The sequence below is a fragment of the Meriones unguiculatus genome, chromosome 8 (genome assembly GCF_030254825.1).
Source record: "Meriones unguiculatus strain TT.TT164.6M chromosome 8, Bangor_MerUng_6.1, whole genome shotgun sequence".
Lineage (NCBI taxonomy): Eukaryota > Metazoa > Chordata > Mammalia > Rodentia > Muridae > Meriones > Meriones unguiculatus.
In genome coordinates, this window is record NC_083356.1 from 33565123 (window position 1) to 33624683 (window position 59561).

The 59561-nt window shown below is 46.4% G+C and overlaps 1 protein-coding gene across 3 annotated transcripts; it reads right to left on the minus strand.

The window, feature by feature from the left end:
• Window positions 1-5828: 5828 nt before the first annotated feature.
• On the minus strand, window positions 5829-36968 carry Ccn4 (cellular communication network factor 4). 3 transcript variants are annotated; one of them, XM_021658718.2, is made up of 5 exons: window positions 36574-36968; window positions 21335-21614; window positions 14485-14745; window positions 10799-10989; window positions 5829-9848 (listed from the first exon to the last, which is right to left on the minus strand). In XM_021658718.2, exons 1-5 carry the CDS (start codon window positions 36640-36642, stop codon window positions 9549-9551), a joined length of 1101 nt encoding a protein of 366 aa, XP_021514393.1. In that variant the 5' UTR covers window positions 36643-36968; the 3' UTR covers window positions 5829-9548. The 3 variants fall into 3 exon arrangements, with proteins under 3 accessions (XP_021514393.1, XP_021514392.1, XP_021514394.1); XM_021658717.2 differs by having other exon boundaries at window positions 10799-10992; window positions 36574-36964; XM_021658719.2 differs by lacking the exon at window positions 14485-14745 and having other exon boundaries at window positions 10799-10992.
• Between the last annotated feature and the right edge of the window lie 22593 nt (window positions 36969-59561).

The following is a 59561-nucleotide window of genomic DNA, read 5'->3' on the forward strand; positions in this document are numbered from 1 at the left end:
TTAATTTGGCTTACCATTTCAGAGTGAAGAAACAGCTGAGTTCTCACATCTTAAGTACAACCACAGGCTGAAAACACACACACACACACACACACACACACACACACACACACACACACACACACACACAGAGGAAGTGGTGCAGTCTTTTGAAACCTCAAACCCACCCCCACCCCTGGTGTCACACCTCTTTCAACAAGGCCGTGCCTCCTAATCCTTTCCAAACAGTTCCACCAACTGGGTACCAAGTATTCAAATATATGAGTCTATGGGGGTCATTCTCATTTCAATCACCACAAGAAAGAAATACCTTTCCTAGTTGGGGTGCTATGTGAGAACAGTGCCATATCTACAGCTTTGGGAGTGAGGGCCCAGAAGGACCTGCCCTGCCCAGACAGCCCCACCAACACGTTGGCATGCCTGGTGCCATTCAGAGTTAGCGTGCCTCTTTGTTTGAGGAATGTATTTCTGATCCAGCTGATTGTTGATGGAAGGCCACAGTACAATTCCTGGTCTTGCATTTCAGTAGTGGTCAGGAGATCAACTGTTTATTGAGCTCAGCCCACTCATAAGGACAATCCAGTCTCTTACTGCCCTCTTCCTCCAGCTCCCTTCTCAACACAGTAGGAGCTACTGGGCTAGTCTCTACATGGGGCCACATCTACCTCCTCATGCTTGTCAGGGACTTTTTAGGTAGCAGGGAGACTCTTCCATGGTGGCCATTGTAGAATCCCACGGTGGCAAAGATGTTGAAGGAGTACACTTAAATCAGTCTCCTACTAGGATTAGATTCTTCTGAAAATCTAAAACATGAATGCAGCCTTACTCCCAAGATTGCCCAATTATTATGTTTCTTAGCCCAGAACCCCCTCCTCCCATCTCATGTATACCAGTGTATCTGCTCATTTATACTTCTAAAGTCAATATCAGGTGTCTTCCTTCTCTCTTCACCTTGTATTTTGAGACGATGTCTCTCATTAAACCTGGGACTCATCATTTCAGCTGTATAGGCTAGCCAATTAGACAAAGGGAACCTGCCTTTTTCCATTCTCTCAGCCCAGAGATTACAGGCATTTATTTTCTTGACCAGTTTTTGTTTGCTTGTTTGTTTATTTGTTTGTTTTTAATTATTAATTCCTGCTTTGGGGCCTTAAATTCAAATCCTCACACTTCTGTGGAAAGCCCTTGACTGACTGAGCCATCTCTCAGCCCCTCTTTAATAAGAAGGATCAAATTGGTTCAGCTTGCCCCAGGGGCCCAGTCAAACATGATTTCTTTGCACACCGCAATGCAGCAAACGCTCTGTGGTGGTTTGAATGAGAATCGTCCTTACAGGCTCATATGCTTGAATACTTGGTCTCTGGTTGGTAGAGCAGTCTGGTAAGGATTTCAAGGTGTGGCCTATTGAATGAGCTATGTTATTGGGCATGGGCTTCGAGGTTTTGATATCCCATCCATTCCCATTTGTGCCCCTACGCCTACCCTATCACGTGCTTGTGGATCCATTTGTGAGCTCTCAGCTACTGCTCCATCACCATGCCTGCTTGCCTGCTGTTATGCTCACACTGTTGTGGTCATGCTCACGCTGTTGTGGTCATGCTCACGCTGTTGTGGTCATCAATTCTAACCCTCTAAAACTGGAGGCCTCAAACTACTCAGACCAACTGTTTTCTTTTGTAAGTTGCCTTGGTCATGGTGTTTTATCACAGCAACAGAAATGTAACTAAGACAGGCTCCACAGAACCAGTGCAACTGAGTTGATGAATTAACAAATCATCGACTGACAGCCAAATGCCTGAGTACAGCACACATTGTCATTCACTCCTGCTCTGAGAAGTGATTCCTTCATACCCAGCATTCTTAGGATGGAAGGAGACTTGCACATATGAAGTGTGTAGTGGCATACTGTATATTGCCTTGTTTTTCCCACCCACAAACTACTGATTTTTTAAAAATGTATCATATTTATTGAGTATATATTTGTGTGTGTTCAGGTGTGCATGGGCTTGGCTGCCTGAGGTCAACATCAGACATCTCCCTCCATTGCTTCCCAAGTATTCTTTGAGGCAGAATTCTTCATTGGGCTTGGTACTCATCAGTTTGGCTAGACTGGCTGGCCAGTGAGCTCCAGGGAATCTCCACTCCCCAGAATGAGTAGTTTTCAAAACTCAGAGAGACTGAATGGTTTGACTAGCCATTTCCAGTGGACTGTCATCTCCCTGTCTGTAAATCCAGAGCACCAAACTGGCTCACACCTTTACCTATCTATGTCTTGGGATGGTAGAACATCAGTGAGCTCCAGGGATCAGCACTCTGGGCCTAAGTGGTTTTCATGGCCCCAGGTGTCCCTGTTTTTTTATCGAATGATTCTGGTCAGATTTACAAGACACAATAGCTTTGATGTGATTTTGAGTTTCTCTCTCTCTCTCTTTTTTTTTTTTTCTGTTGGCATTTGTTTTGTTTTGTTTTTGTTTCTTGAGACAAGTTTTCTCTGTGTAGCATTGGTTGCCCTGGACTTGCTTTGTAGACCATCAGGCTGGTCTCAAACTCACAGAGATCTGTCTGCCTTTGCCTCCCTGAGTGCTGGGATCACAGTATTGCTGGCATTTCTTAATTTTATCAGTGAGATAAGATTAAATGAGATAAGATAAGCTTGCATCTAGCAGCTCTCGCTTTTACTGAAATAGATGAAGAAATCTACATTTTCTTATAGTACATAAAAGCCAGAATAATGAATGAGGCTTAGAGTGGAGAGCCTGAGGTATGCTATGTAGGGTGTACCAAATTGTGAGAACACTGTGCCAGTATCTCCTCAGAATCCATGTGTGATAGGAAGGACGCAGATTCAAGCAGGATGTGGATTTCTAAATACAGTGTGACTAAGGTGTGGATAGGTAGGTGGATGATGATGGTAAAGATAGATGAGAGATGGTAAATAAATAAGAGATGGTATATATTAAATATAGATAGATTGATAGATAGACAGACAGACAGATAGATAGATAGACTTTTTATTTTTTGAGAATGAGTGCTTCCTTCTCTGTTTCCCAGGCTGGCCTCACTACTCTCCACCTAAGCAATCATCTTGCCTAAGCCCATGAAGCAGGATTTCAGGATTTCTACCCTACCCAGCAATCACTATATATGTTTTCACAATTTACTCCAGGTCACAGTTTCTCCAACTTCAACCAGTTAATGTCCCTTAAGGTCCACTCATTCTTCTGAATCTGAGGCACCCATAGGGCTCCAGGCCCCAAATTCAAAGTTGTCTTAAACTTTATGTTGTGATAACTTTACAAAAGCAGGTTTTCTTGTAGTATATTTTTATATACTTAGTTTTAGTTGTTTTTCTTCCACACCTTCTTTCCCACAGTCTCTCCACCCTCATCCCCTTTCTCCTCTTCCACTCCCAGCATTCACCTTTCCACATTACCCTATTATGTCTATTATCCTCGCAAATTCTCTCCCTTAAAGCCTATTTCCCTCTTTCATGAGCCTTTTTCTGGTTTCCTGGAATCTATATACACTTAATTCCCACGGAAACTACGCACATAAAAACTTAGAAGCTGGACCTGTACATGAGAGAGAATACATGGCATTTATTTATCTGAACTTCAGTCACTATAATATTTTCCAGTTCTGTCCATTACCCAGAAAATCACAGTAGTTTTTTTTTTTTTCTTAGCTGTGAGTAAAATTCTATTGTGCACATGTACCATGCTGATGGGATTTTATGCTATCTTCCTTCCTGGCTGTTGTGAATGGCAAGGCAATGAACGTGGGCATGTAGATATAGCTGTGATAAGAGAGACAGAGTCCTTCTGATAAAAAGTGCTTGAGCATAGAAGCGTAAATGAAAGTAAGTCCTGTGGCTCTTCTAAACTGGAACCAAGTTCTCCCCTTGGCCTGTATTATGATAGCATTCGTTTTGGGAGGGCTGGACTAGAAGGGACCTAGAGAGTTATTCACCTCACCCATCATAGCCTTCAGCACAGCTGCTCATATGGCTAAACACACGACGCTGTGCAGAAAAGACCACCGTGTCCTTCCTGCCTTAGAGAAGCCACTTTACAACTTGCAACAAAAATATGCCGGTTAAAACCACTCAGTGATTAAAGTGATTAGGCAGTTTATTTATTTATTTGGTTTTTCTAGACAGGGTTTCTCTTTGTAGCCCTGGGTGTCCTGAACTTGCTTTGTAGACCAGGCTTGTCTTGAACTCACAGAGATTGCCACCTTAAATGTATAGATACATACTATCACCTAGTTGGACTCACCCATTTGTTGTGAAACAACTCAGCTAGCCTTCGCGCGGATGCACACGGCTGCTCATGCACAGATGTATGAGAGCATGTGGAGGCCAGACTTCAATCTCAGTTGTCATTAGTCAGTTGTCACCCACCTTGATGTCTCAGGCAGTCTTTCATGAGCCTGGGCCTTGGCTGTTTAAGTTGGCTGGCTACCCAGTGAGTCCCAGGGATCCACCTGTGTCTGCTTCCCAAGCACTGGGATTAGAAGCACCTGTCGCCCTGGTCAGAATTTTGTTTTTAATATAGGTGGTGGGGTCAAACTTTGATCTTTCAGGCATGCTAGTTAAGCATCTTAGTTTTATGCTAGCCCTCTTTTTAAAAATCAAAAGTATAAGGTGTGCTCCACTGAGAAGTAGGTGCAATCATCTTGTGAATGCTCCAGTTGAAGAGATTGAGGTGAGGCATCCCAGCAAGGAGTACAGTGTTTTAAGATCCCACTAAGCCCTAATGGCAGGACTGTTTCCATGATTGCTAGAGCCTCCTTTACACTTCTCCGTGCACTTTGGCACTGAGAGCAAAATGTAATAGACACTCTGTCCACCCATTCATCCCCCTAGCGCCTGCCATGCTCTAGGCACTGCGGTATGTAGGCTTGGCCCTGACCTCAAGGTACCCAACATCTAGAAGATAGGAAGCTGTTAAACAAATGAGTGAGTATGTGAATGAAGGAGTGGATGCTAAAATCCACCTTCTATTTATGCTTATCTTTAAGCTCAGGTATACTGACAACCTTGGTTGTTATGTAGCAACTTTCTCCAAAGCTTAAAACTTGTTAAAAATCCAAGAAGTTATAAAAGATATTTATTAAGCCTCAAAAACAGGCTTGTTCTTTAGACAAAAAAAAAAAAAAAAAAAAAAAAAATCTAAGAGTCAAGAAGTAAACAACCCGGGATACTCAAATACTCAAAACGTCCCTAAAACTAACTAGAAACAGAAACTTCCACCGCCAAGAACTACTAAGGAAACAAAGGCCAACTGAACTGCCTAGAACAGACAGATCAGCAGGGCTGCTTAAAAGAAAGATCAGCTTCGTTGCCCAAGAGAGTCATTCTGACCTGCCTTCCAATCATACAGTTAGCTGGAAAATTCCAGCTTCCCTGAGCTGCCCCCTGAGCTGGTGTGTACTTTCTGTGACGCAGCAGCGCTGGAGTCAGACCCACTCCTGTGCATAACCTCCCATCCTAGACTCCTGCAGTAACTGGTTCACCAATTGGGACTTTGGTGCTATCCCTCCTTTGGTCTAGGGCAAGCTTCCCAACTGGGATGAGCAGATGTTTGTTCAGGTCTCTCCAGGAATAGTGTCACACAATATTGGTATTCTCTGAGTTTCAGAATCTGTGTTTCTAGGCCCAGCCTCAAACATTTAAGCGATTTTTATTCTCTCCTGTCCAATATCTGGGACTTAATGTCTCCAACCTGCACATTAACTGAACATGCCCAGTCCTCCATTATTGCTTCCTAACAACAGAATTTACAAAGAAATAAACTAACAAACAAACAAACCACAAATCTAAGAAGTCACTTTTGCTGATGGTTTATTGCTTTAAGGAGAAAAGCTGTAAACAAAGAATTTGAACAATGAGAACCCATCATGGGTGAACAAACACATTCCCTGCTACACAAATCATGAGAAAAATGGGGAATGTGGTAAAACGAGACATGGTGCCCAAGGGCTATTTTTCCTCTATTAGAAAATTCAAAGGCATTTCTTAATGTGTATTCACTTACAAAATGGAAGTAGGAATATTTAAATACTCAATCACAGTTTGAAAATAGATATATACACACAAATACAAACATACACATACCTATGCGTGGACACATAGCTAATCATAGCCTTCTGCTTCCCAGCCATTCAGGGCTGTCCCTGTGGTTCCTTTGAGTCAAAACCAAGTATTTAAAAGAAATGACATAAGTCAACACCATAGTCATGGTCTCCACAATCTCTATGCATATGTAATCCAAAATTAATTAGGGTGGTTACAATCAGTCATATCATTTGAAATTACTTTCTTTGATCAACCTCTAATCACCTTCAAAATTAGGATTTCAGCACCAGTCTGTGAATCTCCTCTGCTGTCAGAAGAGATGGGTGTGTCACATGATCCTGGGTTTTAGTTGCTTGTCTGCAGTGCCCTGGTTGGTAAGAACTTGAGCAAATTACTTAACTCCTGGCAACTTGGCTGTTTTGGCCCTAAAATGGGCAGTGGCAATGCCTTAACTCCTGGGCTCATTGAAAGGATTACGTAGGCTGAGGAGTAAAGCACTGAGGAGTAGTTGGTGCATGCTCAGGGATCGCCAAATGCTAATTTTAGTAAGCTGTGGATCTATGAGATCAGGTCTCTCTCTCTCTCATGAGTAAGCACAGCCAAGAAATTCACTTTCTGCCACAATGAACTTCTTCACTGAGGGTTAGCTCACCCTCGTTGCTTCTTTCCTTTGTTTCTAAGCTTTTTTTTTTTTTTTTTTTGTGGCCGGGGGTGGGGGGGAAATGCAATCTAAAGACTTGCTCATGTGAGCCTCCAGTAGTAGTCATTTAGGCTCAGTCTAGATCTCTTCCTCTGGTAGAGCGGAGTAAGCATAAGGCTGGGTCTCAGCTCCTCAATTCCTTTGAGCTTCACGGTTTCTATTTATTGAATAGAGATAGGTTGTATATTGAGCACAGCTCTGCTCATTGATAACCTGATAAAATGCACCACTGTGCTTAGCACCAAATCAGCTGCCAATAAATGGACTTTCGTTTTTTAACTGTAATTGATAGGCTTCACTTTCCTTGAACCAGGCCACACCATTACACACTGTTTCTGATTATTAGAAAGAGCTTCTTTATATTGCCTCCAGGTCTTCTTTCCTGGGACTTTCAAGGATGGTTCCTCTGGTCCTGATGTTAGCCAGGTACATTTCTCAATAACAACCTAGCTACTGCGGCCACCCTTCTTCCTATTCCCAACGATCACCCTAACTCCTCTAGCTGAACCTCCTTTGATTGAGGATGCTCAGCTCAGTCCCCCAAATGAGGATGGGTACCTGGTAAGACCCTAGCTATGGCTTCTATGAACGTTTTACAGAGTCAGTTGTTAAGACAGGCTTTTACAATATAAGAAAACCTAACGTCATCCACTCAAAACTGACACAAGTAATAATGTTTAGGGGTAACTTATCATTACATACAAGGTAACTTATTATTACATGTATATTATATGTACACATATGAGCATACATTTATTCAAAACACTAAGCCTAATTTAAGAGAAAATTTTCACTGGTAAGGTGAGATATTGGAAAAAGAATGTTTCTAAGGAAAAACAGGAGTGTATTTATAATGTATTTTCTTCCTTAAATACATTTTGAGCACCGCAGTTTGCCTTGCACAAGGCCCGGCCTTTGGGAGGTTGCAGGAAGGAATGGAAATCCTACTTAAGAATCCATTTGTGTATTGTGTGTTGTTCTTTCACAGTCATCTTCCCATCACCCCACATGTGGTGCTGGGAAAACAGAGTCATTGTATAAATGCATGTTGTAAGTTGGTTCTAATGTTAGGGCAGGAAGAGCAACAGGGAATGCACATGCCTTTTTTCTGTCTAGTTTAGCCTGGATGCTTAGTACCTAGACACACTCTTCTCTTGTGGGAAAGGAGCCAAAGAGACAATATTAATAGGACAAGTTGCTGACTTCAGTATACTTTCCTGCCCTGATATGTTTGCAAGGTCCAGAAGCAAAGGGGAAATATGAATTATGAAGTTAATCTATCTGGGATGTGAATCTCCAGATGGGTGACTTTGAGTTTGCTGACCTCTTTGAGCTTCCATTTCACAGTGTCAAGAACAGAAATCATGAAGGGAACTCTTCAATGTTATCACAAAACTTCAGTGAGTAAATACATGGCAAGTATTGAGAGCAATGGGCAGCAAGTAGAACATACCCAATAAAAGAATGGTGACAGAAAAATCTTAAATTCTACTACTAAAATAAATAAAAGCCTCATTAACACTTAGGAGAAATCTCTTTCTTTAGTTTACAAACTCTTTGGCTTTTACTACTGTTAAATAGATCTCCATTTTGATTTACAGCTGGTCAACTTCTATCTCCAGACTAGAAAACTGAGTGATTTTTGCTTCACAGACACTAAGGCTGTGAAACAGGTCATGGAAACAAAAGAGATGTGTCCAAGAACAATTGTGGCCTTAGCACTCCTGTCAGAGGCCACCCAGGCCACTGACCCACTTATCTGTTTGACATGTACATCCTGCTAGGTCTGGTTTGGACTTCAAAAGAATCTCCTGAGGCTCATGGAGACATCTTTCTCCCATGATTACACTGTTCTGAGGTACTGTTTGAGAGAACAGACAGGTCACCTCAGGGTCCCTCCCAACTCTCATGAGCCTTAGGGCAAGGGAGACCCAGAGTTGGCTAATTGCCCTAAGAACTTGGTCAACAGCAGATTCAGTGACCTGATCTGATGTGGCTTGTGAGGATGGCTGGCCTTGCCCCATCCCAGGAAGATGAATTGGGGGCTGCTAGCAGTCATCTGCCAGCAACATAAAATTTCTCAAATTACATTTCTGATTGACCTGAATCTAATTTGAGCCTTTCCTATTTCAGGGGGTGAGAATAGAAATTTACCCTCAATTAATGAAAGTGGCTTTATATCGCAAATCCAAATGGCATAATTATTGACTTCACCTGGAAAATGTTTGGTGATCTTGTGGTACACCGACCTTTGGAACAAGAGCACTTTTGGTGTGTTGTGGGTAGACATACCCATGATAATATCATTTGGCAAGGCCCAAATAATAGCTTACTCCTATGTCCTCAATCCCATCCATCTGTCTGAAAGAAACCCAACACCTTCAGGCTTAGCATCTGAAGAAGGAGTCTGTGATACTGGTTCTTCAGCTGGTTCTTTTCCATGGGTAGTCCCATCGGGATTTCTGACAACTTGCACAGGCTGGTGCCAGACTGGCTGTGTCAGGCTTGACATTCACTGTGAAAAGTCAAACATGTGTTTTCTTTGGAGTGACGTAAAATGTCCCTCAGGAGGGACCCATTGTCTGAGCCCAAGCAGCACTCTCCTGGGCCATTAGGATGATCAAAATAGGAACAGAGACTTAGGGTCAGGATCACAAAATTCAGAATTGAGTAGGAAGCAGATGAAATAAGGCACAATTGTGAAGTCCTGCTTTACAGAGGACTGGCTGCTCTGCAAACGTGGAGTTTTACCTTGAGCCACACACCTACCTAATTGGCAATCTCTGAGAAGTCGGGGTAAGATTCCAAGTCAGCAAAGATATCATTAGGATTCCTGCAGCTCAGGTTGCAGAAGCAAGCATTAATCCATAGGACCTGACGGGAGAAACCAGGCCCCTCTGGACACTGGAAATCGACACTGATGGTCTTGGACTTGTAGGGTATGCAGCATCTATCGTCAGTACAGACTCCACAGTACTTGGGTCGGTAGGTGCGTGTGCTGACACAGCCTGCGAGAGTGAAGTTTGTGGCCTCCTCTGGCTGGTACACAGCCAGGCACTTCTTCCCTGTCTTCAGGAAAGGAAAGGGGCCTTCTGTTAGAACACTCTGGTAACGCACAGCCACCTTGCTCTCACCAAGCACCCAGTCCTCCCTTCCCATTGCTGTCCATATCAAGCGTCACCTTTGCTCCAGATTTGCAGCACCTTCAGGCAAGGAAGGGCATCAGCAAACACGAGGCAGTCCCATATGACACAGGTAAACCAAGGACTGCAGAACGGAGTCTGATGCTGAGCTAAGATCTCACAGCCCTCAGTCTCCTTTCTTTCCTGATGTTTTGTATTTATGGTACCCATATGTCATTGTCACCAGCACAAGAAGGCTACCCAACCTCCCCAACTAGCAAGTGGCTGAGCGGTCATGGAACTCCATGGTTAAGCATGTTGTGCTCTCACCTGTCCCCTTTACCCCACTGCCATCTCTCTCACAGACACATACTATCATCATACAGCATTTTCAATAGCACTGACATTGAGGTTGCGGGTTCCTTGATACTTGGGCCTCTTCCTGTAGCTCATTAATATAACTGTGAAGCTAGTATACAGGAGGCACTTACTAAATGTGTTGGGATAGCATTAGGTTCTGTTATCAATACCATAGCTGGGCTCAGAGTCCTCACATTGCTCAGGTTGCTGTCCTGTGCCTATGCAGGCAGGTGTGGGATGTCATGGCAATAAAGGTGGTACAGGTCCTTCAGAATCACTACAGAAAGAACACTTTGAGTGGATCCTAATTTCTCCTTGGAGTGACCTTACTTTTGATAGGATAGGAACTACAAAAGCATCCATTCAGGGAAGTCCATTGACCAGCCTAGCAGCCCCATTGCCAGGCATGTCAGGCAACTTTCATCATTTCCATCTTATGAATGACTCCCAAGAAGTACGTTGGCCAGGCTCAAAGCAAGCTACTCGGGCTCATCATGCCTATCCCTGCCCAAGATGCCTACTCTTCTCTGAACTTACTTTGATGTGTGGAAGGATGTCCATATCACATGGCCGCAGGTTGCAGAGGCGACTTTCCTGCTCTGGCCAGCACCGGGCATTGACGTTAGAGATCCGAGTGGAGATGCCTAGGCCACAGGTGGTTGAGCAGGGACTCCAGGGGCTACTGTAGGCTATGCAGTTCCCGTGCCATTGCTCCACTGGGCCCGAAGCTGCTATAGAGGGACAGTAGAGTGCCCATGAGTCTGCAGCCTCCGCAAGCCCACCTCCAGCCCTCACCATCATTTTTTTTTTCTGACCAAGAGATGAAACATGAAATCACATTCTAAAACAAACTAAGTGCCTTTGGAAGAGCAGCAAGCGCTCTTAAAACTGGAGCCATCTCTCTAGCCCCTGAATCTCTTCTTAAAATGTGAGGCAAAAGAAACCCTTCTTCGCTTAAATTGCTTTTCTTCAGGTATTTGGTTATAGCAACCAGAAACATAAGCAATACAGTCAACACCTACAAGCTGTGTGATTTTCACTAGCTCCTGCTAGGCCTCAATCATCCCATTAGAAAAATTCTTCCTTGTGGGACTACTGGACAATGATGTGGATATTGACTGAGTTTATGCCATGTATCCTCAAGTCACTGAGCAGAATATGTTAAAAAGACAATGTCCATCCTAGAGCCCCTCAGAGATAAAGTATATATGTGAAAGTTCAAAGGTGAGTCCCACATCCTAGCACCTGAGATTCATCTTAGTAATTTCAGAACAGAGTATCTGAAATGACTGTGTCTGTCCATAGGCCCCTGGATCAATCTCTCAGCGCTGGACTAGTTTGCAAGTTGTGTGACCCAGTGAGCTGGCACACACCTATAGGCCTCAGCTTCCCTATGCCAAAGGGGTTGAGAACAGTGTTCCTAGGCCTGGGGTCTGAGAGGACAGCATTACACATGTGAAAGTGCATCAGGGGTCCCTAGGTTAGTGAGTCCCCGTACATGCCAGCAGATACAATTACTTGATTATAGGTTCATTGGATTATTTGCTCTTGCCTGGTCCTGTGAACATACAGAGGCACAGCATCTGATGGGTACATGACTAACTAGAAGTGAGCAGGGAAGAGTGGTGAGCTATGGCGGGAGGCAGGCAGATTGATTGCAGGCAATGCAGAACAGCCCCCAGAAAGTGAGGGCAGAAAGACACACAGAGAAATCCTACCTGTGTATTCACAGGAATAATCAATGTGAGAAAAGGAGAGAGAGACAGAGACAGAGAGAGACAGAGAGGAAAGAGACAGAGACAGACAGGAGACAGAGACAGAGAGGACAGAGACAGAGACAGTGAGACTGACAGACACAGAGAGAAAGAGGTTGAGGGAAGGGAGATGGCAAAACAGTGAGAGCAAGGACAGACAAGGTAATCAAGAAATGGAGGAAGGAAGAGAGAAAACACACAGGGCAGATGAGGAATCTATTTGGGGTAACATAGAGCTCATACACCTGGAGCTTGCAGGTATGCAACAAACTGTTGATAAATGAATTTGGGAGTGAATTTGAGATAGGCAGGGCAACCACAGAAAGAAGAGTGAAAGCAATTTAGACATCCAAGGACAGAGGTGGACAGTCTGGGGTAAGCTGTCTGGGAGCATATAGCAGGCTGGTAGGGAGGGATTTTCATGGGAGGATGAGAGGATCAAAGGGTTCTGGTTCTCCTCAGTACAGCTGCAGAGGCTCTGCTTGGCTAAGAACTGGGTTACTAGGTCACACACAATGGGCAGGCAGCCTCTGCCTCCCTCCACCACCCAGTGACTCTTGCCTAGATATGCTGGTGGGAGGAGCTGCCTTGAGTTACCAGGGACCAAACTTTCCCTGGTACTTGCTCTCATCCATGCCATACTTTCTTTCCATGTGGGAGATTTTGCTCCTTACGTCACATTTGTTAATGTCTGGAGTTGTTCCAGATGGTCACAACTTGGGGAGGTGCTTCTGTCATCTAAAGGGACTGGCTAAGAATGCTGCCAGGCCAGTAATGCCCTGGCCCCCCACCAAAAAATATCCTTCTAATCCTAAGTGCTTCCAGCACCAAGGCCAAGAACCCAGCTCTGCAATTGGACTTTTAAAAAACATTAGCACCCCAAAAGCACAGTGTAAGCAGTCTTGTCTTCTTTGGGGCCACCTGCCTCATTATGTCAGATTCTCCTGATTTTTTCATATTTCACCGTCTTTCTCTCCATAGTTCCTGGCCTCCTCTTCTCTGTCGACTCCTCAAAGGTCAGGATCTCTAAACCTCTGCTCCAGGCTCTTCTGTCTCACTTTGTGTGTTATTCCTAGCCACATCAACTGCCAGCAGAGGCTCTATGCAGAGCTCTCTTCCTGTATGACCCTATCTGTGAGGATGCCTTCCTTAGTCATTTCTGCCCCTAATCCCTTCTCAAACTCAACCTGCTCATGCCAGGCAGTTTGCCGTCACCCTAAACATGCTCCTTCTCTTGTATTCTCTCCTGGGCAGTAGCCAGCCCCAGGAATCAACCTGCATTCTTCCTACCATCCCATGCACAGCACAGATGCCAGGTCCTGAGGTGTACTCCAGCACTGCTTCCTGCCCTATCCTTTCTTCACTTTTGTCCCCTCTGCCCTAGTTAAAGAAAACAAACAAACAAACAGAAAAACCTAACTATACATTTATTCACCGTCATCCAACCAGAAACCATCTATCTATATGTATCCTTTATCTATCCATCTATCACCCATACATTCATTGTATTCATTCTATCTATCTATCTATCTATCTATCTATCTATCTATCTATCTATCTATCTCATCTAACTTATTCCATATATCTGTTTTTCATCCATCCTGTAACTATTTACTCTCCATGCATGTACTGACTGATTTAGCTAACCATTCACCCATCCATTTTCCATGAATCTATCTACCTTATATTATCTATCCATCCATCCATCCATCCATCCATCCATCCATCCACTTTTTTCCACTCTCCAACCATTTCTCCTCTATGCACCTATCCATATATCCATACATTGATGGGGCAGCACACACCCACACCCACCCACCCACACACACACACACACACACACACACACACACACTCCCATCTTTCATCCATCTGTTATCTATTCACTACCTATACAGGATTTCACTACCTATACAGGATATAGACCTACCTATAGACAAACACCTATGTGGCTACTTCTGCAAACATCAGTTGGATACTTCCCAACTATCTGTCGAGTGCACTGAGCTCCAGTAGGCAATCATGAATAAACCATGTCTCTGTCCTCCCTCAGGGCTTTCTCTTCTCAGGCCTACCTAGCCAAAGCCTCATCTGTTCATCTGACCATAACAATGGAACCCTTGAGTTATCTGGAAGATCCCTGTACTCCTTTCTATGCCCTGCCACCTGTCCCTCTTTCTAGGTCCCTACCCACTCTCTGAGAAACTTTATTAAGATAATAGAAGACTGCACATGTCACACTAGGATTTTATGCTTGGAGCATCCCATTAGGCAGTTAGGAAAAAAATGGTGTCATTTGCATTTTACAGATGGGCAAAATTTGGGTCCCAGACAGCACATCCCCAAGACTATATAACTGGTGAGTTATGGAGAGGGTAATGGCCTGGGGGCTTGATTTATAAAGAGAAAATCAGGACTTTAGGGGCTCTGTGATATCCAGAGACTCTACTTGTCCCTGCCCACACTTACCAAAGGCTCTGGTGTCCAGCAGTGCAGTCTGGCGTGGCCGCCTTGCGTCATCGTCACACACCCACTGCTCACAGCACTGGCCGGGCACTCTCACATGCCGGGGATGGCGGCACCAGAGGCGTGGGGGCCTGGGGCTTAGACACAGTGGTGTGCAGCCCACTGTGCCATCAATGCAGGTGCAGTTGTACCTGCAGTTAGGCTGGAAGGACTCGCCATTGCTGTAGCGCACGCCATTCAGGAGGCAGCCCGTACCGACCACCTCTGCAAACATAGGCAGTAGACATGTCAGGCCAGGAGGTATGGGCTCTGTGCCTAGCTACTTCTGTGCGGTTTCTCCCTGCCTAAGATATCATGCCAAGAAATCACTCATGTGAGGAAGGCGGGGCTGGCCCATGTTTCATCTGGCTGCACCCCAAAGGCAAAGAGTGTGCTATGTGAAGAGGTAGAGCACAACAGGGAGAAAAGGAGAGAGTGTGAAGGTGTTTCATGACATCAGGGACAGCCACTGACCTTGCTGGATTTGGGGTGGGAATGTCCAGTAAAAGAGCTCAGACATTTTCTCCCTACAGAGTTCCCAGAACCACACCTGGCACTGATGAGTGTCTGTCCAAGGAAAGAAGCCATACACAGGAAACCAGAAACTAGAAATGAAATGGGCTACCTTCCTCAGTAGTGACAGTAGAATCTGGCAGGAGCTGGCAACCCAATACTGGACGGAATGATGACGGGCTGGTCCTTGAAGATGTTATGATAAAGTAGGAAGATGGTTTTCTGCAGTGTTTATTGACGGTGGCAACCACTGGTGATAAGTGTTGGGGGATAGTGGAATAGGGAGAGGGTGCTGGGTATAGAAATGGCTGTAGACTGAGAGTAGGTGGATCAGGTAGGTCCTGTGGACCTAAGAGGGCTTTCTGCCTGTCTTCTACAAAGACCAGAACAAGAGAAAGGCAGCCTAGGTGACTCTTTCAGGTAGGGAGAGCATTTTCTATAAGCGTAAGAGCCTGATGAGGAAGCAGGCCTGGGAGGTGGGGGGGGGGGGAGGAGCAGAAAGTGAAAAAGAAGAGGGTGAGACCAGCTTCCTGTCTCAGGGGAAGGTGTAGAACTGTTAGTATCTGTAACTCTGGCTGGCACTAGTAGGTGTTCAATAAGTAACTTGAATGAATGAGATGAATTACACACTTCACAAGAAAACTTGTGGTTATTGAGTAGACAAGAAGGCCACAAGACTGGTCGGGATGGCACCTCAGTGGCCCAGGCAGAGGTTGGTGGCCTCTCAAACCAAAGCAATGAGAAAACTCAGCTCCCAGGCACATTAGCTAGGAGTTGCAAAGATTCCCAGGAGTCAAGGAAGACTTCCAGCACTCTGTACTCAGACCCAGAAAGTGAGATCCTCCTTCCTGTCTAGAGGATCTGGGACCGGCGCAGGCTAGCTTCAGAGTCTTCATTAGACATGAGGTATACATGGTGGAGTTAGTTATGCAAGCTGGACTTGTGGGAATTAGGGAACTACTGGGCCATTTTCTATCCATGGTTCTGTGTGCTCCTAGGGGATAGCATCTGGAACTGTAGGCAGAGGGTCTTGGAACAGCCAGAAAGCCCACAGAGGAGGGGCAGTGAGAAGTCTGCTGTTTGCAGTAACTCTGTCCTGTCTCCAGGAGTGGTGGGGCTGGTGGCAAGTGATAAGCATCAAAACACCTGGCAGTAGCAAAGACTGTCAGAACCACGGTCTCCACTGTGTGTTTCTTGGTATGTTTTGTTTTGTAAGGAAACACATTGTCTCATACAGCAAAACAGCCTCATCAAGAATACATAGTTATGCAAGCTGGCCAATGGGAAGCAGTCTCAAGGGTATACATCTCTCTGTTGCTACCATTTTCTGAACATCCAGGAAGCAGGTACCGGCATGCACTGACATAGCTTCTGGTCCATGATCTCATTCAGGTCTCCCAATGATGACTTCATTAGGAGAGCTTTACCTACTTCCTTAGGGACAGGAGAGGTCTGGGAGAGAAAGGGATTTGGAGGCTCAAAGTGCTGGTGAATGACGGAGTGGAAATACCAGACTCACAGACTCTTTCCTTCTACCTGACACAGAAGAGGAGGTTGATGAGGGGAGAGGAAGGAAGACCTTCAGGCAGAGGAAGAGGAAACAGGAAATAGGAAACAGGATGGGAGGGAACCCTTGAGCTCTGCATCCTCAGTCATCCTGACACTCATTCAAACTCCAGGAAGATATGTGCATATGTGTGCATGTGAGTATTTGTACATGTGAATATGCATCTTTTTATGCATTTGTATATGTATTTGCTTACATGTGTGTATATGTGTGTAGGCAGATATGTGTATAAGTGTAACTCTTTCTCTGTGTGTGTGTGTGTGTGTGTGTATTGGTGGTGAGAAGGCTGAAGGTCTTATTTCATTTTCTGCTTTTATGTATAAACACAACAGCCCCAGCCTCTGGAGTCCGTGGAAAAGCATCTTCCATCTTCCTACAGGAACTCACAGAACAACCTTTGAAAATGCTGATACCCAGGCTACATAGTTTTTAGACAGGCCTAGATGCTGGGGCATTGCTTTCCTCAGCCTTGGTATTCTTTACAGCTTTCCAGGCATGTTTACTATGCAACCAAAGTCAAATACCATCGCACCTCAGAAATGCTATCTCTGTAGAAAGGTTAAAGGAGACATATGGGCAGCCGATAAACCTGCCCCACATAGACCAAGGGGAGAGTAGGGTATGTGATGACCATGCATTATCCATCAGCAGAGATGCGGCCCCCTATTTATGCACACATATCCTTTCTATTTTCCCAGGGGACTGGTTTTGGGTGAGGAAAAGCAGCCAGCTCATCTCTAAACACGATTGAAAGTTTAGATGAGGCCTGGTCAGCCTTCTTATAGCTAAAAAACTTGCAGCATCCAAGCCACCATACTCCTTTACTGGGATGTTCATGCCTACCACCATCTGTGGCCTTAAGTGAATAGGAACATGGCTTGGGCCCTGTAGCCTCGCCTTCATATTGCACTGAGTCAGTGGGCAGATGGGTGGATAGGAGATGGGTGGATAGGGGCACACGTGTCAAAGCCTCTAACCTTCACTAGGTTCCTACTGTATCTAAGTATGTGACAGCCTGACTTTCCATAGAGGTCCTCACTATTCATCACATTGTCTTTATTGAGGACACTGAGGATTAAAAGGTCCAGGGAATCTTATGAAAGAAGTAAGAGATAGTAAGACCTGGAGAGGACAGGAGCTCCACAAGGAAAACAACAGATCCCAAAAGTCTGGGCACAGGGGTCTTTTCTGAGACTAATACTCCAACCAACCAAGGACCACTCATGGAGATGGTCTGGAACCCCTACACAGAGATAGCCCATGGTAATTCAGTGTCCAAGTGGGTTCCATAGTAATGGGGACAGGGACTGTCTCTGACAGGAACTGATTGGCCTGCTCTTTGATCACCTCCCCCTGAGGGGGGAGCAGTCTTACCAGGCCACAGAGGAAGACAATGCAACCACTCCTGATGAGACTTGATAGACTAGGATCAGAGGGAAGGGGAGGAGGACCTCCCTTATCAGTGGGCTGGGGAGGGGTAAGGGTGGGGAAGAGGGAGGAAGGGTGGGGTTGGGAGGGGATGAGGGAGGGAGCTATAGGGGGGATACAAAGTGAATAAACTAACTGTAATTAATAAAAATAAAAATGAAAATGAAAAAAAAAGCTTTGGGAGCTTGCCTAATGTCCCGGGACTGCTTAGTGGCAGCACTGGAACTCCAGCTCAGGCTGTCTAACCCCAAGTACCATGCTGTGGTTTCCATTCCATGCTTTAGAAATTCATGGTAGTATGGTCTTGGAATGAGACCTTCCCCCTATGGAGGATAACAGTGGACGGGGCTGAGATGATTTCATGCAAACAAAAGCCACAGGCACCACCCTGTTTACCTCTCTCTGCACAAGGTTGATTTAATGATGATCCTCAGGTGTGTGGCCCAGGAGCGTTGCAGGGAGAGGCAGAGCAGGGACTGAAGCCACAAGCCCATCAGCCTGTAAATACCATGTTCCCTTCACTGGACATTTTTGCCCTTGTGCCTGTTCCAGCTGCATTAAGGCAGTGTTTAGACAACTACAATAGTGGAACCCTCTGAAGTAGAGGGCACTGTGCCCATCATCATGTTTAGATTGGCCTGGACACCTTTTAAAAAGTTTCTTTGAATGTAGCTCTGGTGTTTACCAATCACACACAAGCCTAGATTCCTTCGCACAGCTGAGCAGACAAGGCAAGAGTACACTTGCTGTTCTGCCTGGCCTCAATGGCCCAAGAAGTGACCACTGGCAGCCAAAGCTGGCATTTACTGGCAGGCCAAAGTCTCTTCTGAGCTCCCTATGTCCAGTGTGGCAGCATTCTGATGACTTGTTGTTTTACTCGCCTTGTCTTGGCCTAATTCTCTGCAAATCTCCAGACAGGTTTAGCTCATCCCAGGGTCCATCCAGCGGCTAAGCTGACCAAGTGCTGACGGGCTGTCTGAGAGGCTCTGTTTTCTTTGGTATCACTGCCTCTCTACACTTTCTTGCCCCGCCTTGCTTCTTGTATTTGGGCCTCATGTAATTCTGGCATTACATCACCTCTGGGGAAATGTTTTTATATGTGTGTGTGTACATGTTTACAGGTGATACATGTGTGTGTGCACACACCCCTGATGCATATCTGCGTGAGTGCTCATGGGTAAGAATGTTCCTGATGAAAGAGTCAAGTCAGAGCTGAAAATGAAAATGGTTCTATGGAGGCTCCTTTTTGAACCCAATAATGGACTGTAACTCCTGCTCAACTGTATTCATTTCAAGATCTGCAAACCCACATGGCCAGAGAACTCATGGCAAATGCAAAAACCTACTGAATCCTTCCTGAGATCATGGATGTTTTATTTATTTTTTCCCAAATAAACTGAAAGAAAATTCATCATGGTTCCCCGGTGGCAGGGAGCTAAGGGACTGTACTGGTTGGGCAGAGATGAGACCTGAAATTGGAAACTGTGAGTGTAGGGTGGGGATGGGGTAGTGAGCAGGAAAGAAAAATCTCTGGATCCATGACACAGTGTTTATGGAATGTAAGATCCCATTATGGCTTTGGCGATTAGTGTAATCACAGTGAACTGAGTTACCTTTCAAATGACCTTAAAGCTAGCTGCTAGCCAGGATAGGAATTACTATTGGTCACCTATGTCTGATGGATGATTGTAGCACAGGGAAGCTAGCCATATCTCCCTGGGTTATGGACAAAGGCAGATGACTGTTTATAATGTCAGTGTTGTGCACCTGTGACTCAAGGGTTTATTTAAACAGGTCTGGGATGATGCTTAGGAAACACATTTTAAATCACTGCATTGGGTAATTATGTGCAGGTCATGGTGCAAGTCTTCCTTGAACAAGTTTTGTGGTATTAACAATAAATTCCAGCAATAAGAAAAAAATCAGGAAGATGGGGGAAGCAGTGGCATTTATTTGAGGAACCAAAAGATGAAAATCTAAACAAATGGAATAAGAAAAAGAAAGAAAGAAAGAAAGAAAGAAAGAAAGAAAGAAAGAAAGAAGAAATGAAAGGGCTACCAAGAGACTCAGATAGAGCTGGCTGTCTTGGATTGTGTGCACATACCTCATTAACAAACCCCACCCCCTGGAATCTAAGGTGTTGGGTAGGGCTAAGGACTGTACGGTATATGAACAGACACTAGGTCATGCATGAACTGATAATTATGGAGGAGTCTTGATTCAATACTAATGGAAGAGGAGTTCTTATATTTATGAGAATTTGGGGAAAGTTTCAGAAGATACTGCCACATCACATGGCTGGCCATTGTTTATCATCACGTTGGCTCACGCTACTTGGTCAAGCAATGCTCAGAGAACTCACACTAAGGAAGCAGAGGTAATGATGCAGGCAAGGAAGCAGGAGTTAACGATGTCCCAGAAACATGATCTTTAGGAACAGCAAGGACAGTGGACACAGGATAGACCACATGGAGAGTAAACAACAAAAACAGCCTTTATCCAAACACAAGGGTACTGTGCACACCAGAATCAAAGAAAAACAAAAGCAGTGAAAAATGCCAGGAAGAGCAAAGGCACTACAAAGGGGGGAGGCAATTAAAACATGTACATTACTCAGGCTCCAGTGGCCATAGTCAGAACATGATAAATATTCATAATTACATATCCAAAAATCAGGACAGGGACATTTGGAAGATAACAAAGGTATCTGATGGCATCGGGGAGCTAATCCTTCAACCATCATGTAGGAATATTAATAAATATCCAAAATTAGTATAGCAAACCAGTTAATATCTCACAATGATAGCTATAGCAATAAAGGGCTAGTAAGTTAAAAGTGGTGATAGTTACTGGAAAAGCATGGCTGCTGGGAAATGGGAACTGCAGGCTGCTGGTTTTCTTGGTCACTGGCTTTTCTTAAGAATATTATTTTAACTTTTAAGATCATTAAAGTATTTGAAGTACGGCAGAGACTCTGTGTCATCTGAGAGGCCCTTGGGTATCTATGGAAGAGTCCTATCTACCGAGAGAATAGAACCAGGCTCAAATAGTTCTTGGCAGAATCTCCTTCCTCGGGGTGGAGGGGGGGATATCTCTAATAGGAAGAGAGCAAGACATCATGAGATCTTAGGGATGAAAAGAATGCAGATATTGCTCTCTCTTCAGATGACTCATCCTGTGGCTTCTAACTGTGGACTGTTGGAAAATGTTTCCTGACCAGCTGAGCCTGGGCAGGTGAAGGGCTGTGGGTGTTCACAGCCAGAGCTGGGGGTGGGGAGGTTGGAAGGTACGGAGGCTCTCACTTACGTGCACACACTCCTATTGCGTACCTCGGGCGGTCCCCACTGTAATCGCAGTAGAGGCCCCGGTGTGGGTCACAGACAGCAGCCTCTGTACAGTTGTCCCCGAGCTGCTGGGCACATATCTTACAGCATTCACAGCCATCTGTGATTAGGCTGACGCCCAGGGGGCAGTGAGGTGGGGACTGTGGGCACTCACATGGCCACTTGCAGAATTCAGGCCGCGCAGTCGTGTCCTCCAGCGGTGCTGGAGTGAAAGTCATGGTTGTGAGCGTTGGAGAGAGGGCCTGTGGAGAAAGGGTAGAGGTAAAAAGGAGTTGTTTAAACCCAAATGACTGCAATGGCCTTCCCACCTTCTTTGTGCTTAGAGGATTTCACAATTATTAACTTTCATACGATCAATCAATTGACAAACATCAATTTTCTTTCAATAAAGTCAAGATTAAAGGACTTAAAAGTCAGAGCCTGGCATCCTCCCCTACCCACTTGGCTTCCTTTTTTTCCTTGGTGTCTCATTAGCCCTGGCGGTATATGTGGTAGCATTGAGTTATAGAAGAGAAAGCCCAGGATTTGGGCTGCAGACTTGCTGATAAGTGTTGCTGTTGGGGCGATGCTCACAGTCTATAGCTGTTTGTCCCTCCTGCAGCTCCAAGCTCTTTCTCTTCTAAGTCTTCTGTGCCTGGTGGAGTCAAATGGCTCTCTCTCTCTCTCTCTCTCTCTCTCTCTCTCTCTCTCTCTCTCTGTATTGTGTGTTGACCTGTGTGAACATACCTGTGTGTGCATGTCTCTGTGTGTATATGTGTGTGTAGGCCAGAGGACATCCTCAGCTGTTTTTCTCAGGTGTTACATACTTGTTTTTTTTTTTTTTTTTTTTTTAACACAGGGCCTCTCACTCTTGAACTTACTCACTTAGCTAGCTAGGGTAGTTTCAGTCAACCCTAGGGACCTTTCTGTCTCTATCTCCCCAACTTTGGGATTACAAACACACATCTGGGTTTTCAGATGGGTTCTAGGAATGGAACCAGATCCTCCTGCTTGTGTGGCAAGCTTTTTACTGACTGAGATGTCTCTCCAGCCCCAACATGGCTCTTCTCTAACTCCAAGTTCAGTGGGCTAACTTTTTACTAGCTGCAGCAGGAGATTTCCAGCCTCAGATCTTTGCAGCTCTGTTTTCCCTGGCTCTTAGCAGAGAGAGCTGGGCTCCATGACTCAAGTAAGCCAGGTGGAAAGGAGTCATAATTTTTCATTCAGAACAAACTCCTTATTTCTCACACCTGCATCCCTCCCTAAAAGACCCATTCCATATCCCAGCCAACAAGTTCATCTTCCCTCTGAAAAAGGTGGTAAACAGAAGAATGGGTCAGCTGGGAAGGGAAGCCAAGACCTTGTGTGTGTTTTGTTCTGGATAGCAGGCAGGTGGAAGGACCCTAGTGTCCAAGCACAAGACCATCCAGACTCTTGTATCTCTGTAATCCGAGCACATCTTGGCTGACTGCCTTCCTGACCCCATCTGGTTCCTTGTCCTTCAGTGGAAGAAACTGAGGCCCAAAAGTTGGAGAGAATCACCTGCACCCTTTAGTTTCTTCTGGGCTATTTCAGACATTTATTAGACCTTTGCTGAGCTAGCCCACCAGCCTTCTCTATGTTTTAGACACTTGGAAGTATGTGAAGCTCATGCCACATATAGGAGAGACAAGCATTAGAAGTTATGGATCATAATATAGGACTCCGGGTGCTGTGGAAAGTTCAAAGAAGCTCTCTGGAACTCAAGGCAAGAATAACTCAGGCTAAAAAGGACTAGATGAGCTGCTGCGTTAGTCTGACCTGCAGGTCCTGGACCTGGAGCATCATAAGGTGCACAGATACTGACACAAAGAAAAGAAGACTTGGAAGGCCAGCAATGTAACTCTGGTGGGCCCGTGTTACCTGTGGTTTCCATTTAAAGCCTAGACACATGACTTCTAGGCTTAATTTAATGTCCACCCTAGTATATCTTTCCCTGCTTCAAGGCATCTTCGGGTACTTCCCTGTGGCTGAGATAAATTTCCTGTGTTCTATGACCTGCTGTGACACTCTGAACCCTCGATTACTACATGCTTTTAGTGTTTACCGAGTGACAGACTACCTTGGGGGCAGACACAGTGGCGTTCTGTGAGGGCTTTGTTTCTCTCTCTGCCTGAATACAACACAATGTGCACAGCGGGGTTCTGTAGGTGATGGTTTGTGAGGGATTTCTGGCTGAAAGTGGTGTGGGGCATCACACTCTGATCCAGTCTGTCCTCTCTGGGTTAAGCTTGAGCACCAAAAATATACGGACTTGGAGAGAGTGAGATAGGGGTGTTCCAAGTAGGTTTGGATACTCACCCCAGCCCTCCTGAAGCCTGTACTGGGTACAAGAGTGTCACATTGAGAGAAGTTATGAGGTCAAAGGTATAGAGGGTGTGTAAACACAGGGGCTTAGTGTGTGAGGGACGCTTAGAGCACCCCTCCCCAAGCCTGTCCAGCTCACTGGAACAGGCTATAAGCTGGTGTACCGGACTCTATGGGATCACCATCAGCCTTCTCCCTTCATCTCAAGTAAACAAGCTCAGTATGCAGCCTTCCTTCTCTGTAACTTCCTAGAGGCCTCCAGGCTTTTAGGTTGGGAAGGTAGGAAGGCTTCCTCCAGTTTAGGAGATGCTCTGGGCAGTGACTGGATGGGCAAACCGTGCCTTGGATTAAGTCTTAGCTGTTGGTGCCATCTAGTGGTGCCAAGGCTTCTAGCTAGCCCAGGCAAGAAGCTCTTGCAGGATCTGATGTGACCTGCCTGATTCCTGATGTCTTGCCCAGGGTTGATATCCAAGATGTATGACTAGAGGCCAGTAGTTAATTCAGCCTCCCAGTGATAATTCTTTGAAACATACAGCGATACACAGGTGGCTGTCAGGGGATTTCTACCTCCCGGAGAAAGGCTGGACAGGAAAGGAAATGCACACCAGCTCTTTGGCTAACGAATCCACAGATACTTACTGAACACCTGCTGTATGTTAGGCTCTGTGATGGGCAGTGTTGCATAGAGTCTCTCCTCACTAACATATACCCGATGGCGATATGTACAAGATAATTGCAACCAATGTGATCCATGCTACAGTTAAATTACTTGTTCATTTCATTTGTTTACACAACACAATGCTAGCTTTTACTTTTGGCTGCTAGGCTGGACAGGTACACCTGACTTCAAAAGTAGAGAGAAAGAATTTGTTGCTTATACAGGGCCAGGCCAACTTCTCCAGTGAGGTGGCAAGGCTTTAGAAACCATGATGGAAGAACAATAATGCACCCAGGGTAAGGAAGGAGGACAAGGGAGCAGCCAGCACACAATACCAAGTTGGTGACATTCAGTGTCTGAGTGCAGGAGCACGCGTGCAAGTCAAAGTGGCTGTGAAGAGGCAGGGGCTGGCTGCTGGTGTCCAGAGAGTGTACTGGCCAAGAATAGTCACTCACTGAGAGATTTTAGCAGGAGATGCTTGGGGAAGATCTGGGCTTGGAGCAAAACCACACTGCCACTGTGCCAGGCTTTTGTTTGTCACCATTCCTATGGCATGAGGGTTTTCTCCCTGAGGCTCAGCTTTCTCCTCTGCAAGTGGCATTCTTGCTTATTCCCAAGTAACAACTCTATGCTGTAGTCTATAGCTGCTTAGTCTGTCTACTGAGGGCTACTAGCCTGAGGACACTTGAGAGTAGCCTAGCATAGGCCCGCTGATCTCAGACTACCTCAATTTCCCCATGGCGATGGGTATTTTATTTGTATTTACTACCTTTGAACATGGATTAGAACTCAGAGCTGCTGGATTTAATATTATTCCTACTATATGGTACACAGAGGAAGGATTTCTTGATGGAAGAAACCAGCTGAAAGGTGCTCAAGATAGCTTCTGGAGAGGCAACCAAGAAGTCCTGGGGAACTGGTGAAATGACTCAGCCATAAAAGTCTTATGACCTGAACTGGATCCCTGGAATCCACGCATGAAAGACACATGTGGTAGCACGCATCTCTAATCCCAGAACTTCTATAGTGAGACAGGACGAGGAGAGAGGAGGATCACCCCAAATCCAAGGACCAGCCATCCTGATGTGCGTAGGACAGCAGAAATAGCAAGAGACATCCTGTTTCAACAAGGTGGAAGGAGTGAACCAACTCCCGAAAGCTATCTTCTGACCTCCACATGCACACACTGATACTAAATAAAAAGGAACAACAACAACAACAAAACCCTAAATAACTAAAAATAACTAAATAACTGAAAAAAATAACAAAAATAACTAATTATGGGGGCAGAGATCAGATCTCACAAAGCTAGGCACATAGTAGGTGCCAATAAGCCCCTATGAGCAGAAATGGTGAGTTAATGTCCTTGACTGAACTTTGAACCCTTGAGGGCAGGGTCACTGGCTGCTCCCCTGTTTTGTGGCGTGAATAAGCACAGAAGTCCTTGAGATCTCAAAGCTAATATTATGGAGGGATCCTGGTTGCATTGTGAACACACTAGTTCATACATTGTCTAATAGATTACAAAGTGGGTCTGCTGATTTCCCTCAGAGTGGTAAGGAATGGGGCCCTCAGAGAGCCTAAGTGACCTGACAGTTGGTCTGTAGATGGTCAGAGATGGAACCAAGTTGCTCTCTGTCCAAAGCTTTAGGAAAAATTATTATTATTATTATTATTATTATTATTATTATTATGTGTGTCTGTGTGTATGCCATGTGTGTGCAGGTACCCACAGAGACCAGAAGAAGGTATCATATCAGAGCTAGAGTCATAGGAGGTTGTGAGCTGCGGTACACAGATTCTGAAAACCAAACCCTGGTCCTCTGGAAGAGAAGCAGTTTCTCATAACTGTGGAGGCAGATCTCCGCACCTTCCCTAAGGCTTTTAAGCAATTAACTCGTGTGCTCTTGCAAAAAACCCATGGGAAGGACTGTGCTCCTGAGGCCTCTGATGGCCAAAGAGAGCAGAACTTGGTGACCCTTGTGTTCAGAACACAAACATCAAGCCCATCCCTACCCCGTGGAAGCAACAGGCATGCTAGCAAGCCCAATAGCTCGAAAAGCTTAGCCTCACATGGTCTGGGAGCATGGCCTTGGGTGAGGTGGGAGGATGGGGAGGATCTCCCGGTGATCCAAAGGGAGGAGCATCCCTTCCTGCACTTTAAGGTGCCATGTAATTTCCCAGAGGTAGTCTCCTTTTGGGGGACACTGCCCCGGACCCATAGATCTCTTTCTGCGCTCTTACTTTTCTAGGGATCCTGTCTCTGCTATTCCTAGCATGAGCACTGTCCTCTTCCCAGAGAGCCCTGGCCATCATGCTGTTACACATCATGAGCGGCCAAAAGTAGGCAGATGCATCTGTTTAGACATGGTGTCCTGGGACCCTGTGTTACTCCTAAGAAGGAAGAAAGGAGAAAATAAATCATCAAGTAAGGAGAATGCTGGCTAGAAAGGACAGAAGGAGGGGGGAAGTGAAAAATAAAAAGGCTTGGTCTCTGCAAATTGAAGTTGTTCACATAAAACTTTTTTTACAATGTGCTTCTGGCACCAGACCCTGCAGATGCCACGGTGTTAATGGGACGACAAGAAGAAAGTGGCATGTTCAAGATGCCTCTCAGACCACATGCAGAGCACATGCTCAGTCATAGCTGGCCTACTCAGCTCCATGGCTGCAGGCTTGCCTGCCCCTGACCACACTGAGACCCCCTCCACTCCCTACTCAGGGCTCTTTAGCAGAAACAAAGCTCAACAGAACTTCCTGGCCTTTTTTTTTTTTTTTCCGGCAACCAGAATAACCTTGACAGAGGACACGGATGCCCATCACTTTTCCCAGAGAGCCAAACTTAGGCTGCTGAAGAGAAGACTGGGTGTCAGTGCTATTCTAGATAGTTCTGAATGCAGCCACCATCAACGCAGATGCCCTGATCCCACCTGGATTCAGGATTCTTCTAGACAGGAATGAGTTGGCCTGTAGCCATTGTAATTCTTAGAGGGTAGGAACAATGGCTTGAGAACACAAGGTGGAGGAGAGGGACAGGGCAGAGCCTCAGCTCACCTTCCTGTTTTAATGTTTGGTTCTCATGAAGCCTCTTCTTTATGTGTAATACAAAGTGTCTCAAAGTGACCTACACAGAGCCACCAGACACGGCCGTGGGGCATACATCATTCTTTTACCCCTCAGGCCAAAATGCTGTTAAGCGATAATTTGAAATTCACCTTAGCCCTTGGGGGTTCGTTAAAGTGCTTGGAAACAGATAAGAGAGAAAGACATAGCTTGATGGCAATGTCCCAAAGGATCCCCACTTCTGGACAAACGGGACAATGGAGATACAGGGTAAAAGTGTTTTCTGATCTCGGCTGTCATACTTACAGGAATGCTTAGGCTGGTTGAAGTTGAGAAGCAAAGTCCAGCACATTTTGAAAGCCTGCACATGTGTTTGTAATATGATGCTTACAGGTGAGCAGTGACTACGGCTGGGCAGCATGGTCTAACACTCTAGATGGCCCCAGAAACTAAGTCATCCTCTGGGCTTCACACAATGGGATCACTCCAGGTTTTTTTTTTTTAAATGTTCTCAGTAGGGACATGGGATCAGAAATTAGGATCCTTCTGGGGTAGAGAGGACCCTACTGGGGACCAGTGGTGAGGGAGACATGCCTGTCTCTCTTTTCTGAGGGCATGAGTGGTCCAGTGCTGAGAGGACACAGGCAAGTGGAGGATCACATGTGACAGCCTCCCACCCTCACCACCGCCAGAGCCAGGCACTGGGGACTGTCATTCTATCTGAACTTGTGTAAAAGGGTGGTGGCGGCGGCATGGCCCTTCCTCAGTCCTGATGAGAAGTCATTAGGGGTATCCCCATCTCAAGTGGAAGAAACAAAGGCTCAGAGAACTACAGTAACTTGTTGGAGGTCCCACTGCCTGTGAGTCGTGTCTGATGCTAGTGTCCCTCCAGAGTAAGCATTTGTCATTGTTAACTGCACCATAGCCTCATCCAATGCATTGTTTTCTTCCATCTTCCCAGCACAACTATACACTAAGCCTCTACTGTGTACCTGGTGCCTTGAGGGACAAACCTGAGCCACTGCGGGATTGTAACACAACAGGGACGATCCTTGGTTTCAAAAGACCCCAGAAGAGGAGAGAATGGCTGCATCCAGATGTCAGAAAAGGGAAGCCACCTGAATGCCCACGGGAGCGAGGGCACACTTGGGTAATGCTCAGGGTGGTGACTGTGCTTAGATGCTCCACCAGAGGTCAGTGTTGAGGCATAAATGATAGCTCACAGCTTTAATGACAAGAGATTTGGGGGGAGTCTCTCTGCCTAGAAACAGCTGCTGAAAAGAGAGGCTCTGTGAGAGACAAGAGATAGGACAGGCCTGGGTCCCTGTAGCATGCACCACAGGAACCTATGGGCCCCACTGCCTTGTTGCCATATTTCTGGTCCAAAGGACCATGCCGGGAAGGGTTTCACTTTTCCAGTGCCTCCTGGAAGCTTCTGGATACCAGGTCCCCTAGACCACTGTCTGGGAGGATCTTGGCTCCAATGCTCATAACCCTGGGCTAGGCATAGGTGGAACGCCCTTTGACCTCCCAACAAAGAATTGAACCCCCAGACTACACATTCAATAGGGTTTTCAGAGAGCAAAGTTGCCCCAATTTTTCACTCTAGCTGGCTATCAGGTCAGGTCAGGAGGAGGACCATGGAATTTTACACACTGCATTTCGGAAGCCATTGGCTGGACAAGACAGTTTATTTATTTATTTATTTATTTATTTATTTATTTATTTATTTGTGGGGAGGATAAAGTGGGCAGGAGATGAGTATCTTTCCAAACCATAAGCATACATTCAGTCTTCAAATGTACAGAGACAAGGCAAGGCAAGGCATGGTAAGCAGGCCTGTGATCCTAGCCCTTGTGAGGCAGAGATGGAGGGAGCAAGAGTGCTGGGCTAGCCTGGAGTGTAGGTCAGTACCCCTCTCAAAAGGAAAGGACAATGTACTTAGACCCTCTGCTAACCTCCAGGTGCAATGACATAGGCTCAGTACCAGCTCTATATCCTTCCTTCTGAGGCTATAAGAGCGTGAAAAAGACCAAGGGATGCGCTTTAGGATGCCACAGTGTGGCTGAAGCCACCTCACGGCTTCTATGTAGGAACCAGAGTCGTTTCAGCATTGTTAAAGAGTTTAAAGAATAGAGTTAGGAACACGCGTTTAATCCCAGCAACAGAACCAAAAAATCTGATCACAGGGGTCTTTCCTGAGACTGATACTCCAACCAAGGACTATGCATGCAGATAACCTAAGACCCCTGCACAGATGTAGCCTATGGCAGTTCAGCATCCAAGTGGGTTCCATTGTAATAGGAACAGGGACTGTCTCTGACATGAACTGATTGGCCTGCTCTTTAATTACCTCCCCCTGAGGGGGAAGCAGCATTACCAGGCCACAGAAGAAGACAATGCAGCCACTCCTGATGAGACCTAATTGACTAGGATCAGAAGGAAGGAAAAGAAGACCTCCCCTAACAGTGGACTTGGGGAGGGGCATACATGCAGAGGGTGGAGGAAGGGAGATTTTGGGACGGGAGGAGAGAGGGAACTACAGGGGCGGGGTGGATACAAAGTGAGTAAAGTGTAATTAATAGAAAAAAAGTCAGATCTGTATGAGGCCTCTCATACGGAGTTGAATCTCAAGTCTCAGGCATCACTTCTTCAGATCAAACTTAAATAGGATTCCTCATTTAGTAGAGGAGGGAATATGGGCCAAGGTGAAGGGAGAGAGAGGTGAGAGCATGAAATGCTTCCTGGAAGAGGAGGCATTTTCAGAGCATCTTAAATGTGGAAAATAATTGACCAAGTTCAGGGATGGTGTCCAAGCTGAGAACAGCCCCAGCTGAGGCTGGGGTGAGACTCAAATAGCCACTGGTGAGAAGACAGACTAGGGGTTTAAGGACATGGCAATGGCCAGCAGGGGCCATGGTCCATGGAAAAGACAAGATCCTGACCCTGAATCAGCCAAATCATGGTGATGGTAATAAGAAAAACACCTCAGGAGTCACTTACAAATAGGGAAACTGAGGCCCTGAGGTGTTTGACCTCTTGCTCATCTTCCTCTGCTTCTAAAAATATCTGTGCATGTGTGTGTGCATGCTTGTGCATGTGTGTGAAGCACACACACACAAAGGCAGAAACTGGAAGACATGACTACAGCTCCCAAACCATACAGTACCCACAACCAAAGAATCTCCTCCCACGGACAAGAACCCTGAGTTCTGGTCTCACGCATGCCAGTACAGCTTGCATTAACACAGGGCTTTGTGAAAAGGGCTTCTATATACATCATGGCTAACATATTGTTGCCTAGCCCCCTGGATTGGGCAAGGCGGGGCTGGCTCTTGTCCCTGGGCTGTTAATTCTCACCTTCTCCTAACCTCTGTCCAGTTCAGCCTGGAACACAGGCACAGTGGGCCTTTATGTCTACTTCCCAGACAGGGACCCTGAAGCTGAGGCTATCACAGGACCTGTAAAAGCTGAGCTCCTGACCCTTTGTTTGGTACCAAGTCTAAAAGTCACTGCTTGTTGCCTAAGCCACTTAGCAACTGGTTCAGGTCCCCGTCCGACGTTCCCTGGCTCTGTGCAGCAGGCATCTCCAAGAACCAAGGTGCCCTTGGCCACCCTTTCCTGTCCATTCTCCCCATATACAATCTGCCTAGCCCCTACCAGCCCTGGCCTACCTTTACGAGTCACTGCAATGCCTCACTTGAGTACCTATGGTGTACTAGCATAGCCATTGATGGACCAGTAGGAGGCTTGCTAGATGAAGACAAAATCTAGCTTGAGCCAGGCCTTTGGAGGGCACAGCATGTGCAAAGGCCCAGGGTCGGGGAGCCCAGGTGGCTTGGGAATTGAGAGATGTTAAATTTTATAAGAGTACAGGGTATGAACAAAGGATGACCTTCCATGGGGTAAGGCCAGTGCCGTTCCAGTTGGGTAACATGATCCCTTTTACCAGTCAAGGATAAGATCTAAGGGGATGTCTGTAGGCCTACTTGGGGCATGTGAGGAAGGCTTCTTGGAGGTGTCCCAAGTAGGTGCCATGGAATGGACAAGGCTGGGATGGAAGAACAAGTAGCAATTCAGGGAGTCTACCATTCTGCTAAAGACAGAACGGGTTAAAGTTTAGCTTGCTCTAAACACTCTGTCCTACTAGGTCACTCTGAGCTCTCTAGCCCTGGGGAGGCTCTCAGCCCCCTTTCCTTCTCTTCATTCACAGACTGGAGGCAGAGTCCCTGGAGGAGCCCTGGAGTCTGGGCTCTGGCCCCCTCACACCCTTCCCCCAGCAGATCTGCAACGGTGGAAGGTGGAAATCTCGCCTGGACTTGCCTCTGGATCCCAGACTGGTGGGCGGGCCAAGATCAAATCGCATCCCTGGAATGTTCATTATCCGCTTTCAGAGGCCCACTTTCTCCTTCTTCCACCTCCCTCCTCCCTCTAGCCTTCTTCGCCTTTCAGTGGATGGAAAGGAGGAAGAGAAAGAGGAGGAAGTGAGGGGAGGATGTAGAGGGGGGACTGGGGGAGCACTGGCTGATGAATGTCAGGATGTCAGCACTAGAGTATCGAACGGGTTATCTCACCCCTTGTTTTTAAAGCTGAATTATCAGGAGTTCTTCTCCCATGATGGTGCCCTGTTTTCTCAACCATCTACCACAGACTCAATGCAGGCACCCCAGTTTTCCAACAGAACAAGCAAGTGGATGAGCTGTGAGGCCTACAGTCCGAAAGAAGTAGCTGTTGCCCCTGGCTCAGGCTTTTGAGACACACATAACCATACAGCATCCTCAGTAACATTGTCACCATGGCTATTATCATCACCGTCACCAGAATTACCATCAGTACCATAATTATCACCACCACCATCATCTTCACTATTTCTATTGTCACCACCAGGTGTATCATTACTTCACCATCGTCCCAAGTAGAATTATCACCAGTGGCTCTGTCGTCACCATTACCTTCATTAGCACGATCTTCACCATCATCATTACCAGCAGTAGCATCACCCCACCAGTCTTCCTTTCTCTTTCACAGTCCCCTGGAGTGCTTACCAACTTTGTTCTCATGGCTGGAGACCTGGCTAACAGGCCTTAGAAGATTCCCTGCACTGAACCTGTAAGAGCGGACACTTCACTTCCCTGCTCTGCACACACACGGTACTGAGGCCAGCCCCCTTAGTGCCTGTAGTCCTGGACTCGAGGCCTGCCTGAAGCCTGGGCTTCCACTTGCTTGGGCTCCAGCGCTGCTGCTAGGACAATGGGCTTCTGCAGGCCCCATGTGTTCTTTCTCTTTCCTGTCCCTTCTTCTTCATCCTCCCACCATCCCCAGAATCTAGTGTGAACACTTAAAGGCACACGGGCCCTTAGGGACAATACTGCATCAGGGATGCTTTCCCTGAAGATATTAGGCTTCTAAGCCTGGCTTAGAACCCTCCAAAATACTCCCCACCCTCACTGAATGCCAAACCTTTGTGTCCATTTGGCAGCCACAGACAGAATTTTCTAGTAGTTATATCAAACTGAATCAGAAGCAGGTGAAATTGGCTTCAATTATATGTTTTGTTGAACCAAAAGCACAGCCTAAACATATCCTGCCAACAGGAAGAGTCAGGGTAGGAATTAAAGAGTCTGTCTCTGTGAGGTCTGCCATCTAAGGCACCGCTCAGCAAGGTTAAGAGTTTGGCTGCAGTGCAGGGGCCCAGTGGCCCAATACAGGAGCTGCAATGGGCAGTAAAGGTCTGGGGCATGGCACAACCTTGTCTTCCCAGTGGGCAGTGCTCCAATGTGTTGGTCTATATCCAGGCTAAAACTGTGTGCTGAGTGGGCCACCTATCTTGCTGTGGCTGTTAATCAGGGCATCCAGAGTTTGCTGATCATAAGAACTCATATGCCAAAGCCTAACTCTGAGAGCTTAACAGTCACCATCCCAGCCCTGAGTGGCTCCTATGGCTGTGGTAGCCTGGTTGTGACTGTGGCTCCTTCTCTGCTCTCAGTGGAGCCCCATCGAGGACAGATTCTTGAAGTCCCTGGGAGATGGTGGGGGCACTTCAGCAGTTTTGAAAGCTGGCTTCTGCGCCATATCCCTCCCAGGCTTGGCAGTTTCCCAGCTCAGTGGTCACAGGCAGAGTTATCAGTAAACCCTGTGTTGTGTGGTGTGTGGGTTTACCAAAAGACCGGAGGACTGCCCAGCCCACATGTGGGGCTCATGTCAGTGAAGATTAGTATGGGACAGCCCTCCTTTGTCTCAACCCTGGATAAATGCTATGCCCAGGTGGGCAGACTGACTCTCAGCAGCCTCCCTACAGCATTCTGGTGGGGCTCAGTCAGGCATAGGGTTAAAGATAATGTAGGGCTCAGATCTGGGGTGGAGGTGGGAGGAGCTGCTGACTCACCACTGCACAGTGTCTAGGTATGTGGAGACTGTCTGTGGATCATGCTTGCTTTCTCATTTAGAGGAAGGATTTCATCACATGCCTATATGGTCCTGGTTCTGGGAAGAGAGAATGAGTTTACATTCCCTACCCAAACAATGAGTCCCCCCCTCACCTCTCTTTTTTCCTATCTCCCTCACCCCTCCCCTTCTCTGTTTCTCTCTCTCTCTGTCCCTCTATGTCTCTGTCTCTCTGTCTCCCTGTCTGTCTCTGTCTCTATGTCTCTGTCTCTCTGTCTGTGTCTCGCTGTCTCTCTCACACAGGAACAGGGAGAGAAGATTCAGCCAGTCTCAGACCCTGCATCCCAACCTGGATGACATTACCTTATCCCTTCTCATCTCTCATCCTAACATGTGGGTGGCTGTCTCCAGCCTGCAAGCACTGCTGGGGTCTAGCCTACATGTGTGCCACTTCTGCACATTTACTCAGAGCATCAGAAGGTGACTACCTATTGTCATCTCCATGGACTGTTAGCTGTGTGTCCTGGGCAATTTACCTAATGTCTATGAGGCTCGGTGAATGTTGGTGGTACTCTGGCAAGCCTTCTATCTCTGCACAGGCATGGCACATGGGTGGGTATTACTGCGTACAAGTCCTTGGGAAGGTTCATATACCCTATGACTTTCCTTTTTAGCAGGTGGGCATTTAACACTTGTCCAAGAAAAAGAAGAGATGAAAAAACTGTTCTGCACACAGAGTGTCAACCACACACTGCCATAGGTGCTAGCCTTTGCATCTGTGCCCAGGACCTGCCTCCCGCACTTTGGATGCCCCCCCTCTCCAGCTGTCCTTTCCCTCCTGCAACAGCCCATTGAGCTAGGGGCACCCCAGACAGCTCCTTCCTCCCAGCCCTCTTCCTCAAAGTCTTCTTGGCAATCCTCAGTTCCCACATACTTTTCCTTCCATATGGCCAATGTGTGTCATTCTTTCCATGCCCCCCACCTCCGCCTCCGGCCCCTGGCTGGACTTGAACTCTCTTTCTGTATTAGTTCTGGAGGATGCCATGTGTGGGATTTGGTCACAAAGCCAGGAACTGTCCTCTAAGCACAAACCAGCTCTGTACCATTAAGGGTACTGTGTCAGTGGATAGGGGCTTTGAGGATACCCTGGGAACTCAGACCTTTGTGCAAAGAGGCCCTGAATCCCCCAAGAATATGGCATGGACAGCGTGGGAGCCTTTGCTGAGAGAACTCCTTACTGCTGCTGCTGCCAGATCCCTCTGGACTCTGGCTCTCTCTGCTGAGGTCCCCTGAAAAACTCTGATTCTTTCCCCCACTGTCCCTCAATCCTGGTTGTTCTGGTGGCAGGTGAGCAGGCTCCGGAGCCTGGTGCTCTCACACTGACTCTGACTGTTCTCTCACCAATTCTCCATCCACACCCTGCCCTCCCTGGCCCAGCCCCCTGCAGGCATATAGCTGGTCACATCTAGTCCTGAGGCAGAGGTGGGCCTAGTTCCTTCCTTCCTGGGATCTAGGATTAGGAACTGTTGGGAGGATGGGTGGTTGAGGATGTGCCAGCAAAGATCCGAGTGTGACCCAGGTCACTTACTCATCCCAACCTTGGGCAAGTCCTCTGCTTCTGGCCACCCTTTGTGAACAGAGCTGTTTTTTGTTTTGTTTCGGTTTTGGTATAGGGTCAGGTGCTGTAACCAACAGGCATCATGCAAGGGCTGGAGGACTTGGAGACACACTGGACAGGTTCATTCTCTGCAAGCAACACCTCAAGGTGCCTGTTACCCAGTCCCAGCCAGGTCTAGTTCTGACCTTCAGTGGAAAAGTCTGAGCCTGTGTGCCCATAGGCAGGTAGCTGAACCCTGACTCCAAGTCTCCTCAGCCTCGAATACATTTAAGCCCCAAAGAAGTCCTTGGTGTAACTCAGTGTCGGCCGCGAATGCGTATTAACCCTCAAAGAAGTCCTTGGTGTAACTCAGTGTTGGTAGCCTTACAACTTCCACAGTCCGGGCTCCCGTGTGGGACCCCAGACTCAGTAACTGCCCCGTGGCTCACCCTACTGCCCCAAGCTGCCTCCCTTCTGCTCAGCCACCCACCTCACTGCCCCTAGCAGCCTGCCTTCTTGCCCAGCCACCCCTGCCTGCTCCAGCAGGCTTCACTGCTCTGCCACGTGTCTCCTTGCTTGCCTCTTGAGAGTGCAGACTGCTGTCCCTCCGTCCAGGACCCAGGTGGGAGAGAGGCCCCCAGACGCTTTCTGGAAACGGCAGGACAGGAACATATTCACAGGACAAACCACTGAGCTCAAGGTGGGAACCTTGCAACTCAAAAACACTCGAACCCTGCTTGCTCATCTGTGACTTGCTAAAAGCTGGCGTGTTCTTCCCCAGCACTGCTCCTGGTGGGAGCTCGGAGGCTCAGTGTCCTGGGACTTTCAAATTTACAGTCTCTGGATGCTTCCAACGACCCCCTCATTGTATGCTGCTCTGAATGGGTATATGATCCACCCAAGATCACAGGGCCAGTTCAGGGTGCGCATCCCCAAGCCCCTGTTTTGTTGAGCGAATAGTAAAAGCAGGCTGGCTCTCTTGAGGGGTGCGCCTTCCGCCCCACTTTGCCACCTTCTTCTGATTCAAGCGGACCTCTCCTCTCCTCTGTGTTCACCATTCCAACCCATCTTGTCTTGACCCCCACTCCCCACCCCAGCACCCCAGTCCCTTGTCCTCAGCACCAGGTGGGAAGGGATCAGGTCCCCTCACTGATCCCTTCCAGGCAGGACTCACCGTGGCCAGGACGTTGCCCGCCACCAGGACTGCCACGGCTGCCAGCGTCCAGGGCAGGAGCCACCTCATGCCTGGAAGTCAGCGTCACAGGAGCTACGGCTCAGCCGAGATGCGGATGCCTCTCCAGGGAGCTGGGCCAGGACTGGGCTGGCCCATCAGAGCAGGGGAGAGCCTTCCTCAGCCCCTGAGGGGGTTTGTCAAAGCGACATCTGACGTCAGGCCAGCAGACTAGCCCTGCATTTTCCTCTAAAAAAAACTTTTCCTGCTTCTCTCTCTCTCTCTCTTTTTCTTCCCTCTGTCCCCACCTCCAGCCTAGCTTGGCCAGCCTCCTTGCTCTGACAGCTCTTAAAGGGAAAGTCCCAGAACTGACTCTACATGGGGAGGTGAATTCTCATGCAGCATCCTTTATGTTCCAGGGGGGGACCCAGGTCTCAGGGCAGGAGGAAGGAGACAAGAGGGTGTGTACTGGAGGTGGGGATGCTGGGGACAGTGTGGGGGCTCTGTGGGGGAGGTCTTCTGTCTCCCTGCACTCTTCTTATAGGCTAGCCTTTCTTCACTGTCTCTCCCACCTCTGACTCAGAGGCAATCAAAAAAGGTTCTTCCTCCACCCAGAAATGAAAAGAATTTACCACTGACATGCCTGGAGGTGTGAGCTATCATCAGGGTCTACGCTATTTCTCAAAGCCATGGACACTGGTAGCAGTTCCTTTGCCAGCTAGCTTCTCTGCCAGGGCTCCTCAGTCCCTCAGCCTGTCTTTAGTATCTTTGAATATTTCTTATTCCTGGTGGGTTGGAGCTCCTGGCCTTGGTCCTTTGCCCCAGTCGAAGAAATCCCATATTTGCATGACAAAGAGCCAGGGGAAGAGAATCTTCTGAGGGTCCAGATATACCTCAGGGAGCCCTAGCATCTCCCCATGGACACCATTTAGGCTCCTGTCTCAGGTTCCCTTCTGGACTCTCTGTTCCTGCATCTTAGAGAGACCAGAGTGGTCCTCAGCTTGTTACTATGGAAAATGTGGGTCATCTCCTGGCTACTGCCAGCCAATGCCTGCCCAGGGCTCCTCTCTCCCTCTCTCAAGATTCCCCTGTCTGGCACCCATGACACCTGCTCACAGCTGCCTGTCGCCTACTGAGTGGGAAGGTTCCATTCTATGCACAAAGCACTCCCTTTCCTGGCAGCTTGTTAATGGGTGATGCTGTCGTTTTGGAGCAGCAGAGGCTGTACTCACAGAAATCATTTGTAATCACCATAGACATGACCCCCAAAAGGTGACTCTGATGATTTATTTAGTCAGTCACTCAGATTGGGCCTCTGAGCCAATTCTAGCCACTGATATGTAAGACTAAGTCTAAAAGGGACCTCATTTCTTAAGAAAAAAGACATCTCTAAACATCTTCTCTCTGGTGTGTAAATGTGATGGCTGAAGCTGGAGCAACCTTTTTGGTTTAAGAACAAGGCTTAGACTGATGAAAAGGTCTGGGTTCCTGGGACTTCATCTTTTTATTGATCCAAACATGAGATGAATCAGCAGCTCATGTCCTTAGTCATAGATATTCAGGTACTTTGTTCTTTGGAGCCAATTCATATTAACTGATATTTGAGAAATAAAGGGATTTATATATGTAAAATGCAACGGAGGGCAGGTGTGTGGAACCATGAAACTAACCACCTCAACAGCTTATGGTTTTCTTCTCCTTGACTCTTGCAATTGGTTCTGTAGCTGGAACTTTGCAAAGCCAGTGTGCTAGCAGATGACACTAAGAGGACTTTCCCCAAGTACTGGGAACCAGTGAATTGTTTATGGACATTTGATAGATAGCAGGCATGGGCATGTCCTGTGCCCGGGCCACCTCATAACTGCTTCTGTACTGTGGTCAGGCAGAACAAACTCAGAGGCTCTGGGCAACTCCAAGGCTTACTGCATCAGAGTTTCTGAAACTAGAGTCTTCTTGTCACGCACAGGGTCAAACACAGATTTCCCAGGCCGCCTGGACCAGCCTCAGCCCCTCAGGATGCCACATCTCCAGCCTGCCAAGCTGAACCCAAAGAATACCAATGCTGTGGCTGCTTCTTCTCATCCCTAGGGACAGTACAGCTCTGCACCCTCCAGCTGGGATGATTGGCTGGCTCATGTTCCCATCAATTTCTCAGCACCCGTTCCTTAGAAAAACATGTTCACTGAAATGTTCTTTCTTTGGGGAAATTGAGGCCCAGAGAACAGATGGCACCAAGATGGCATGCAACTTAGTGTAAACAGAAAGCATTTGCCTAAATATAAATTCTGGTACCGAGTCCTGGGTATAAGTAGGGTTGTGACTTAGGTCAATGGCAACCGTCACAGTCTCCTTCAATCTGTGCTCCCACCACATTCTCCAACTGCTTCATCCCTAGTATATGGCTCCTGTTGGCTGCCCCAGTGTCCGTCAGGTGAAACTCTCAGATCTTTACCCATCTTGTTCCTCTAACGGAAGGCCCTGACATACCTTCAGTTCCTGAGGTAGAAGAACTAGACAGACTCTCATCTTTCAGGAGCTTCTCAGGACATGGGACTCGGGACTCATCCTTTGGCTGTCATCATAGCTGATGTCATTCCCACGTGACTGATGGATGGATCAGTACTGCCTGAAGAGAACTGGCTTGAATTCCTGCCTCCTGACCCTTTCAACTGGGTGGCTATGGAGAACTCGCCTGAGTTCTCTGTGCTTTGGCTTTCTTCTTGTGGCTCTTGTCACTGAGAAAGTAATGGTGTGTGTGTGTGTGTGTGTGTGTGTGTGTGTTGGGGTTGCAGGAAAGCATAACACAGAGCATGTGCTCAGTAGGCCCCTCCCCCAATCTTGTCTACTGAATGTTCTCTATCTTCTTGGCCCCTGTCCTGGTAATACTCCCAGGGTGGGAGTCTGGCCTAGGACATTTCTATGTCCCACACCCCAGCCTGCCTTACATGTGCAAGTCAGAAGGACTGCTTTTGGCTGTCCCCTTGTTTCTTCAAAGTTCTGCCTTTTACTTTATCTCAGGCAGGGCATCTGCAACAGCGGGAGCTGCAATCATGCAGGAGGTGTCCTGGCAGATCTCCCAGAGCAGCTGTAAATAATAAATAAATTCCAAAGAGGGCATGGGGGAAGGGCTTGCAGAGTAGGGTCAGAGAACAGCATTCCTCCACCAGGCAGCGAGGCTGGCCTGACCAGGGCCAGATGCACAGAAGATTCCAGACCCAGTCTTGGGACCAGGTACCCAGAAGCCCCGAGGCTGACATCTGCATTGGATCTACTCACCGTCTGTTTGTCATTTATTCATCCCATGAACATGTTGGGAGTCCACACTGTGTGCAGGCGGCAGAGGGCCAGGTCTGTGCAAGCCCGGGCTAGGCTTTTCAGCATCCACATTGATGGCTGCATCGCTGATACGGGATGTTACCTTGAGTGACAGTGGGTGGGTGGGTGGGTTGAACTCTGTTGGGCCAAGGTCCATCTTCTTTCCTGGGACCTAAGGGGCAGTGGAGAAGATGTGCAAGGGGCCCTGTATCCAAGCACTGTGGAGCTTCTACACATATCTGACCACATTCTGTACAGCCCTACCGTAGACCAAGATGGAGGCTTTCAATTCCTCATGTCCTCTGGCTGCAAGTGCCTTTTACCCTAGAGACCATATTACTACCTTCTGTACCCACAATGCCTCTGTGGGGGATGTCTTCCATGTCTAGAGGCTCACATAATCCCTTTTATGACTTCAGCCAAGGGATGCTGGGGTTGGGTTTTATGGAGCCCTGCCCTCTCATCTCTTTTGGGGTCCATCTGTGTCTCTGTCTAGTATTTCATTCTGTGCTTGGGATCTTCGTTCTAGTCACTGATCTGAGCTGGGTACAAGATGGCTGCTGTTGGCCATTGGGGACACATATGTCATTTTGAATCTTTTTGCTTCTGTGTGCTGGCCTTGTCTTGCATGCAGTAGGCACTCAATAGATGTTCATTATAAGAAAAAAAAGGGGGGGCTAGATAGATAGCTCACTTGGTAAAGTACTTGCTACGTAATCATGAGGACCCAAGATTGATCCCTCAAACCAATGTGAGAAGCCAGCCACGGTGGCAGGAGTTTTTAATATCAACACCAGGGAGATGACGAGTAGATCACTTTAGCTCGCTGACATCCAGTTTAGCTTAAGCTGTGAGCTCCAGGCTCAGGTAGACCTTGTGTTAATTGCCTTTCTTGCCGCTGTGACAAAATGCCTGTCAGAAACAACTTGAGGAAGGAAGGCTTTGTTTTGGCTCACAGCCACAGGGTACAGCTTATCACAGTGAGGAAAGTCATGATGGCTGTGATTGAGACAACAGGTCACATGGCATCCACTGTCAGGAAGCAGAGGGAGGTGGATGCTAGTGCTCAGCTCCCTTTCTCCTTTATATTCAGTCTGAGATCCAAGCCTGTGGAACGGTACTATCCATATTGAAGGTGGGCCTTCACATCCAAATTAACCTAACCTAGAGAGTCCCTCCAAGATCTGCCGAGAGGCTTGCTCCTGGGTGCCTGTAGAGCCTGTTGGACTGACAATATTAAATACCACAGACCTTCAGAAACATATACATACACTGTACAAAGTTCTTTCACCTTTTCTGGTAGCAAAGAAAAGATTGACCATGCTGTCTTTCTCACAGTTCAGTGATGTTAAACTAAAAGGATTATATATCTTTCTGTGCCTCCGTTACGTGTGACAAGAAGCAGCATAGGATGTTGATAGTACTGAACCTGGACATGCCCTCCTCATGGCAAGGTGGGCGTCAGTTTCCTCTGTCTCTCACAGAGGCAAGTACCAGAAAGGCACTAGGGTGTGAAACTGAGTGTGCTGGAGCCCCTGAGCAATGGTCTCTGGAGCTCTGGGCTCTGGGATTCTCGCAGGAGGAAGCGCTTGTGGCTCAGAGGCCCTGCAGACTTGTTGAAAAAGCTGGGCACATGCTGCATCTTGGCTCCTGCCAGTTTGGCTTGGCAGCAGCTAGCAAGTAGGCATTCCAGGCTGGGGAACAGTGAGCAGCAGCTGCACAGGTGCCACGAAGGATGGCATGCTGCCTTCATTCTAGGTGCCAGGGGCTCCAGGGCACAGTGGAAAGAGGGACAGAGAAGTAGATGAGAGCCAGCTTACGATAGGAGAGATCTAACACCTGAGTTGTGCCAATGGCACTCTATGGTTCTCTGGGCCTTCACTAACACATCTGACTGCAGATTGAAGGTTTAGGCCAGGCGCTGATGGCCTCAGAGGCAGTGCAGTGCTAAAAGGGCCATCTCTGAGAACCTGATCATGAGATTTACTGGAAACTCTTACTGCAGACCTAGGTTTGTATGCCATGTTCCTGAATCAGGATGTCTCCAAGAAGCCCCTGTCCCCACTGGGTCCACAAGAGATTCAAGTAGAAAAGCAAGTGGATCTTGGACCTTTAATCAGCCTTGGGTGGGTTTTGTTAAGGGCTTCAAGTGCCAGCTGTGTGAGCTAGGAAGATAGCTCATTTGTTTCCTTGGCTTATGTAATCCACTGCACCTCAAAAAAAAAAAAAATGAATACACTCTATATTTATCATGTGGGAAGAAACTCATGCAGTTTATGGTAATGGGACCTGAAGCAGCCTAAGGAAGGGGAAAGTAACCTTGGATGGTGTCCAAATACAGTGCCATTAGGAACAGGGAACACTTGGCAACATCCCCACCCAGAAGTGATGGAAGAACATTGGGAACAAGGCCCCAGAAACCACCAGCACATGCAAGAAAGCCATTGTGAGATTTAGGTAGATGTTATAGGACATACATTAAAGTTAAAGGTACTGCCTACAACAGTGAAGAAAGGGAGATGGGCACCTAACTGGACCCAGAGAGGAGCTTGGCACTGGTGGTCATTGAGCTGTGGATGATAGGAAAATTCAGGTGACTTAAGTTTTCTGCTCTACAGGGAAATAACTTCTACCTCAGAGGAATTGGGGAAAAAGGAAAAGGAAAGATTTTAAAGAGGAGAAAGAAGAAAGGAAGAAGAGGGAAATGAGAGGAAATTGTAGCCTGAAAGAGGGGAGAGGGTAGTCTGGAGAGAGAAAGGCAAGAAGGGAGAAGGAAAGTCACATTCGTTTTCAAACCAAGTTCAGGGCTGTTCCTTAGAACCTTCAGTTCTAATGAGCCACCCTGAACACAAGTGAAATGTTCTTCCACAGGTGAGTACTGAAGCCACCTATGACCCACTGCTGCTATTCATGAGTGAAAAGAGAATAAATCAGGGATTGACCACAGAAAGAAAAGAAAGAAGTTTTTTTTTGAGGGGAGGGGTAGTAGGGGAAGACTGGGTGCCATGTTGCAGACACTGGGAAAGGTGGGAAGTAGACAGAGAACTGGCTCTTCTGGGCATCTGTGAAAAGTACTATAGATTTTATTGGCCCAAATGAGGGAAGTTTATTTCCTAATGGTTTGAGGTCTTTGAGTCCATGACCCAGGTGTCAGCAGGGCCTATTTCTCTCCTTGCCTTGCAGGTAATCATCTTCTTCCTGTGTCTTTTTAGATATTTACTCTGTGTGCCCCCAAGAGGCACATTGGAGTTAGGGCAAGCCCATTGGATACCATTTTACTGAAGGTGTTTACTGATACCACTTTACTGGAACTCTTAAGTGCCTGTCCCTTAAGGTCCTGCCATATCCTGAAGTTGTGAGGTGTGCTGATCCATTTTTTTATTCTTCTGTGTCAACTGGAAAAAGCTAGAATCACCTGCGAATTATGAAAGGTCCTCCATCACAATGGCCTATATAGCAAGTCTATGGGACATTTTCTTGATTAATAATGGATGTGGAAGGGCCCATCCCATTGTAGGCAGTTCCATTCCTGGACAAATAGCCCTGGGTTGTATAAGAAAACAGGCCGAGCAAGCCATGAGGAGCAAGCCAGTAAACAGCGCTCCTCCATAGGTTCTGCTTGAGTTTCTGCCCTTATTTTCTTTCAGTAAGACTGTATGTTATGAGGAGGAATAAACCCTTTCCTCTCCAAGTGGCCAGTGGCCATGGTGTTTTATGAGAGTAATAGAGACCTAAGTTATGTGGGTAGAACTTTTATCATGTGTGTCTTATAGAGGACACTGTTCAGCCCATATCAGATAGTTGGTTACCCACAGAGGTGTATCTGAGATCCACACCATTTAGCTCACTCTCACCTTTAGTTACCTCAAAATGCCCACTGGCATCATCAATACTTTTTCCTGGGTGCACTGTTGGTGCCCACAGTGACCTACACTTAACTGGTCCCATGTGGACAGTCTCACTCTTCATCTGTAGCACATCCAGCTGTAACACATTTTTACCCTCATATCCTTAAAAGCCAGGGTGATTCAAGGGTGTCTTAGCAGTTGGGCTCTGGTTCTGTGTGTACCCTGGCCAGATTTCCTTAAATCTATCATCAGCTCACATTTCCCCAAGGATGGGAAATAGATGCGCGGAGGGACAGGCAGAGCCAGATATGGCTTGAGTCAGTCTGGAAGAGTGTATGTTGGGGTTGGGGGAGGTCAGGCAGCTATTGAGTCTCTCACAGAGCACAAGGAGCATGTGGTGTGGACAAAGAGCAGGTCTGTGACAAGCGATCTTCCCCTTGGCACCGATGCGGCCAGCTGGATGCAGATATGAATTTTTTTTATCTGGCAGGAGTGCTGGGTTTCACACACTCTGGAGGCTGTGAAGCCAGACAGCCCTTCCCCCAATACAGTCTTCCTGTCAAGACTGTCTGGGAATCTTGGACAAGACCAGGATGGGATTCCTTCCCGTGCCTCTGTGGAGTGTGACACTCTCTGGAGTTGAGTCTGTGGGTACTGTATTGTATCATCTGAGAATGCCTCCAAGCCCTACATCCAGATTCCAGGGCACAGGGAGAGACAACGATGTCACCATGCCGTAACAACGTGACCGTTTTCTATTCCTCTCTCTTCACTCCATGATCTAGATGCTCACCCCTTCCTGCCTCTTACTGGCATGTGGGTAAAATGAGTCGTTTTTTTTTTGTTCTATGGGTACCTGTGGGTTCAGCCAGGAACCAGGCCTGAGCTGATAGAGAAGGACTCCAAAGGCAAGCAAGGGGACAAGCCACCACAGAAATCAGAGTTTCTCTGTGTCAATGAGACAAGCAGGACAAATAGGAGTTTGGTCTCTGGGTAAAGGAATATGAGAAGATTCCAACTTTAGGAGGAGGAAGAAGAGGAGGAGGAAGAGAAGGAGAAAGAAAAGAAGGAGGAGAACAATTGCTCTGCTACAATATAATTCAGTATTTACAGAGTTTGCTGTACATAACAGGTATCATTTAAAGCATTGTGCATGTGCTAATTTATTAATTTCCATGACAGAACAAAATGCTTTTCTCACACCAGCTTCATTTTTACATATAAGGTAAGTGAGACGCAGAGAAATTAATTCATGAACCTCAGATTCCCTGGCTAGCCAGGGGCAGAGGAAATTCCAGAACATGCTCTTTATCTGCCCTCTAGCTCTGCAAGTGTTGTAGAGACGGTCCTGCACATTAAGCACATTTTGTACACCAGACACAGGAAGGATTTTGGATCTTTGTGGCCCAACAGCCATAATCTTGACCTCTAAGGAGACTAACATATGGGCAAAAAGCCAAGGTCTATTTCTACTATGGCTGTAGTTGATACAAACCCAAAGAATTATGGGAGGCTGAGCCTGAATGGAGTTGGTTGAGGCCAGACGTAGGGGGGAGCTTTGGATAGGATTTACTTAGGTAGAGGGAGAAAGTGTGATTTTCTATGTGGGAGGAAGATTAGTGGCTCAGGCAGGCCTGGTTCTATATATTTGTGGAATTTTAAAGACTTAAGCCTGATGGGGCACTCCGAGGTACCAGGTTCTACTAAACACTTGTTTCCCTGTGGAAGCCTGTGCTGACCTTCTGAGATAACACTGAAAAGGGATCAGTAAAAAAGGCACATAGGCAGATAGAATGTTGCATATAGATGCTATGGGGAAGAGACATGGCTGAGAGAACATTGACAACAGGGAGTGTAGCTGGTGAAGAGGCTGGGCATGACAAGAGCCTGGAGTTTAGAACCATGTGTGGGGCAGTGATGAGGAGGCCTGTGCAGAAAGAGAAGGTGTCAGGGTGTAAGTGGGTCCATTCTCCAGGGGACAGGTGTACTGAGGAGATTTGAGCGGCAACAGTGAAAGAGATAGAGGCACACACATGATAAAATGAACAGATGGGTGAGTTTGGCAGGTCTGGGCAGAATGGACAGAAGTGGAGAGGGCTTTGCTATATCCATGTTCCTTGGGTGTGGACTCATGAATGCCTGGGGAGGTGGGAGAAATCTGGAGGGTTGTTGATGAATCATGGTTCAGTATCTGTGGGAAAATCTCTACCTTCCCAAGCAAAGCAGTGAGTGTGGGTGAGAGCTGCTCCAACTGCCAAGCAATATGCTCCTCTGTGCCACAGCTGCAGTGCATGCCCTCATGGAGTGCAATGATGGCGGGCAGATGGATGTCATGGATTTGGCATTGGCCTTAAAGGCAGAGCTGCAGCCAGCGACTGTCTCGACTCCCCACACTAGGGTCTTCAGAGTGCTTGGGCCTGCCCACATCCAGGATGTTGTCGGCATAGACTCCTCTTGTGGCTCCAGCCCGAGAGCTCATCTTCCCCACCGCAGATCTTTTGGCTCTTCCCACTAGCACATAAAAAGCAGGTACAGTTGTCGCACTTGAAGCACACATGTGCTTTGTGGACTGAAATAATCTGCACACATGATCATTTCTCCACAATGACTGTATGCTATCTGGGGACTTTTACCTTTATGTTCTGTGAGCTAAGTGTCTGGCCCACATCCTATTATGTATTGAATAGAAAGGCAGGAGAAACTGGGAAAGGAAAAAGAGAAAGCGAAGGGAAAAGAAGCATTAGTAAGATGGCTGGCTCAGTGTGTAAAGGAACTTGCTGCCAAGCCTGAAAACCAGAGTTTAATTTCCAGGGCCCCCATGGTAGAAAGAGAGAGATGACTCCAGCATGTTGTCTTCTGATTTCCGCATGAGCACAACAGTGTACACGACTCACTCCAGAAACAAGAAAATAAATGCAATAAACATTTTCAAAGAGGAAAAGAGAGAATAACTTTAAAAGATGGATGATGGATAGATGGATGGATGGATGTGGGACAGATGGGTAGATGTGTGGGTGGATGGATAGGTACGAGGATGGAAGGGTGTTTGGATGAATGGATAGATGGATGGACGGATACTGACTAAGTGGGTGAGAAACTGAGTAAGGAGGCTGGCGTTTGGGATGTCTGAAGCACAACTTCTGAGAGTCTGTGAGCCATTAGGATGGCAGGGCAAGCCCGAGGTCTGTACTCCACTGGCCTCAGGGACTCAGAGAATGTGGGCAGCACTGGGCCTAAAGCCCTATAGATCAGGTTCTTGGTGTACCTGTAAGTGGTGCTATGAGAGTAACAACCTGACGGTGAGCAATGACCTGTGCACCCGGTCCAATGCAGCCTCCTTGTGCCCCTCGAAGGGTCTATGTTCTCTCACTCTCACACTCCTTTACTGTGTGTCTGTGTGTTCTTTCTCTCCAGGCCTTGGTCTCCTGTTCTGTAAAATGAAGGGTTGGACTCACCCTCTGGGGGACATCCTACTTGTTAAGCTTCCTGCTACCTTGGCCTCCAGCTCCTTCCTTAGTTGAGGGCACTTGGGGACAGCTTCTGGTTTGGTTGGCTGGCAGCCTCTGGCTGGTATCTGATCCCCTCGCTTCTGCAGACTCTCTGGCAGGTCTGGCTCTGTGTGGGCAGCCATCCCACACTGTCCCCAGCCTGTACTTACCCTGGGTCACAATACTGCCTGTCTTCTCACCTCCAGATCTGGGTTAGATAAGCCTTCTACTTCTTTGTTGATCCTTCGTCTCTGAGTTTCATCAGACCCCGTCTATAATGGAAATTACAAAAACTGGATACCATGAGCACTTATGGAAAGCATCCTTAAACATTTAGAAAGTCTGGCCACACGTTGGCACACGGAGACTGCTGCTGCTTTTAATTCCAACATCTGTGTGTTTGTTTCTACAGGCCTATGTATTTTTGTTTGTCACATGTGTATATGAGTGCTCTAATGGTTGTATGCAGAAGAAAGTGTTGGATCCCATAGAGCTGGGGCTACAGGTGGTTGTAAGTTGCCCATTGTGGGTGCTGGGAGCCCAGCTTTGGTCTTCTGAAAAAGCAAGCAGCCTCTATAACCACTAAGCAATCTCTTAAGCTCCCATTTGTCAATTTTATTTTTTCAGTTACATTGATTAAAATCAAGGCATTATACAAAGTAGACAAATGCTCTACCACTGAGCCATACTCCCACTCCTTACTTTTTTTTTTTTTTCGGTTTCTCGAGACAGGTTTCTCTGTGTAGCCTTGGCTTCCTGGAACTTGCTATGTAGACAGGCTGGCCTCGAACTCAGAGATCCACCTGTCTGCCTCCCAAGTATTGGGATTGAAAGCATGTGCCACCACCAAAGGGCTCCTTACATTTTTTTTAAGAAAAGAAATTAAAACTTACACATAGACTTAATTCTCAAGGATGAGTGCTATTATATATTTGAGAGGTTTTAAGAATTTTTCTAACTACTATATATAGCGCATACATATTTAGAAGCAGAAATGCTGCTTTGTTCATTTTCTTCCCCACAACAGGTGTTGTCTTATTCAATAATACACTCTTATCAAATTTACCCTTACATGACTACATGTCAGTTATTCTATATGTAATGCAAAAGGCACAGGGAAATTTTTATTAACTCTACCATATGAAAGAATATACAATTTACCAGCTAAGAAAAACGTTTTAGATTTTTTCTTTTTTTTTCCTCTTAGAATTTTTTTTCTTAGACATAGTTGAGCACATATATATTTAATTCCTTTATTGCACTTAATGGATATTGTAATAGATAACCCTCTTGGGTAATCAAGAATAAAACAAAAAGTGTTTTGGGTTTTTTTTTTTTTTTCAGTATATTTTTCTGATTCATTTTTTAATGGGACATTATGGTCTGTATATTTTGGTGCCTTCTGTAGGAGCCTAGTTTGAAACAGCTGTGTGTTGTCCTTGGGTGAGCCAGCCCTTCTCATTGGAAACAGCTTGTTTCCAGCTTTGCAGTTCCGGTAGGCTTAGGACCTGGAACCAGTTCCATTAGAGCCCAAAGCATGTACCATTTGTGTCACTTGCAATGCCTTCCTGCAGGGTAAGGCCCTGTTGTCTCTCTGATCCCCCTTAAGATTTTTCAATGCCTCTCTCACTCCACATAGCTTCCCTCTACAGAACCTCAGTAGCCAGGCACCACACAGAGCTCATTAAAGAGTTTCAGATGTATTCTTTTAGAACCTACATGGTCCTCTTTGCGTGTACCTTAAAGGAGTGAAGGGGAGAGGGAAGTTAGACTCAGAGGGGCCGGGGTACAGGGAGACATTGTTATCAAGGCAGCAAGAAGGATGCTCCTTGTGGTGAATCTTTTTTTCCTTTGGGCTTGGCCAGAGCTTCAAAGTACAACTTAGAAGCTGCTCTTGTAAGTGCTCCAGGCTGCTGCTGTTTGTGTGGGTGAAGGCAGCTCCATGTGTTTCTGGTTCTGTTTACTCTACATAAGAAAACACTGGTGGCAGCTGGGAAGCCATGGGCTCTGTACCATGCTGTGTTCTGGGTAAGACTCTTGGCCTGTTGCTTGTGGATGTGGCACTTTGGTGACTCCTGGGGTGGCTATAAAGTAACCTATGGAGATGAGAGCAGCCAATAATTCCCTCTGCCTTCCCTATAACTCCCCTCTTCTCAAATTCTCTCCAGATGCCTGAGCAATGGATCTCGATAAAAATCCCTCATGTTCTTTCTAAAATCCCACATGTGTATGTCCTCTGCTGACCCCTCTGTTCTCTTCCTTCCTACACATGGTGACTGGTCCCCTCATCATTTTGTCTTCTTGCTGGGTAGCTATTCTCTTGATTTGAAACACGCCCTCCTATAGGAAAGAGCAGCAGTTGATGCAGTTGTCATACAAAGCTCTTGAAGCCCAGGGAAGACACAAGGTTATATAAGTAGTGACAACTGCTGAGGAGGAGGAGACTCTCAGGCCCGAAGAGGCCACCTGCAAGCCATCCTGGGGGTTCCAGGAATGTAGCTTTCAGGAGTCATCATCCATGCCAGGGTGAGGCTTTTGGTGATGCAGCTGCTTTTGAGTCCCCCCAGGCTCCTGTAAGTAACCCCAATGAACTCACTGCTTCACCAGACTGGACTTGGGGTAAGATGGTTTCTTTAGTCTTTTATTGGTGTCCTGGGATGAACAGACATTTGCTTATAGCTCTTTCCCAATCTCTGTTCTCTCCTGCACCCTGAGCACCCTGCCTCTCAGCCTGAAAATGCACCCCTGAGCTTATCTTGTGGACTGGGTTGGTCGTGTGCCCACCTGGAAGGAGCCCCAGGAACCATTTCAACTTGGAAACAGGGTTCTTATAGATGTTATTATTTTAGGATTTTTAACAATCATCTTGGATCAAAGTTGGGCCCTAAATCTCACACTGCTCTCCTTAGAAGAAAAGACGAGGAAACGGAGAGGGACACAAAGAGGAAGCTATGTGACAATGGAGATACAAATGAAATGACACAGTTGTTAGCCCAGACACTTAAAGGTGGAATCTATAGATGCCAGAAAGAGAACCAGACATTTCCCCCTGCCCCTGCTAAGGAACCATCCCTGACAGCAGGAACTGACCAAGCATGCCTGGTTACTGTCCTAAGACACGAGGTGCAGAGAGCCTGGGAGTGGTCAGACATTGAGTCCCAACTGGGGGAAAGCATCCATGCCTAAAGATCCTTGCCCAGCTACAATGCCTCCCTGAGCTGTCATCTCGCCCTTCAACCACCGCAGCTTTGCTCTGTGTTATCCATGTTGTCTAGATGTGGTCTCCAAATTTTTCCATCTCTCTATTTCTGTCTTTCTGTGTGTGTGTCTGTGTTGAGAGAGAGAAAGAGAGAGAGACAGTGCTATATAGTGCAATTTGCTCAAAAGCTTTAAGAATTCAGTAGGAGATTTATTCACAAGCACAAACAAAATACCATTAGAACCATCTTTACCCTCTCTAGTCTCTCAGCCCTTACGTCATCTTTGGAGCCTCTATCTTCTATCTTTCTCTACACTTCCACAATGAGTCTATTTTTATTTTTAGAAGCTTCTGATATAAAAGCCTCATTGTTTCTCAAGGTTACAATACCAACCTCAAGGGACTATCAAATCCATTTCCTATACAGCTTTGTTAATATGCTGGCCACACAGCTGGGCAGACTGTGGCTTCAAGAGCAGCAGCCTCTCTTTCTACCTCTTTACTCAAACCCATAAGCCTTGCCTACACTTATACATACTTTGTTTCATTATAATTGTCCTTCTCCCCATCTGAGTGTATACTTCAGGAGGGATGGGCTTCACAGCTTCCACTCTTAAGACTATGACATCTTAGAGCAAAGCCATTACAGGAACTCAGTGGTGATAAGATGGTAGAAAAAGTGAAAGGATGAATGGATGAGTTAATTAATTCTGCTGCCAAGTAGACCTTTAACAAATTTATTGTACTACCCATAGATGATCAAGACCCTAACTTATTAGAGATTGAGTGTTATGTCTAGGTGGAAGACAAGTCAGATTAGCAAGGTGGGTCCTCGATGAGGAACTTTGGTGGCCATTTTCCCATTTGGTATCACTAGCCTGCCCACACTGTCACTACTCCTGGTGAAGATCTCTGCCCTCCTCACCTGCTGCTATCCTCTGTAGCTCACTCACAATGATGGCTGAGGTCTACCTTACCCTGAAGACCCCTCTTTTCCCAGTCTTTGCATTCTCCTAATCAAGCCCGAGGTAGCTGTCTGCTGTGGCTCACACGTGCTGAGGAACCTGAGCTGATCTTGTGTCCTTCCCATGGCACACCACTGTGAGCACACTCACAAGCCATGTGTATAATTTCAGAGATAATGGAAGATCCATGCCTGCCTATGAGGACAAGCTTGTGGCTAATTAGAGACTCCCCAAGCCCACAGCGGGCCTCGGCTTCCATCCCTCTAGCCTCCTGTTTATCAGATCCTGGTGGTTTCAGTTCCCTGTTGTGAGCGCTGAACAAATATCTCAGGAATGTAGTGTAAACCAGTATCAGCCTTGTTCAAACACGTGGCCCAGAGGTGGAACCCAGGCTCAAGTGCATTGTCTAGACTACTCATTCATCTCACAGATAAAAGCCTGAGGCCAAGACAGGCTTGGGCCAAAATAATGAGGAAAGCTGGATTCCAAGCTCACTTTGACAGCCAAGTGGGAACCAAATAAAATCACACAGGGAGTCCTGAGTGATATTATTAATGAGTATCAGACAGACGTGGACTCTCATTCTACTCTGAAATCATCAGTTAGCTGTGAGTTTGTGGGGTTAGTCAACTGCTCTGAGATGCAGTATTTTCACCTGTAGAAACCACACACAGAAGCTTCTGGAAAGCTTAGAGGATCCACAATGCTCAACACATTTGGCCTTTCAACTTCAATGATCTTTGGCTGAGCAAATCACCGAGCAAATGCAGTGTAAAACTGGAAAATAAAGTTCAGATTTTATTAAATAATCAATGTCATTGTAACTGTGGATACCCAGTTATCAATGAATGCACCAGATTCCTACTAGGTACCAGGCAATTCCCCTCTCATTTAGGACACAACAGTGCCTAACACAAACTTGATCTGCTCTCAGAGAGGAAAATCTCACAATAAACACTCATCTTACCAAGAAAGATAATGATGGGTTCTGTCAATGCTGCTGCAGGGAAAATCAAGGCAATGAGGTACACGGCCCCAAGGCAGCAGGTTCAGCCAAGTTCAAGGAAGGTCACCCAGAACTGCCGACACTTGAGTTGTTCCTGAGCCCTGAGACAGAACTGACGCATCAGGGGAAGAGAACTTTGGACAGAACAGAGGTAGAGCAGGCCCAGTCTTAAGAAATGCTGTGCCTATTGTTGAAGAACAAACAGGAGGGAAGGTGAGAAGATCCTTGAGTAGTTAGAGTATGCAGCAAGAAGACAAGGAAAGTGACAGTAGCCAGCTCACAGAGTGATAGGTTTTCTGGGCAGGGAACTTAGGTACAGATGTAATCCAGCATGTGTGTGTTAGGGTTCTCTAGGGGAAACATACAGCTAGAAGGAATACACATTACATGGACTATTTATTAAACTTGTTTAATAGCAAGTGTTAGGTCTTCCAGTAGTCACCTACATGTCAGAGAGGCTGAGAGCTCAGCAGCTGCTCAGTCTATGAGTCTGGATGGCTCAGCAGTCTCAATCTGATGCTGAAGGCAGGAGAACTCCTGAGGACTAAAGAGGCTGAATGATGGCAGTCAAGGATGGCAGCTGCAGCAATGAGAATGGCCTCCATCAGGTATTTGGACACTTGGTCACCTGTGGGTGGAAATGTCTGGGAAAGATTAGGGAATATGGCTTTTTTAGAGAAGGTATGTCACATGAGGCAGCTTTGAAGCTTCAATAGCCTCCTGTCATTCTCACTGCGTTCTCTCTGACTCCTGCTTGTGAGGTGTGAGCTCTCAACTGCTTCTTTAGCTATCTGCCATCATGGACTGTAACTTTCTGAAACTGTTGAAAGGCCAGTTAAGCACCTACTCTTATAAGTTACCTTGGTCATGGTGTCCCATCACAACAATAGAAAAGTAACTAAGACTGAACTTGGTACCAGGAGTGGGGTATTACTGTGAAAAACCTGGCCACGTGGTCTTTTAGAGGAACATAAAAGACTCTGAGACTCTGGAGTTAGAAAGTGGTTGAATACTGTAAGCAGGGCTTAATAGGTTATCTTAGTAGGCTCTTAGAAGATAGTGTTGAGATTGCTCTGTGGACTGTGGAGGTCCAGTACAAGAGGCCTCACAGGGAAGCAAGGACTTCAACAACAAATGGGCCAGAGACTGTTCTTGTGACAGTGTGACAAAATAAAAGCATGGCTGCTTTCTGTTTATTTTATAAGAATTTTCTCAGGTGTAAATTGAAAAGTAATGGACAGATTCTTTGGAGTAGGAAATTTCAAAACAGCTGAAAATTGATTCTGTCACCTGGTTATTAGTAATCACTGTTATTTAGAGATTTCATAAAAAAGAGCCAGTAAGGGAAAAAAAAAAAGAACCACAAAATGTGGAAACAAAAGCTGTAGCGAGAGATTTAAAGTAGCAGCCAAGGCTTGAGCTGAAAGAGATAAGGGTAGTAAGGATAAGGATATTAAGCCTAATACATAGTATAAGATGCCCTCAGACCAAGAACCCACCCAGCCAAGCTTCCAACTTGTGAAAGGAAACACCTTAAGGAAAATTTTGCTACTAAAAATCAGCAAAAGTTGCTACAAATGTGATTCAGTGGGGCCAGGCTCCATCTGAAAAATATGGCTTAACTCTTGTCTACATGGATCCAGCTTCAGAATCATGAAGGACACACTAATGGGATCTTCCCCAATCATCAAAGAGAGTCATTGAGCCCAAATGTGTGTGGGAAGTGCCTGCATGAACAACCTGAGAGGGCAAGAGGCCCTGAGAAGCCATTGCATGAAGCTGAGAAAGTGAATCCTGCATTAGTAATCCCAAAATGGTACAGGTGTCAGAGCCATGGGATATCTGCCAACGATAGCTGTAGACAAGGAGTGGAACTGGCTAAGGTGGAGGGATGGGTGGAGCCATATAAACTCTTTCACATCAGAAATGGAGCTACAGGATGGTATGAGAGCCAAAGTTATAATTTAACTTTTAGTCACTGTGCCTAAGAAAGCCTTGAAACAAAAATGCCTCTAACCTGTAATTAAGCCTCTTGCCCACAGACAAAGACTTCCTGAGTTGCTGGAGGCCATTGTTTATGTAAGGTAACAAGCCAAGTGTCCATCTACTAAACAAGTCCATTCGAACCAACTACACTGGATGTGCTTGATCACATGTAGGTGGGAGGTACATAGGCAGAAATACATCAGGATGGATGCTTGCCCCTGATCGATGTGGGCGAGAGGCAGGCAAGAGGTGTCAGGATATATGCTTCTCTCTGATTGGTCCTGATGGGAAATATGAAAGCCTTATAGGTTTTCCGTTTTAAGCCTCTGCTACATGTGACTCTGAACATCAACCTCTGGCCTCCACATCTATTCTCATATGTGTACATCTTCTACCTCCCCTGGAAGAGATAAATTTGTTGTTATTTTCTAGGAACCCAGAAATGGATCTGGTCAGAGTCCATCGTCCTGACCAGTGTTTAAGTAAAGCTTGCTTTAAATTTGGCTCAGAATTGTGGCAGTGGTCTTATTCTCTCCTGGGATGGACTGGCACTTTTGAGTTTGCTCTTCTGGGTTTCAGGCTGTTTTTGATATAATATTTCGTCAACATGTTGCGTTCTTCTCTTTTGCAATGGGAATATATATCTTGTGCTAGTATGTTGGAAGTGTATGATTGTTTAATTTAATATGAGGTTTCAATTAAGAGATTACCTTCAGTCTCAGAAAAGATTCTGTACTTTAAATGTGTTGAAACTCTAAAAGATTATGGGGACTTTTGAAGTTGGGCTGAATGCATTTTGCTGTATGATACGATCACAAGCTTATGGGGACTGGGGAATGCAATGGGATAGTGTGAATGAGAATGGTCCCCATAGGCTCCTATGTTTTAATACTCAGCCTATAGAACTTTTGGGGAAGGATTAGTAGGTATGGCCTTGTTGGAAGAGGTGTGTCACAGAGGCAGGCTTTGAGATTTTAAAAGCCTTCCATCATTTCCAGCGCTTTTGATATAGGAACCAATAACTGACCTTCTTACTGTAAAATCAGCAGGCAAAAGCAGAAAATGGCAACAGCAAAGGACTGGGAAGGAGGCACCAGTGATGTGGGAGGGGCCACAGGCTTCGCTTCAGCTAAAAAGACATGCGGTAATAAGAGGTGTCCATGTCAGTGTGAGCTGAGGAAAATTCAGGTCACTGCTCGCCGTGTTCACTCCCACAAGGACTTAGGCTTGAAGCACCACTGGGAGAAAGAACTGTGTGTCAGTGGAGGCAATTACACTCTGAAGCATAGGACACTAAACCCTGTTTCCAAGTTGAAATGGTTCCTAGGGCTCCTTCCATGTGAGCATAGGTTTGGGGGAACATGACCAACCCGGTCCACAAGATAAGCTCAGGGGTGCATTTTCAGGCTGAGAGGCAGGGTGCTCAGGGTGCAGGAGAGAACAGAGATTGGGAAAGAGCTATAAGAAAATGTCAATAAAAGACTAAAGAAACCATCTTACCCCAAGTCTAGTCTGGGGAAGCAGTGAGTTCATCGGGGTTACTTACAGGAGCCTGGGGGGACTCAAAAGCAGCTGCATCACCAAAAGCCTCACCCTGGCATGGATGATGACTTCTGAAAGCTACATTCCTGGAACCCCCAGGATGGCTTGCAGGTGGCCTCTTCGGGCCTGAGAGTCTCCTCCTCCTCAGCAGTTGTCACTACTTATATAACCTTGTGACTTCCTGGGCTTCAAGAGCTTGGTTAGTCCCAATTAAATGTTTTTCTTCTAAAAGTTGCTATGGTTATAGTGTCTTGTCACAGCAATAGAAACCCTAACTAAGACAGAAATTGGTACCTGGGACTGGGGTATTTCTGTGATAGGCCTGACCATGGTTTTGTTTAGAGGAATATGGACTTTGGATTAGAAAAGCAGCTGAGTGCTTTAAGTAGGGTTTAATAGTCCATACTAGTAGGAACATGGATGACAGTGGTGCTGAAGGTGATTTGAATTGTGGAGGCCTGGCTCACGAGATTTTAGAGGAGAGGAATTTTAGTATGTGGCCTGGAGACTTTATTACTATTATTATTATTTTAAAAATATTTTGGCAAAGAATGTGACTGTTTTTTGCGCTTGTCTGAAAAGTCTGCCTAAGGCTAAAGGGAAGATATTTGGATTAATTTCATTGGTAGAGGACATCTCAAAACAGCCCAGTATTGACTCTGGCCTATAGTTATTAATGTTCACTCTTATCACCATTTATAATGAAAGGAGCAAGCTGAGCAAGTAAAAACACAAAATACACTGACTGAGGGGAAAATGGGTGTCAGGAAGTGGAATGAAGTTAATGGCTGGGTTCAAGGAGACAAACAAATTAAAGAAAATATGTGAGGTAGGAGGTACCAATGACTCAGTGATAGGAGATTTCATTGCCATTCTGCAGTAGGAAGACACAATGTCACCAGAATGGGTGACAACAATTTGATGAATGATATTGTTAATAGAAATTAGGAAGATGAAATGGCTTTACATTGGAGAAAAGGACATCAAAATTCTTTTCTGGAACAAAGTGAGCGAGAACAGCCATGAGATGATGAGAGGACATAGCAAACTGACATTTGGTGGCACATTTGGAGATGGAGGAACGGATGTGTAAGGCAAGAAAATTGCCTTCTGCCGATACCACTCACCGTAAAAAAAAAAGTCCACACTTAATTGACTTTCTATAGCCAACTTCATGTTCCCTGAAGGGATTTCTGTCTGACATTGTGACTGCCCAGCCACATCTGGGGTCTGGATTCCCTAAATTAAATTTATTAGACCTGTATTCCCCCACCCCTGACTGACACACATTTCTATTCATGCTAGGCACCTGTGGCTGGTGACAGTATTCTAGTACAACAGAAAGAAAGCCAAGCTCTGTAAAACCCTCAGGGTCCTTCCCGAGCTTCAAGACTTAAATGCCATGGTATGCACACAGAGTCAGAATGAAAGCAAGGGTAAAGGGAGGCAGTGGGATCACCGGGCCTGGAACAGGGCTGCGGGTGGAGACATGGTTTCCAAACTAGCTTAATGAAAATCCTGTCAGCTAGACCACAGCCTGAGGCCAGCAATAGCCCTCCTGCAGCCAAAGATGACTGTGGAATCCAACACCACAGAGAAAATTCTTCCAAGTCATTTACTTCAAAATCCTCCAGGATCTGGGTATTTTGTTTGGAGGAGTTGAGTTGTTTATTTGAACTTTACAAGGGTCTCTCTCTGCTTCAGTGACTTCAAACATTCCAGTGGCTTCCATTCCACTACACGCCAGCAACCCTACATGTGCTCTTCCCAACCAGCCTCACCCAAGCCCCAGACTCACATGTTCTGTTGCCTCTCATAGATATCCTGGGGGCATCATGTCCAAAACTGAGGTCTTGAGACCTGAGAACTCTGTCTCCCCATGTCTTTTCACGTTGGTCACTAAAGCCAGGAAATGGGGTTGTTTCTTAGAGTACAGCATTTCAGCTTTGCCTCCTCAATGGGTCTCCTTCCTATGCCATTGCTGTGGCCCGAGCCTTCTCTGCTCTCCCAAGAAATCAGAGGTGATTTCATTGTATCCCTCCTGCAATCTGCAACCAGCAGCATGAGTGGTATTTTACGCACAGCACCATTTTTTTCAAAACATTAAATTGCATCTTGTAGCTCCCTCATTTAAACACACCAGTGTCTTCACAGTGACTTGATGATAAAGGAGCCTGCTGTTGTTGATGACTTGGCCTCTACCTGACTTTCTTTCTTCCTCTCTCCCCCTGCCTCACCTCAGGGACGGCAAACAACCCACATGCCCAGCTTCCTTATGAAACCAGACAGTACCCTGACTCTCTCCCGAAGCACCCTTCCTTATGTTCTTGTCCTTCTATTGGTCACCACATCCAGCCTTCAGATCTCCCTCAAGAGACCTCCTGACACTGCTGTTTGAGGCCCTGCTCCCCTCTTATTGCATACTACTTCATCATAGCGGGCACTAATTATTCACAGGACAGGGTTTACAGCTGCCTTGTTCATCATGTTTCATAATTCAGCCTTGCCAAAGTTTTGATGAGGCTTAAATATTATAAAATTGACTGGACACCTGGTATGCTATGAAGTACCTTGTAGGCACCCATATTAAAAAAATGAAAGCAACAATGGTGGACCTTCTGCACCCTCAGGAGGTCCTGGTAATTAAGGATAAGCCTAATTACAAATTTTGTAGTCTTGACAGCGAGTTTTGTTTGAAAATTGCACTTGCTAACTATTCTTTATTAATTGTATATGAACACACTAATGTTCCTTGCTGCATTAGTGAGTTTCAGGTTTTATGTTAGGCTGTGGAAACCTGGAGGTGAATAAAGTGTGGGTCATAACCTGACACCCTTCATTTTCTCTCATGGCTATGGGATATCTCTTTGACATCTTTTCCCTCTGAACCTGTACTGCACACAGCTCTACTCACCAATCAGCTCACTCCAGCCAGATGTAGACACCCCGGACATCTGGAGGTCAATTCTGCTCAAATGCTATTTGTTAAATAAGAAACTATTTTAAAAAAATTACTAAAAATCACAGGATCACGTGTGTGTCACGAGACAGCACACAACAGTGTTTTTCAAGGGGACTTAAATCTACTGGAATCAATGTTCTCACAAACTGGCTTATGGTTGCTGAGTCTCTCACAGCAGACCTTGTCTTGGTCTTCTTTCTTCCTCTTGTGTAGATTATATGCATATGTCAGAATGGGCCCACAGCAGAGAGGCTAGCCCTTGTTTACAAAGGTATCATACTACGGTCAAACAGTGGCTGTAGCTCCAGCTCTAAATTTTGTCATAGCTTGTCACCCAAGATGAATTCATCGTCATAGATGTCTGTGACGATGTCAAGATGACACTCACAGATGGAATCCATTGCCTTTATGTATGTACGCCTTTTAAAATGTTGTTAGTTTTATAATAAAATTTGTTTATGCCTCAACAAAAATAAAGAGGGCACAAAGAGCAAATTGAGAATAGCGAGTGTTCATCTAGGCTGTGGGGTGGAACAAAGTGAAGCCTCTTTCACACAGAGCCACTGATGCAGAGTTGGCACTTGGTAGGCAGAGGCAAGAGGATTGTTACAGAGGATTGAGTTACAGGCCTGAATCAACCACATGATAAGATCCTATCTCAAATACTCCGAAGAATGAAA

Coding starts and splice junctions, on each gene's coding strand:
- Ccn4 (XM_021658717.2), bottom strand. CDS start 36,642: ATGAGGTGGCTCCTGCCCTGGACGCTGGCAGCCGTGGCAGTCCTGGTG. Junction 21,615..36,573: donor CGGGCAACGTCCTGGCCACG/GTGAGTCCTGCC, acceptor CTTTCTCCACAG/GCCCTCTCTCCAACGCTCAC. Junction 9,849..10,798: donor ACATCCTTCCACACATCAAA/GTAAGTTCAGAG, acceptor CCTTTCCTGAAG/ACAGGGAAGAAGTGCCTGGC.